At 36.2% G+C, this 72,089-nt stretch overlaps 3 protein-coding genes across 3 annotated transcripts; all 3 read right to left on the reverse strand.

Annotated features, from left to right (window-relative positions):
* Positions 1 to 20,790: 20,790 nt before the first annotated feature.
* On the reverse strand, positions 20,791 to 36,633 carry LOC135154361 (uncharacterized). Its single transcript, XM_064100501.1, has 11 exons — positions 36,629 to 36,633; positions 35,488 to 35,747; positions 32,878 to 33,018; positions 32,185 to 32,478; positions 31,725 to 31,973; positions 30,741 to 31,085; positions 30,345 to 30,562; positions 23,006 to 23,140; positions 22,553 to 22,697; positions 22,180 to 22,207; positions 20,791 to 21,153 (listed from the first exon to the last, which is right to left on the reverse strand). Exons 1-11 carry the CDS (start codon positions 36,631 to 36,633, stop codon positions 20,856 to 20,858), a joined length of 2,118 nt encoding a protein of 705 aa, XP_063956571.1. The 3' UTR covers positions 20,791 to 20,855.
* A 1-nt stretch (position 36,634) lies between these two features.
* On the reverse strand, positions 36,635 to 44,133 carry LOC135154362 (uncharacterized). Its single transcript, XM_064100502.1, has 6 exons — positions 43,889 to 44,133; positions 43,327 to 43,564; positions 42,855 to 42,983; positions 42,523 to 42,685; positions 42,107 to 42,152; positions 36,635 to 36,953 (listed from the first exon to the last, which is right to left on the reverse strand). The coding sequence occupies exons 1-6, from the start codon at positions 44,131 to 44,133 to the stop codon at positions 36,635 to 36,637; spliced, it is 1,140 nt and encodes a 379-aa protein (XP_063956572.1).
* A 7,494-nt stretch (positions 44,134 to 51,627) lies between these two features.
* Positions 51,628 to 58,224, reverse strand: LOC129263992 (serine/threonine-protein phosphatase 6 regulatory ankyrin repeat subunit B-like). Its single transcript, XM_064100503.1, has 3 exons — positions 55,730 to 58,224; positions 52,861 to 55,663; positions 51,628 to 51,789 (listed from the first exon to the last, which is right to left on the reverse strand). The coding sequence occupies exons 1-3, from the start codon at positions 58,222 to 58,224 to the stop codon at positions 51,628 to 51,630; spliced, it is 5,460 nt and encodes a 1,819-aa protein (XP_063956573.1).
* Between the last annotated feature and the right edge of the window lie 13,865 nt (positions 58,225 to 72,089).

Genomic DNA, 72,089 nt, shown 5'->3' on the forward strand with positions numbered 1-72,089 from the left:
TTGAAACACTTGGAGACCTACACAGTCAGATCAGCACATAGTCTCACACGTGCCCACGCTAGGCCATTGTGGTATTGAATAAACCAACGTCGAAAATATCTCAAGTCCCCGGAATCCCCATCAAAAATTTTAATCTAGCCCCACGCCTGTTTAAAGATTATATTGCTGCATGTTTTTAAGGTAGGCCTAGCTTTTGAATATTGTGTCTAATGATTCATTTTCTAGCAAAAAAATCAACTATGTTGTAAAGTGAGTGAAATTAATTCGTAAAATTGAGCACCTTGTTTTTGTTTTCTTATCTTTTTGGGGTGGGGTGGTCAATGACGCAGCTGCTATTGTGTCAAAGTGACATTGCCAGCCTTCATTTGGACTGATCAAGAGATATTCCATATCAGACTAGTTTTGATAGAATCGAAATTGTAGAGAATATACAGCTAAGAATCTCCCATTGAACTTTCGTCAATTGGTACTGAACTTCAAGCATTGTTTACTAACTTCAACGAATTAACCTTAAAAGTTAACAGACATGAATATAACCTTCATAGATGTCATTGTGATAATTACTTTTGTAGAATCAATCCCCACTCGTTTTATATATATATATATATATATATATATATATATATATATATATATATATATCACCCCTAAGAATAGCCAACCTTAAGCATAATAATAAAATGTATTAGTTTTGTAAATCTGTCGGGATCCTTATTAAATAAATTCCGTCAAACGTAGACAAATTAAACAAATCCATGAACGATTTTTTTTTTTAATTCTAAAAAAATTATTGATTTTTTGACATTCGTATTTGGATGTGTTTTATAAGAGTATAATAAGAATTCCAGGTGATATATAGTTTTTTATTGCATGGTGAGGCCATGAGATTTTAGACAGCATATTGTTTAAAGAAAAAAAAAGAGAAGTAAAGGCGATAAAAAAATTATCATCATCATTGAAAACTCGAAACATTGAGTTATTTGTTTGTTTTCAGTTGGAACTTGGCCGAGCACGATTGATGAATGATTGTCTTTTTTATCATTAACAAACACGGTTGATAGTGCATTATCTAATGGAGTTTTTTGTGTTGATAGTTCCTTCAAAATATTTATTTTAATATGTTAAAACGACGCAAGTATTAATTATTTTCGATAATGAATGGGTTCAAAGGACAGCATTGTCTTAAAGCTTTTGCTGCCCCCTGCACCTCTCAACTTGTATAATTGTTCCACATAAGAGATATCCAAGAAGGGGTTGAGCTTTTGAATCCCTATACGGGAAGCCATCAGGATGGTAAATTGTCAATTCGTCTATTACCAACTCGTCCACTCATCACATGGTCAATCTCCATTTAGTCTAATGCCTTTCATTCCATCGACATTTCGTCTAACAGCCATTTGATTAAAAAAAACCACTTCGTCTAATCACCATTCGCATTACCATTTCGTTGGTCTAATACTCACTTACTTTTCATTCATTTCGCCCAATTAGACCAAATAATCTATTATGGACTTAACTGGTTATGAATAGAAATGGTGAGTGGACGAGTTGGTGATACCATGTGGAAAGTGATGGTAGACCGAATTATAGTATACGAGTTGGTAATTGGACGAACTGGCATAAGACCAATAAACCATCACAATCCCCATCCTAGAACCTTATGATCACAGAGTCACAGACGCCAGCAAAAATATTTTCTTTTCATAGGCCTATTTGGAAGAAATATCTAAAAAAAAATTCACCTGAACTTCAAGGTTGTTCGGGAAAGATATTTTAATGGTAATTCAACTGCACGTTACTGAACCAACCACGATGACGGTTGTTTCCTTCCGCGGTTCCCAATTAGCACCTGAGGGTGAATAGCAATGGGGTAAGATTCTTGCCAAAATAAATTAGTCTCGAGACAAGAATCGAACCCATAACCCTGTGATTCACAGTCTGAGAACTTGACCACTAGACCACGACTCACTGTCAACCATATCATTATCATGAATTCAGACAAGAGTATTGTATCTAATCACTGATATTGAGGGTGCAAGATATAAAGTCACAGGCGAAAATTCTGAAAAGCAGGGAGAAAGTGATGAGAGCGAGCGAGGAAACGAAGCGAGCGAGCAACATTTTTACCTTTCTACCACAAAATCTTATAGATTTTGACATTACATTCAGAATATGATTTTCAATAATAATTTTCTTTCCCTGTTTTCTTGAAGATTTCGGGGTCCAAGGCCGCCAACTTGAGCCCCCCCCCCCCCCCCCATTAGTAGGCCCAACACAAAGCCAATTATATAATAGTAGTTTAATCATTGTAATTTTTTTAGTTTTTTTATAGTAAATCTTCGGTCCATTCTTCAATTCTAGTATCAGTAAACATTTATAAGTTTACTTTTTTTCTCATTTCTCCAAATCGAAATCTGATGCTTAATTTTTTCAGCCGTGTTATCACGCATTTATGCTTAATTCCGTCAAGCCAGAAACACTTTCCTTGTCTCCCTAAAGCAACGAATGTTGCTAATTACACTTATGTAGATGGAAGTTATCAATAATTTGTATTAATGTAAATCAGATAAAGGAAACTACAGAAGATGTTCAATTTCACTCTTGTCAAAGCAAATACGAATAAGAAATAAAGTGTTTCTTTTTCTTTTTTTGCCAAAAAAAACCCCAACAAGTTAGAGAAGTTTTTAAATTGTCTTTATGCACAGAAATAGAAAAGATATTTATGTCAGAAAACGGTATAGTGAAAAAAAATTGTTTTTTAAATAATGTTTGATTTTTTTAAGAGAGAAGAGCTATCTCAAGACTTACACTTTTATATAAATCTGTAAATAATATTGCTTCAATCAACGTAGGGGGTGATTATATACGTGTCGTACGGGTCATTTAGAGAACATTTGACAGTTTTTCGACAAGAAGAACGAACAATATTACAGTAACTAAAGATGATCATCAAGTACTACCAGAGTGTTAGGAAAACCAAGACTTAAACTGACTTGAATTCACATCCTGTATAATACAGATTTAAAATATTATAGTAATGTGTCGTACGTACGGCACATGTCCTGTATCACACACTCTGTCGTAAGGGACAACTTTTAATAGGACAATTAATGAAAAATGAAGGGCAGTAATTAAATCCTTATAGGATAAATTGATCACCCATGGGTCAAATACAGAGAAACTCATATTGTAAGATTGCATCATTAAAAATAAAAGTGGAGGAAAAACTTTTGCATTTTCATGTGTCGTACGGGACATTGCCTAAAATAGGTTCGGAATAATCAGGGCTGCCCCTATTATGGATCATGAAAATGTTGTAGATATTATTTGGAACCATCCATGATACATTACTCCATTGACTTGCAATATTTTCAATCTTCTTGTGCTTTGCCAATTATGGTTTCAGGCAGTGTTTGTACTTGACTATTTAATCAGCAAAATTATTGAAAATCGAAAATTCCATTGTTTCCCCCTAAAAAAACTATATCTGACTTCACTTTTTGTAAAAAATTATAATTTTCATAAAATCTAGGTATCATAGTAAAATATTACACTACTTATGACCTATTGAAAGCATTTTGAAATTTATGATTATCTTTGAAGTTCTAGTGTGGAATCGCCCTTGGTTGATATTTTACAACTCCCCCTCAAAATTCTGTCAGGACACGGAAATTATCTTTCTCCCGATCAACAACAACAAAAAAAGACTGCTTCAAGTACTCTTTCATTCCAAGAACAAAGGGCGGATCCAGGATTTTCAAAAAGGGGGAGCAAATTTTCTAGAGGAAATATTTGACAACCCCTCCCCCCCAAAAAAAAGGTTTTTTCTATTCCATTTCGTCCACGAAAAAGTTTGACAAGCAAAATAAAAAGCAAAAAAAAAGGTCTTCACTTCAAAGGGGGGGGCCACAAGTCTTGTGTTTTCACGGAATCCCCCCCCCCCTTCCCTGTTTCCGCCAATGCCAAGGACTATGGCAGAATTGAATATACAACCAGCAGACACACGTAAAGTTAAATCGATTGATGGTCTTAAGACAAGGCTAAACAAAATTCAAATGTTTACTTTCATCCAGGAGGGGGGGGGGCACATCATATTACAGACGCCTGCATCAATTATATCCCGATTGAGGAGTATGCATGCAGTAACAGGAAGAAGGAAGAAAAAGAAGTTTCAGTAGTCTCTTTTTTTCTTTGCTTTATTTCTTTGTTTCTTTCTTTCTTTTCGTTCTTTCTTTCTTTTTCTTTCTTCCCTCCTTTTATTTTCATCTTCTTTCTTAGTTTGTTCTGCTGGACAACTGATTATGCTGAAGCTTACAACTAGTTTGAATATGTTATGTCAGGTTTTTTATAATAAACATTTTCCCCTAAAAAGGCAAAACAGTAGGGTGAGAGGAACGTGGATGAGTGACATCATCTTTAGTTTAATTAAATACAAGAAATTTTTGCATAAACCAAGCAGTTCTAATGAATCTAAATATAAAAGAATTAGAAAATACTTTAAATACTACAATAACGAATGTAAAGAAACAATATTTTGACAAAAGAAATGCTGCATTTAAAAGTAACATTATAAAGCAACATGGAATCTTGTAGACTTAATAAAGGGGACACAGGTTTTTGTGATATTAAAATGAAGTGTAGCATTAATTCCTAAGGTTGAAAAAACAAAATTTATTGGTGTAAACATTGATTCAAAATGACTTAGAAATTTCTCATACAAAATATAGAGAAGAAAATATAAAAAATATATATCCAGATTAAGTTATTTTTACCAGCTTATATATCATGTATATTGCGAATGTTGTATTCCACACTTATATTGCCATATTTGTCTTATTGTAACTTAATTTGAGGTAGTACTTTTCAGTCTAACTTAAAGAAACTTGTTAAAACAAAATAATATAGTTAGAATTTATCCGGGGGGGGGGCACTCGACCAAAAAAGTGGTAGGGGTGTGCCGCGGGCGAGACAAAAAACGGGGGCCTTGGAGCGGGCTTCGGAACTACAAATGTTTGTAAAACGGGGGTCCTTGGAACGGGTCGCCTGCGTGCGAGTGCGTATGCATCCCTATTACCCCTTTTCCACTAGGGCCAGGACAGCGTCAGGACAAGGCGCGGAATGTAATAATTGCAATCCGCGACCCTTCCGCAACCTGTCAGGACATTCCTGGGAGTGTCCGCACGCTGTCCTAAACCCTTCCTGGGGTGGTATTCTGAGATCCATTTTATCTCATTTAAAATAAAATATTTTATCTCCGTTAAAATCAGTGAGATAAAATACCCTTAAAATCTCTCCGAATTGGTATTCTGAGAACAATTTTATCTTCATTTTATCTCTGTAAGACACACCTACTTTTTAATCAATATCCAATTAGAAACGCGCTTTTATAGCTCTCTCATATCACTCAACCAATGGAAATCCATTCCGCTAGGAGGTGTGGCAAAGGAGTGAGATTGCGTCAATTTATTGACTTCAATACGCTTGCACTATACGCTTGCGCGTCTTTACAGAGATTTCTTTTGAACAAAAATGGCAATACTCTCATCTTTTTTTCGAAGTCTATATCGCATCTTTTCAAGCATCATTTCAAAGACAATATTAGTCAAGAAAAGTCTTATGAAATGCTTCCTGATTGTACATGAATAACTTTAAGGTGTTGTTCTCAATGAATATATAATTTTTCTTAATTTTCATGCCAACATTTGGAGTTAATTCACTTAAAAATATTGACGAAATCAACGTCGCGGAGATAAAATAGCCCCTACCCTCTTTTAAGTTTATTTTATTTTTTCTTCAAAGTAACTTGGGCGCAAGCACATCACCCGCGTTGCAATGGCCAGATACGCGATGGGTATGTCTACGCAGCCACTGCTCTGTTGCGTATCATCATAGATACGCAAGATAAAATTTATACGCAAGATAAAATTGTAAATTTAATCTGAGAGATAAAATGTCATCTCAGAATACCAATTTCATTTTAAGAGATAAAATAAAATATTTTAAAGATAAAATGACCTCAGAATACCGCCCCAGGGCCGCCGACCGGGCAGCGAATCTATTAGACTAACCGGCAGGTTTAATAATACAACAATGTTCGATACAGTAATATACAAGAATAATAAACAAATATATCAGGCTTTGAGAAAGTATAGTGGAATTATTTATCCGAGGTTGGTCTGGCAGTTACTATTTTTCCCGAGAGTGGAATCGTGAATAAAATAGCGTATCTAACCATGGTAACAGGCGTCAATATGGCGCACTGTGACAAAAGCGCGCATCAGAATTGGACATTTTTTATACACGCCCCAGATACGCTCTAACTTAACGTAATTTATACAGGAAATCTGCATAAACCATGGACTCAACAGTGGGTTTTCAAAACCACCTTTGTGGATTCGGGCCATAAGGTCTTTTTTTGTTAATGTGATCCATATTCACCAAAAAATTTTCCTACAAAGTGCTTGAAATACAGAGCTTAAATTGACCCTTCTCAGATCGGAATATCAAATATTTTAAGCTTACGCTTCTCGCTCACTTTATTGATTTTCATAGTAAAAAAAAAGGCATTTAGAATGCCCACTTAGATTCTATGTCGAAATCTGAGACACACGCGCATGTTTATTCAGATATGCAGCTTGTTCCCTACTTAAATCATTATCCAGTTTCATATCACAATATTAAAAAAATTCTCCTCGTACTTCGCGCTCGCAATATTAATGTAGGAAGATTTCCAATTATTCATCCTTTTCACGATTTACAAATCATGAATAGAATCTCGAATTTTTCCGCTCGCGCTCGCATCAATATTGTTTAGTTACATACTTATCCTTTTCATGATTACAAAAAGTGCTTAGAATTTCCATTCTTCAGGTAGAAGTTACCAAATTTTCATTATTTATTTGATTGTTAATATATGTAACGTCTTCAGGGCTAACTGCAAGCAATCGTTAATAGATCCATTTTTGATCAGGTAAAAACGTGTATATAAAAATTCTGCTCGCGCTTTGCGATAGCTGTAATAGTTGGATACACATCTCGTTTAGGATCACAAACATTGCCCAGAATGTTTAAATTTTAGGACAAAATACAGGATATACCAAAAAATAATAATAGCTCGCGCTTCGCGCTCGCACTATTTAGATAAGGCTTATGATATTTTTATATATTTATGTTGAATCACAAGAACAAAGCTTAGAAGTGACCCTTTTAAAGCAATAAACAAAAATCAACTTCGAGCGACCAATTGGCGATAAATGTGGCTGAAAAAAAATCCGCCTCCCCCCCCCCCCTATTAACGAAGGCTGGATCCACCCCTGTGTCACTATATAAGATTTTTGCTCGCGCTTCGCACTCACACTGTTAGGAGATTTACATAACTTGTTCAATATGGAGCTTAAATATCAAGTTTGAAAGTCAATATATACAAAACATAATTAGTTCACCTCGGAAAATAAATTTTCATTATTTTGTGTGATTTACTAATTGATTTTAATAAAGTGCTCTGTAAAAATGTCAGTTTTATGGTCTGAATATTAAAGTTGTCTGTTCGCGCTGCGCGCTTGAAAATTTGATTTATCAGGTACTTATTATTTTTGTGTATTCCATAAAGTTTTCAAAATATCCCTTTTCAGGTCTGATTATCAAAACGTATCAGCTAGCTCTGCACGCTCGCATTTTGATTGGCGAGTTATGTATGTGTCAATATTGATTACACAACAAACTACTTAAAATCCTTTCTTCATGACAGTATATCAAAAATTTCGGCTCGCGATTTGCACTCGCATTTATTCCGCGCCCTCGATTATGCATTAACAAATAAGATATCAATTTAATAATTAGATTGTGCATGTTGTTTCATCTCGCGCTGAGCAAGAGGAAAAGGAAGATAGTAATCATTATCATATGATGGCATGTCCTAAGGATGTCCCGGTCCTATGTCAAAAATCAAAGTAATAATAATGAAAAATATCAGCTCATCATTAAGTGTGATCCAGATATCCACCTCACAATTTTTCTACAAATTGCTTGCAATATAGAGCTGAAATTGACTCTCAAGTTTGAGATCGGAATACCAAAAATTTTCAGCTTGCGCTTTGCGCTCGCATTACTTGATTATTGATATATTTAATGTCTTCCTGCCTAAGTGCAAGCAGTCCAGACATGTATGGCCTGCCTTTTCAAATAGTTCAAAACGTATATAATTTTTTCTGCTCGCGCTTTGTGAACTTTAATTTAAGGAATCTTCGCCGGTTCCATGACAATTGCTCCGCCGACAATTGCTACGCAAAATACGACAACTGCTCCGCCGACAATTGCTCCGGACAGTTGCTCCGCCGAAAGTTGCTCCGTCGACACTTGCTCCGCCGATATTTGCTCCGTCGACACTTGCTCCGCCGATATTTGCTCCGCCGATATTTGCTCCGCCGATATTTGCTCTGTCGATATCTGCTCCGATTATACGACAATTGCTCCGCCGATATTTGCTCCGCCGAAAATTGCTCCGATTTTACGACAATTGCTCCGCGACAATTGCTCCGCCGATATTTTCTCCGCCGAAAATTGCTCCGATTATACGACAATTGCATGAACATCTTATTTCTCCAATGATACAAATTGCTTGTTGTTGTTTTGTTCTTGTTATTCGTTAATGTTTTATTCATCTCATTCTCCCCCTATCATCACAGCTCCCTGCTGCTGCCACTTGACAAATTGTAACGGAGAAGGGGAATGACACACTCCTCATTGAAATTGTGAATCTGGATTTTTGTTCATATATCATTATCATTGGTTTCACTCCGGTCTTGAGCGGGGAGAGAATTTGGGGGGGGGGGGGTGCTGGACACAATATCTCTTCTATTTTCAAGCAACTTATACACCATACATTCGCGCGGGCTCTCTCTCTCTTTTTCTCGTTTTGTTCTTTCACGTTGTTTATTTTCATTGGTGACTGCTTGATTTATTGTATATTTATCACCATTATAATTATAAATATTTTTATCAATAATTTTTATTTACGTCTTGGGCCAATTACCCTTGCACCATTTTTCTTTCAATTTGTTTCAAACGAAAGTATGATCATCACTGGCGTACAGATGGGGGAGGGGCGTGCTAGGGGCCACGGATCCCCCCCCCCCCCCATTCTCCCTACCAATGAAAAAAAAGAATAAAGGAAAGGAAAATAAATGTCATCCTTGTCTGGCCCCCTCCATTTCTTTTTGTTGGCTCATTACGAAACTGGTGAGTTACTAGCGTTGTGGAGCGTTGTGGCCCAGTGGATTAGTCTTCTGACTTTGAAACAGAGGGTCGTGGGTTCGAATCCCAGCCGTGGCGTAATTTCCTTCAGCAAGAAATTCATCCACATTGTGCTGCACTCTACCCAGGTGAGGTGAATGGGTACCTGGCAGGAATTGATTCCTTGAAATGCGTGTGCGCTGTAATCTTAGTAATTACGGTTGCCAAGCTACAGCTGGGGTAATAATATCCAAGTCCTTTGGAAGCACATAGAGACATTATTCATAATGTGATATGCGCTATACAATAACTGTTTATTATCATTATTATTATTATTACTATAAAACTACACTTCGGTTGTATTTTTGTTCTATTCTGTGCAATAGCGACAATATAAATATATTTTAATAACTGAATATGTATCTCCCTCATTACGTCTAAACAAATATTGTTATTTCTAAAAGACAATAATATATATACCAGTAATAATACAGTTACAAATTCATGAAACCCAATACGCATCTAACTGAATTTATAATGCGAGCACGAAGCGCGAGCTGTTATTGACTTGGAAAGGGGACATTTATACGTTTTTTTTCAATTGTAAACATGAAGCATATATCTTGGGGGGGGGGATATCTCGTAAAAGAAATGAGAGCGCGATGCGCTAATTTAATATTTTTGAGTTTATTTACCAGAAAAGGGACATTTTGAGATCGTGAACTTGAGACATATTCAAGGAGTGGACCAAGCTTTCGCCACTAGGGTTGGGGGGGGGGGTGGAAAAAAATTTTCATCCTTATTTTCGCCGATCAGCCGCTAAAAGCGGAGTTTTATTATTTTGTTTAAGGGTTAGTCCTAACTAAAGACTAAAGTTTAAAGTGGAACCGTCGTGGTGTGGTGTAGCAGTTCTGACTCTTGGCTTGTACTTAAACGGTCGTGTTTTCGAATCCCACCTTAGTGTAGCATCCTTTGGCAAGTCGTTAATCAACACTTTGCCATTCTCAACCATATCAACCCTGGTGCTAAATTGTAAGATGTGAAAGTTACTGTAGCTTGTCCTGCATGTCCTGCATTGTGTGCGCCTCATCGCCGGTGACAGGCTGGGATACTCCCCACTTCCCCAGGGAGTGGAGGATGTGCATACGTTGTGTGCGGGAATAGCTGATTAAAATGATGACCGGGGTGATAAATATGTAAGCGCTTAGATACATACAATGTCTTATGCGCATTATAGATAACCAGATGATTGTTATTGTCATTATTATTTTTATTATTATTATTATTACTATTTTCATCAAAATTACTATTATCATTATTGTTATAAGTAGTAGTAGTATTATTTGTATTATATTTCATTCTCCTTCATTTCATCTTTTAAAATATTTCAAAATATTTTGATATCCGTTCCAGAAATTAATCAAAAGGACACGTATCTCGCCAATTAAATTATGGGGGAGCTAAGCTGAAACTTTTTTTCATTGGTTATGAAAACGGAATATTAAAAAAAAAACATGATGATGTTCCGTATGTTACTAAATAGCGCAATATGCGAGCTGGGATTATTTATAGGCCTACTGGTATGACGATCACAGTGGCATAATGCGCCAAAAATGGCTGATGGAACAACAGTTCTAAAAAGGATGCGAGCGAGCAAAGCAAGCGAGCAAAATTTTTGACATTTTTAATACAGAAATCTATTTTTTTTAAAGAAATTGACATACTATTCAGAAAATAATATACCATTTCTTCCTTTCCATTTCATTTTCTTTCTTGTTCTCTTTTTTTCTTGGTCGTGAAAAATTTGGGGGCACATGGCCCCCCAAGCCGCCCCCATCTCGCCAGTGGACGCCCATGATATTCCCTGGAACTTGGTGCGCCCCACTGCGATTTTTTATCTAGGAGCGTCGAGGAACGTAAGATGGGATGTAGGCATGCGTGTTAGACCGCGTTGCCGGGGAGGGGGGTCATTTTCATTACACAGCGTGTACGTCTTACGTGAAGACAAGGCGTTGGTACAGTGCATACACCATGGAAATAATCGAAAACATCGGGGGGGGGGTCGAACTCGGACATGAAGGGTTTCTTTATGTAAAAAAAAAAGAAGCCGACAAACAGGACAAATTCGCTAGCAGTGCGAATTTCAGCGGAGTTCCCATTGTAGTTGGGCAATAACAACAGATGGACCACCAGCTTATGGCAACCCTCAGGGGCGTGTTGTCCATAAAGGCAGGGGCTGAAAAGGGCGGCGCAAGATATAAACTCTGGCCCTACCACGCAGCTGATCGGAGACCATTTACTCGGTGCAACGGATGATGTAAGGGCAAACATTTGGTCCTTGGCAATGGCAACCCGAGATGTGCAACGGCAGAGGTAATGTATGATGTTTAAAGAAAACAACAAAACAACAACAACACTACAACACCCACAGTCATGAAGATGATAATGATGTTGATAATGATGACGATAATAATATCAGTGGCGTAACAGGCGGGGGGCAGGCTGCCCCCCTGGCGGATTTCACAGGGAAAATAGAAAAGGGAGGGAGAAAGAAAGGGAAAGGGAAATGAAAGGGGAAATTAGGGAGAGGAGGAAAAGGAAAGGGAAAGGGAACAGAAGACGAAGATTTTTTTTTTATGGAAAAGGAAGGAAAGCGGAAAAAGGAACAAAAGAAGAACATTTGAGAAAGATCAAATCATTCCGAAATAGGCCTAATAATGCAATAGCATGATGGGAAATAAATTAAAAGATGACAAAATGGCAAACAATAGCGAGAAATTAAGGTAAAATGGAATTAGTCAAAAGCTGAATTGGAAAACAAAGAAAAGGGACCAGAAAAAAACAACTTGACACGACCGGGCCGGCCGAGGATTGAAAATAAAGAGCGGGAAAAAAGATGGACTGCATACAACATTGTGCTATAGGGCCTAAACTTGCTAAATTTTATGCAAATAAGCTACCGGGGCTTTGCCCCAGACCCCACGCAGTAGGGGCTCTTCATCTATAACCTTCAAATGGTTCTATAACGCCCCCCTGTAGGGACCCTTCCTACATTAAGCTTTACGTTCAATCACTGGCGTACAGGCGCGCGGGGGGGTCTTGGTTCCACACCAAAGAGGAGATAAAATAAATTATAGGAGAAAACGTATAATGAACTAAATGGAAACAAATTATATGAAATGTGTTGTTTGTTGAATGTAATGTAAAAACCTATCACATAATTAGGATTTAATTTCAATACGCAATTTTTTTCCAGCTCGTTTGGCTCGCTGGCGACTTTTTACAAATTTTCCCACATTGCTATGTTTTGCCCCCTAAAATGTTTGGTTCATTACGCAAATGGGTTGAATAAATGTGTTGTGTAAAAGCTATATTCTGTTTATACCCGTGATTTGATTAAAAATAGCGGCAAAGTGCGAGGTTTAAATGGCTTGGTATCAAGTTCCGGGGGCTCCGCTCCGGACCCCAACGAAATAGCACTGCCGTATATGAGTATGGAAGGGATAGGCCATGGCCCCCAAAAGTTCTACAATCAAGACAAAAAAAATTGAGGAAAGAAAAGCAAAGAAAAAGTGTAGGATATGATTTTATTTACTGAATATAATGTCAAAAAATATCCCAAAGTTAGATTCTCATGAAAAGGTGATTTTTTTTTCTCGCTCGCTTCGCTCCCTCGGGACTTATATTAAGCAACTTTTTAGCACATGTGCCATACCATGCCCCTCGTTTTTTTTTTTTTTACTCTTCACGCTACTGCCGCAAAGAATCCTGTTCACAGTGGCGTACAGACCACAAAAAAAAGAATGGAAATAGAGAAGAGTGAAATATGATTCTCTGGTTATCATGTCAAAATCCATCAAAAAATTTGTTTTTTGTATTAAAAATATCAAAATATTTGCTCGCTCGCAACTTTTTTTTTAAAGATAAATTCTACTCGATACGCAATATCTGGTCCTCTCAAAATTGTCGCCTCATGACACCATTACGCCTGTTCATACCATGATATGACCGGGAAATTTTTGGCTCTTGCCCCCCCCCCCCCTGGCCACCGACCCCTTTTACGCCGCTGCCCCCCCCCCCCCCTCACCATGAATAAGAATTAAGAATATCTATCCCTCCTTTGTGCTTACCCCTTTTTTTCTATTTCTCTATATGTTATGCATGTATCACCTTTTTCCAAAACCGTGTACAAAAACGTAAAAAATGACCATATGATTGTGATTTTTAGCATGGTAATTTCCCCGCTTTGAAAACCGTTCCGCGGCCCCTGTGTATGTCATATAATATATCATGCAAGCATAGTTTAATTTTACTTTGCAATATATTATAATATACAAATTTGTAAATTGACGCCTTCAGCCTGTGCTACAATTGTTATGCGCATGAAAGTACAAAATAATTGTCGCATTATCGGAGCAATTTAGGGCGGAGCCATTTTCGGCGGAGCAGTTGTCGGCGGAGCAAATATTGACGGAGCAGATGTCGGCGGAGCAGATATCGGCGGAGCAATTTATGGCGGAGCAGATGTCGGCGGAGCAATTATCGGCGGAGCAATTGTCGTATAATCGGTGCAGATGTCGGTGGAGCAAATATCGGCGGAGCAATTGTCGCGGAGCAATTGTCGTATAATCGGAGCAGATGTCGGCGGAGCAATTATCGGCGGAGCAATTGTCGATGGAGCAATTTTCGGCGGAGCAAGTGTCGACGGAGCAAATATCGGCGGAGCAAATATCGGTGGAGCAAATATCGGCGGAGCAAGTGTCGACGGAGCAAATATCGGCGGAGCAAGTGTCGACGGAGCAACTGTCGGCGGAGCAACTGTCCGGAGCAATTGTCGGCGGAGCAGTTGTCGTATTTTGCGTAGCAATTGTCGGCGGAGCAGATGTCGGCGGAGCAATTGTCGGGTCACCATCTTCGCCAGCCAACTTAGATTTTACTTTAGATTATTATCACAATTTCAAGAGACGTAAGATTAATATTTATTTATGTTTTGTTTATGACTGTCATTTCCTGTAATAAAAAAGGAAATCAAGTTTAAATTAATTTTTTTTTTCATTGTTATTTGTTGCAGTATCATAACAATATTTATGTTGATTTACAAGAATAATGCTAAGAAGTAACCATTAGGACTACCCCTTCAGAGAAACAAAAAAAAAAAATGTTCGAGCGGCCGATCGGGGAAAATATGGCTGAAAACAAATCCGCCCCCCCCCCCCCTAATGGCGAAGGATGCGAAGGATGGATCCGCCCTTGATAAGGCGTACAATGTATGAATGATAATGTAACATTTGCATTAATAACCACTATCAGTCATTCGAGATCAAAAGGGAATTTAATTACCGAGGAAAAGGATATGTCTTAAGGGAAGATTTGAAGCCAAGAATACTGGAAGCATTTCTTATTGGAAGAGGGATTGCATTCCAAGTCTTGACAGCTGATACAGCAAAACGTTTTTTTGGCAGAATTGTAGCGATGATTTAGAATCCCTCCTGTAGACTATACTTCACACACTTCTGTTTTATTCGTCATGGATACGAGAGCCCACCAGCATAAGTCTGCATCCGATCAGTTTAGTAATGTTCAGACTTAGGGGGCGTTGGAAGAAAGTATTTGCGATCAATTGCCAATTTGTCTACTACCAACTCGTCCACCCACCACATGGTCTACTTTCATTTAGGCCAATGCCATTCCCTCCATCAACATTTCATCTAACAACCATTTGGTCCAAATTAACCATTTGGTCCAATCATCACTTCGTGTATGACCATTCGTCTCATAACCAGTTAGTCTAATATCCATTTCATTCTCTTTCATTCTGCAACATTTGATGTTTAGTCCAATTAGAACCAATGGTATATTGACTAAATGGCTATTGGACCAACTTGCTAATAGATGGAATGTCAGTAGACTAAATGAAAGTAGACCATGTAGTGAGTGGACGAACTGATGGTAGACCAAATGATAGTAGTCGAGTTGGCAATTGGACGAATAGGCATTAGACGAATTGGAAATAAACCGATTTAGGACCGAAATAGACATGCAAATGATAAAGTTTCTTGCAACGCCCTGTTAGACTAGGCCAACTATTGATTTATACGCAGAACAAATAGTTATTTTTCTGTTCATCATTTTCATTTATTATTCAATTCACTTCAATTCAATCTTTATATCACAAATAAGATTAAAACGTACAAGGGCTGGCTGCATTAAATAAATTTAAGTGTTTGGCTTTCTACCAGGTTATAAAAAAACATACTGAATTGTAACATTCATTTACTTAACTTTTCAATTAAACTGGATTCGTGTCAGTTACACGTAATATTCATTTCAGTTTTTAGTATACGGTATTAGAGGTTCTTTGCTCAGGATATACACAATCAATTGAACACAAATGTAATGTTGAATATAGCGCTGGAATAACATGGTAACATGCAATAGTCAATTTCAGTTTTGTATTAGAAGTTATACAAGATCAGCTGCATTAAGTGGGTTATTTTTTTTTAAACCCAACTATAGATCTCCGAACCTACTTTCCTTTAAACTTACAAGCGGAATTATATCCCCTATATAGTAAAAAATGAATAGGCATATGACATATACAAACTTTTATAGTTTTCTATAGCATCGTTATTAACACATACCTTTCTCCATTATGGAGTAACGAAGCAATGACGTCAGTTGCCATGGTGTCATGGCGGCAAGGCTCTAAACATAATTATGAACCCGACGACTGGAAGCGTGTGTTTCTCATAGCAGAAAATGGCTGCTATCGGAATTTGAACGCTTGCAGTCTATTTTTCAGACAAGCCAAAGTCATACAAATGTCATGAATGTGTACAGACGATCGTCAGCTGCGACTCTGTTTAGAACCAGCACTACATGACACCATGGAAATTGACGTTACACTTCGGTACTCTATAAACCAACTGGTTTTCTTTTTTTCATCGTGGCAGATTTTGTTAAAATATAGTGGAAACAACAAAAGTCTAGTACGCAAAGAAAAATTCACACGTTGGTCATGACTATTATCATAATAAATCTTGTAATTCATAATGATATCCCAGAAAACCAATACGATTTGATTATTAAGTCTATGATACATTACAACTTATGTGAAATATATCCACATCAAACATGCATGTCAAACATTGATGAAAGTCTCTTGACAGATAGAGCCTAAAGCTCTACCAATAACATGAATAAGGCTGTTGCCATTCATACCTAGTTGCATTTTACACCAAAACACCCCTACATACAGTAATATACTTACTGTACAAAATGTATCTTATAGTTTCAACATGTTAAAATAATGTGCTAGATCAATGTAGCTTTTATTTCACCTATTTTATTTCTCACAAGCCCCCCCCCAAAAAAAAAAAAAAAAAAAAATACAACATGTAAACAATCATCAAATACCGTGAGACCATGCATGGTGAGACTGTTGAAACCCTATGAAGGCCTACTCTTTTTTATTTATTTATTTACACATTTCCACGAGTTGAACATTTTTTTCATTGAAGTTTTAGTTTACAGTCAAATAGTAATAACAATGTTACAATCAATGTTAATGCAACATTTGAAATGCATGGAAGTGTGAAAACAAAATATACGTTTTCTCAAAACGTTAAACACTTTGTACAATAAAAAAGATGTAAATGATGACATTCGGAACGGTTTTACTCAAGTAGCATCACGTCTTGAAGCCTTGTCAATATTTGGTAACATTCAATTATAATAAAAAGAAGTATATGAAACAGATACTAAATGTACACAGGCCTAAGGTCTGTGTGGTAACAAACGGCTACGTTTAGAATATTACAAAATGGTTCCTCAACAGTTCATAGAACAACACCACTTCATCACTTCATTAGGCAAACCCAAAAGGTATACTAAATACGTTACAGTCAGTGTTCTTTCAGAGAAGATCAGCGGCCAACCGTATTCATCCAGCTACTACGGAAATATGTTTAAAGAAAAACAAAATATTATCTGAATTTCGATGAATACCATAACTGCTATTCACATTTATACTAATGATCTTGGGCACATAAGAAAAGGAATAAAAAGCAAAAAGGGAAAAGACAAAAAAATGCTGGAAAGGTTTATGTTATCATAACAATCATTGAAAACAAACTCTTTATACAATATTCTTTTGCATGCCGTGCAACTGTCATGGCTGAAATTTTTGTGATAAGCCACAACTGCATAGGACAATCGGCCTCGCTCCCGTTAATAAACCTCATTGTTATTTCGATTTTTTACACCTAAATACTGGAATTCTGTTTAATTTTTCAAGTAAATAAAATTTCCTTGAATAATAATTGCCATACATTATGTTATCGACAAACATGTAATTACAATGTATACCATGGTTGATAAAACGTCTTAAATTAATCATGAAAGATTAATTATTCATTATGACTCGCTTTCATTATGATTCTTATTTCTCTTTCTGTATCAAGCCTTTTTTAAATAAAAATGTTTCTCGATTTATACATGTACAAAACATTCATCTGTTATCGAGATACTTTCATACAACACACATGACATAGGAAACGAGAATGCCTAATATACAAAATATATAGAGAAAGTAAATCAAGATATTGATTAAATTAGTTTTGTTCGCTAAGATACTTAAGCATAAAAGTCTGCTTAAATTATGGATTCGAAATGCGGTACTTTCTAGCATCGAATTTACTGCACATATCTTATACATGTTAACAGGGCCATGCTAAAAACACGTATGAATATGCTTTTTATGAGAGGCCATGTATTCATAATGTGAAACATTTAGGCCAGTGTAATGATATCATACAAATAAAAGCACTGTTGGCCTATATATCAAATATTTACATTTTCACACATTAAAATGAATATGCATTTCAGGCTTATCAGCTTCATCACGTTCAACGTGGATATTTTTTTGTAAGTATTGCAAGTGACTTTTTTTCAAAATATTTAAACTTTGCGAGAATTGACAGACTTTGACTCCAAAGATATCCAGAGCCATTAACAACGGAAATTTAAACACAGTATAGTCATTATGAATATTGATTCAAGTATGGCCTTTTACTCAGTGGCCAAGTGAATTCATCCACCTCTACGAAAAATATGTGTAATGAGAAAACAAAACATTTAAATCTGAATAACTGCTGTACATATTAATGCTCTTAGGAGCTCAAAAGAAAAGGCATAAAAAGCAACAACAAAAAAAAGCTGGAAAGGTTTATGTCATCATAATATTGAAAACAAACGCTTTATACAATATTATTTTGCATTCCCTGCGACTCTCATGACTGAAAGTTTTGCGATAAGTCACAATTGCATATGGATATAGGCCTCCTTCCTGTTCACAAACATTATTGTTATCGTGGAGCGTTGTGGCCCAGTGGATTGGTCTCCGGACTTTGAAACAGAGGGTCATGGGTTTGAATCCCAACCATGGCGTAATTTCCTTCGGCAAGGAATTTATCCACATTGTGCTGCACTCGACCCAGGTGAGGTGAATTGGTACCCGGTAGGATTTATTCCTTGAACGCTTTATAGCGCATATTAATATGGCGGCTTAGCTACAGCCGGGGTAATAATATGATACCAAGTATCAAAGCGCAGTTGAGTATATACACATATTAAACTGCGCTATATAAATGGACATATTATTATTATAACTATTATTTCGATTTTTTACACCTAAATACTGGAATTCTGTTCATTTTTGAAGTAAATAAAATGTCTATGAATAATAATTGCCATACATTATGTTATCGACAAACATGTTATTGCAATGTATACCATGGTTGATGAAACGTCTTAAAATATAATCATGAAAGATTATATTATTCATTATGACTCGCTTTCATTATGATTCTTATTTCTCTTTCTGTATCAAGCCTTTTATCAATAAAAATGTTTCTAGATTTATACATGTACAAAACATTCATCTGTTACCGAGATACATTCATACGACATACATGACATAGGAAACATGAATACCTAATATACAAAATATATAGAGAAAGTAAATCAAGATATTGATTAAAGTAGTTTTGTTCGCTAAGATACTTAAGCCTATACATGTATTACTGTTTATAATGTTTTCTGTCTAAAGGATTGAAAATTATTTTATTTCATAGCATCTAAGTTACTGCATAATATATATAATGTCAACAGAACCATGTTGAAATCGTATCTAATCTGAATGTTATGACGCCTAAATGTATTCCTAATAAAAAGATAAATAGATAATGTTACATCCGGGTAGTATTCACAGCATTGTACACAAATCGGAGCTCATGGTCCATGACTTGTCAATCAAAATATGAGAAGGAAAATATAGCCTATATGTTGTTTTCTTTCCTTTCAACATTTTATTTACTCAACATTAAAAACAAAACCACAACCAAGAAATACATAAACATGTAGGTGACTTTGCTATCATGTATCATTCATATGGGAGCAAAATGATGGTATACCTTTTTTTGTAAAAATTAATATACATTTACATTAAAAGGAATATAGTACCGACATTTATACATGTACATGTGTTACATAAAAAAAGATAAAATGCAAACTTATATGAACCAGTGATGAATTGATATAATTTGCAGTATAAGAGCCTACACATAATTCATTCATCGGAAACAATGAGGAAAGTTAATTTAATAGGGTCTATAAATAATACATACATGGCAGTTCTAACATTGCAAACATATCTAAGTTCAAGGGTCCCGATTTTCAACACAACTCTCCGTCGGCCCTACTCGAATCACTTAATACTAACACACAAGTAAATGTTGTTCTTTTTCTATACAAGTGTATGCTATAAACACTTAGGCCTATCAAAACAGCTGGATTTTAATGGTTAAAATGATAGTCATAATAAATAAAGGTATTTATATGGCGATGTCTATACTATCTACAAACAATATTATTCAGAGGAACATTGCCATGACAATTATAACATAGTGCTCGTATACAGAACTAAACTTATGAAATTTTCAATATATGGATATAAGATTTAATAAATTGAATCTTATTTTGGTAATATTGATTGTCGAATCTCGATTATTTGTTTCCATAAAATAGATGATATAAATATGTTTTTAAAATCGAATATCATAGAACATAGTCTACATTTTGATTTTGTATGAGGTTAAACGTCCAAGCGACAACTATTAACCTTTGGAAAAGAAAATGAACTCTCTATAACTTTGCAAGGAGATCCAATAATAAATATATGAACAGATCGTGCCGATCGATACATGAATATATAACAAAACGCGAATGTAATACATTTGTCCAGTGAGCTGTTTTATCATAGATTTTCTTAAAATGAATAAGTGTACAGTGATTGTTTAATTTACGCTTAAGAAAAATATGGTGTTAAAATATAACAGCCAAAAATGTAGATATAAAATAGATAGACACGTCACACAACAAGGAGAGAATTTAAAATGTTTAATTCAAATCCAATTGTAATTCTTAACTTATATACAATAAATGCCTATATACTATAATCAAAGAGTCTATATTGATATAGAGCTAATGCGGTACATTTTGGTGATACAGACCTATTAAAAAAATGTTTCTTCGTCGACGACAAGATGTGAGAAAAGGGCCTGAGACTAACTTTTGACAAAGAGAATTTCAGCTTCATGTCTTAACCGTGCAGCCTCAAGTGCAAATTGGAGTTTCTCAACCTGCTCACTGGGTCGGACACGCCGTCTCCAGTCTTCAATCATCTCCCTAAGACCTGATCTTGAGACAGTCCTGGCCGAAGAGTCAGCTCTGACCAAGTATTTCTCCACCGTTGAATAGGAGAAACCGAGTTTGTAACCAAGCTTACTTGCTTCATTTATTCCACAAACTATATCAGTCAGTACCTGTATCATGCTGTTTGAAACGAACTTCATTCGGCCTCCACTGAAATAAGGAGTAATGAAAGTGAATTGAAGAAATTAATTAGAAAAAAAAATACAGTCTGAGTTGAGCCAAGCAAAAGTAGATGCATCAAAATACTGATTTCATTTGAAGAAAAAAAAATCCTTTACATTCAACGTAAATTTTCACCATTATCATCTGATATCCTGATCTAATAGGCCCCACGTTAAAAATATGTAAATATCATAACATCCAAATAAAAAAACGAATACTCTGAGAATTAGATAGATCGAAAGGAAAATGTGTCAAATTTGGGACCATGTTATATTGTTTTATTGTTCTAAATTTGTTAAACGGTGGGCAATTAAGCATTTTGTACCAGAATCCTTTTGCAGATAAAGTTTTTTTTTTATACCGGTGGTCTATTAATTGAATTTATTGAAACTCATTGTAGTCTTCACAACTGGAATTTATTTTTGAACCATGCGATCTGCTCCTCAGGTAAAATAAGCCCAACCACACAATTTTGAAGCAGCACAAAATTGAAATGCTGGGGATATTTACCATTCAGTTCTATAAATAAAAAAAGTAATCATAAAATCAATGAAATAAAATAACAATCGATCATTTTGTGTATATATTTTCACCTCAGGTTGTCATTTAATTGCATTAAAATGTCATATTTTAAAAACTGAATTTACGTTTTTTTTCATCACGATGCATTATTTAACATTTTTTTTTAAAGATAATTCATAAGTTTATGTCTGAATCGGGTTTTTAGATTTCCCTATATTTGTTTAAATGTTTGCATTTGTAACAATATTTAAAAAATGACTTGATAAAATCATAGGCGGCGGAAGCGGGGGGGGGGGGACAGGTCCCCCTAAAATTGAGGTGGGGGACGTTCCCCCCTAAATTTTTTGTTGATAACCTTTTTTTTTTTGTCAATTTTTTTTTTTACCTGTGTCCATCCAACAAAATTCAGGTGGACCCCTCTAAATTTTGTGGCTTCCGCCGCCAGTGGATAAAGTTATCTTTTGTTATGTTGAAATTTTTATATTCTCATACCTTTGAGCTTTGTCGTAGTCAGGTTCCACTGTTTAAAAAAAAAAAAAAAAAAAAAAAAACATATTATGTCATTTGAGTACTTTTGAACTTTTGAACGCACTGAAATATTTATTCTTTTATCAAAATATGTATTCCAAAGATGATTCGGGTTTTTTTCCGTTAAATCAAGAGCATGTCGTAAGATATATTATAAGCATCCTTTTTATACGTGATATCATGTATAATATAGAATGGAAATCAATGTGAATGTTTGGTTAATCTCATATTCAAACTATGATTGCAACTACTTCTTGCTTGTGAATTTATAAAATTGGTGTATTCGTTGGGGGTTTTTTATTCAAAGATATTCTGATCGTGTTTTTTTTCCACAAACCTTCTTTGGAGATTTCAATCTCTTGTTCTGCAAGTACGGATGGGCCTTGCTCAATGCAAACACGAACACGCTTATCATCGTTTGAGGGCGGCAGACTTATGTCTATAGTATTCCAACCTCCAGATAGTAGGCAATGCACATGAACCTTTATGAAGAAATAGGAGATAGACAATGGATTTGAGTAATTTTCATGAACTGCTTTCGATGCAACCTATTTGTAACATCTGTCATCTTCGTCGAACATATTTTGGTGCGTGATGATTTTTTTTTGTCAGCATCATTCTGAATAGATATTAAAACAAGCGATTCTAAGCTGGATGGTAAGGGCATTTTATTACCTTCTGAAAATGTATTTGGTAAATTTGGGTCACAATTATTTTCAATAAAGTATAGATATGCGACATGACATCAAAGAGCCTGGATGACATTAAGAAAAGTTCTTCAGATCCTTACAGTTTCTTGAGTCTTCTCCGAGCCAGTGAGACACGAAAGCTTGATGTTATCTTCAGCAGATTCCAGACAAAATTTGAATACAGTCGTGACTTCGTAGAATGGTTCCGACAAGCTGTAATTCTGTCCTTTCACACCCTGGAAAGAAACGTTGGTAAATATCGAGATGTCATGTGAATCACTATTTGGATAGAATGTCTGCATTTTCTTTCTAAAGTAAGACGCATTTATTGCATGAATCAATATGTAAACACACGCACAAACACACCCTTGAGAAGAAAATCTGATTTTGTAATAATATTTAAGAAGGAAAACTTCTCAAAGACGCTCTGAAGTACCTCAAAATTTGACTACGTAGCAGTAAATATATATATATATATATATATCTATACCAATATATATATATATATATATATATATCTATACCAATATATATATATATATATATATATATATATATTTATATATATATCTATACCAATATATATATATATCTATACCAATATATATATATATATATATATATATATATATATATATATATACTTCGGGAATACTATCCTTGTATAGAGTGCTCAATGTCCTTCACAGGAAGAGCTTTGAATAATAAACACAAGTTCACAAGGTTGACTGGAGGTTCATCAAATTTAATTGCAACTCTGAGTTTCACGCAACCTACGTGAGGTGCGATCGTCAGGCAAGTTGCCTGACGATCGCACCTCACGTAGGTTGCGTGAAACTCAGAGTTGCAATTAAATTTGATGAACCTCCAGTCAACCTTGTGAACTTGTGTTTATTATATATATATATATATATATACATCTTGGTTTTCCACGTATTGGCAATAATAATAATAAGACATCAGAAATGCGAAACAAATTCACGAGTAATGCAGTTTTTGCAGTGCCAACAATTAAGTTCTTTTATTCACTCTCCAAATTTTTGGTAGACATCTACCTTATTCAGGGAAGATTCGTGAATTGTGACAAGTTTGAATGACAGTTGTTTTTATTAAAGCGTGCGCGATCTCAGCGGGACAAGGGTAACCACTGCTAGGTGCGCAAAATGCTGTTATGAATGTATAGTGCGCGCTTTTGGGTAATAGACCATTAATGACGTAAGTTACGTAATAATAAAAGAGAAAGTCAAGAAGGGGCCTAAGCTTTCGATCCTAGCAGAATCTTCGTCGGAGGCAAAATGATAAAAGATAAAAATAATAAAAGAGTATGATTTAGGTTTCGTAACAATAAAAAGATTTCGTAATAAAAAGAGTGTCTAGCTGAGACCGCGCACGCTGCACATTGCACAGAGAGATAATAATAAACAAGATAGCAGAATTAAGGAAATTAAGGCAAAGAGGAGAAAGATATGATTATCTATAGAATGTGAATGCGTTGAGCCAAGACAGATCTTTGTTGAGGCCACTTTCAAACGTGCGGCTTTTGACGATATGTCTCAGCTCAGCCCATTTCCGTTCCTCTGCCGATCTGTATCCTCCGCCGAAGATGCAGACTTTGATATCTTTGACAGAGTGATTAGGGAGGTTGATGTGAGAAAGAACAAATCATTCCAAAATACTATGCTAGCGTGATTGGTAAGAAAGGGAAATAAACAACAAAGATGACAAAATAGCAAACAACAGCGGGAAATTAAGGTAGAATGGAATGAGTCAAAAGTTCTATTGGAAAATTAAGAAAACGGACAAGAAAAAAACAGAGAACTATAAACACAACCGGGCTTTTATTTCGTTTTATTTTTTTATTTTGAATTTATTATTATGTTTTTTTCTCTTTTTAGGGGGGTTCTCTCTCCTCCAAATTTAATCATTCAATCTTACAAAGACTTGTTGCACAAGGCATTTGCATGTTCTAATTCTTTATCTGTTACTGTGTTAGAATAAAATATTGCTGTGCTTGATATCGATCCGAATCAGCATTCATGTTGGAGGTGCCGTGACCGAGTGGTCTAAGGTGCCTGGCTATACATGGAGAGTCCGGGATCGATCCCCGCGGCTACGACACCTTTGCTCTTATATCCTTCATTCAGATAAATGGAAATGCTTTACGCATTATTTGTAAGTAGGTGTGCACTTGTTTGTTTAAAAAAATGAAAAGCGTATCTCCCCTAATCTATCCTCTGTTGGAAATAATTATAACGGGACTTTACTCAGGGTACCTCCTCGCTCTTTTTGTTGTAGAATTAAGACGTTTATGTCAAGGTTTTTTTTCTGCACCACTTTTAGAATCATTATAAACCTTTTTCTATTGCCTTTTTTCATTAATATACCTTTATGTATTTTGTACTAATTTCAAATCATTCCAATGCTGTAAATTATACCCCCCCCAATGATCGGTAATAGACGATATTGAACAAATTATTCGCGTTTTTGTTCTCACTGTCTCAATCTAACATAAGCATTAATAAAACATGAGCACACAAGCCATTAGTAAAGGTGAGGTACAAATTATTTTGAAGGCCCATCTTACCATTATTCTTACAAGGGATAGTTTTTTTTTTTTAACATGCGGTTAAAGTTCAGGTCATAATGACTCGCTTGATAGATTACATGTCAAGAGTCCGGGTGAGAGTAAACGCCATCGACATTCAAGCAAGCCGATGGCACAATTGGAATACTCCCTCCTCCGTGGTTTTAGGTCCAACCTTTTATATCATGACATTCTTTTTCTTTCACGAAGATTATTATAAAACCCCGGTTTAACCACTGATGTGTAGAAGATAATTGATTGACATGGAACGTTGTTTCGTCTTGCAGTCGCGCGTGACTTGCAAGTTGACTATTGTTCTCAAAGCAGCCTCCTCATTGGTTAATCATTTCGCCTTTTTTGGCAAGCGGTTACTAGGGCATTTCGGTTAGCTCGGCGGTGGCAAAATAGATTTTTTTCATGGAGCAGGGTCAAAACGGAAGTCAAACTTCGAAGGCGTTTTTCTCTTGATTTTTATTTTCAAGAGCCCAATTCTTCTTGCATTCTAAGGCTAATATCTCTACTAATATTTACTTTTAAGGGTCGAGTGATATATCAAATTAAAGGTAAAGAAACGGGGTATAATAATCACTAAAAAAATTGGATTTGGAACATTCCGACTTGTCTCTCATTTCGGTATGTCGAGTCACACATATATATATATATATATATTGTAACGAAATGAAAGGTTTATTTGATTATCAGTATTGTTTTGGAACGGCAAAGTCTGTAGAATAATTTTTAATCCATATGCATAGTTGTATAGCGAAATTCATTAATCGCTTGTAATCGATTATGTAGTGATTTCCTGTAAAAAATGTAATTATGCCTTTTTGCTGAGAAATATCGAAGTTTACAACTGTATAATTGTTTTAGCTAATTATCTTTAATAATTTTACACTGTTTGGATATACAAAAGAAGTGACAATCACCATTGTCTTAGCTGAAAAGATTTATTCTATGACTTTACCTATTTTCAAAAAGTGATAAAATTTTAGTGCCTGACAAGCTCCCTCTGGAATCGATTAGTTAGATCGATACAGGTCATAAAAATGTATACTAATGATACTAGAGGGCGTACTTCGTCAAATCTCTGTGATTACGCGGAGACCGGCCGCCATTACTCGATAGGTTTTCGCAGCCTGCCATGCGCGTACATTACCTATGGGGCATGTACAGTGATAGCACAGAAACGGAACAAAATGATGACATACGAGCTTGAAAGCAAATGGAAAAGCAAAATATTGTAAATCGCACTGGATTAAAGTTCAAATTAACAAAGAATCTATCAAAACTAACGACAAAACTGCCTATATAGACCTATCTATAGGGCATAATATATCCTACAAATAATACAGTCCTACGATAATATGATCCCCAATCGTTTTTGCTTTGGTCATAACATTTCGATGTATCATATATATGACTTCTTTTTTTTCTGATGATTTGGAAGGGATGAATATTAAAAATAACATCCAGCTCGGCCTAGGCATATCGTTCAAGGTCCTGCAAATTTAATATGATCTGGTGTTCAAGTTGACCTCAGAAATTTCATAGGCCCTTTCACAGTGTCTGATGCATCCGAGACACAAGCTATCGAAAATAACACGATTGCATTTTTTTTTCAAGCATAGTTTCCTAATTACTATGATGCTGATTGCTGATAATTTATTTCTTTACTTATGATAATTTTTACAATTCATTTTCCATATAGATCTACACATAGAAATCATATATAGAATATAGAAATTTCATAGGCCCTTTCACAGTGTCTGATGCATCCGAGACACAAGCTATCGAAAATAACACGATTGCATTTTTTTTTCAAGCATAGTTTCCTAATTACTATGATGCTGATTGCTGATAATTTATTTCTTTACTTATGATAATTTTTACAATTCATTTTCCATATAGATCTACACATAGAAATCATATATAGAATATAGAGCCTATAACTCCTTTCCCCATGGTTTTAAACGTCGATGTAACCAACATCACAATAACTCGTGAGTCATAAAATGACTTTTATTGATAATATTTGAAAATGATTTATGCATTGGTCCAGTTAATTGATAAGTTTATGATTTAAATTTCCAATGCTGTCAACCATCCGGTCATATTGATTACTTATATAATTACGCGCGAGCAATTAAGAAATGTTTGTTGACAGCAAAATTTGCATATCAAATGCACGCATGCAGTATAGTACAATTTTGCAATGTACAGGAGGCCATGGGGTAAAGTGTAGGATGTTTACCGTGTGTTATTGACTTGCAAACATTTCAATATTTCGGAGAGTAAACAAATTACAATGCGTGTTTAACGCAACATAGAACAATTTCACTTTGATTTTCTGGAAAGTCTTTGATTCACTCCGGCTGAAATGCTATGCAGATCGGCAAACCGGCTGAAATATTCTGTTGATATAATTATGGCCGGAGTTTGTGATCCTATAATGATTGGACCAATATTATGTGAACAAATCAAGGATAGAATAATAAGAAGGAGAGGAATAAGGAGGAGAAGAGAAGAAAAATGGCGGGAAGACTGAGGATATTTGTATTATACTACAAAGATTGTTATTACTAAAACTAAGTGTAAAAAACCAGTTGATAACAATATCATGAAAGAGATTCATAAATGCAAACTTAATAAACTTATATAAAAACGGTTGCAAAATTGTGAGTACTAAAACCAAACATAATATTATTTGAATATTGCAAAACTGAAAATACTTGGAATAAGATGTTATACAAACTGTCAGCTGTTGAGTGATCATCATAATTACCTGTCTTGAAATTGTGTTAATTAACTGTGTCTGTGTTAAATTTATGGCAAAGATTTCCAAACACTGGCACCGGCCTATGTCATAAACCGGTAGACATGCGTTTTGCATATTCAGTTTTGTTTGTCACTTTAAAAATATATCTAATTTGATCTTCTAATTTTATTCTTTTAATTTCATTGGCTAGCCTATGGACCTGAGTCTGATTATTCAGGTTTGTTTTATAATAAGGTTTTCACGGATGAACAAAATTATAATATCATTTACATACGGGGCCGCAGAATGATTTTGAAACAGGGGGTGCATAAAATCACAATCATTTATTATGTCATGTTCATTTTCACTTTAGGGAGGGATCCATGCAGTCGTGCCCCTATTTTATTTTTATCATAGTGTGTCAAAGTAATTTTGATTGGGTGCGTATGACACTTTAATTACACCCACCCCTTAAAAAGCGAATAAAAAATCGATTCTAGAATGTACACTGGTGTAACGCCAAGAAAAGTAATGAGATACCCTTTATACTACTTGCTATTATAATAGCGCATAATCAAAGATCAAAACACTAACTTATACAAATTATTGTTAATGATATATTTCTTACAAATTAAAGCAAGTTACATATAGTAGGCCTATATAGAAATTAAAATATTATATCCAACATGAACAAATTGGTCATGAGAACATCAAGTAACGTGAATTAAGGAAATGTGGATAAGGACGATGCAGTTAAAGGTAGGGATATCCAGCGGAGAAGATGGGCTAATTCACTGTCTTTTGAATTAATTGTCAATTTTTCCATTAATGTACGTTTATATTTTTATTTTTATCTGATATGATAAATATTATTATCTATTATCATCTAAAATAGGCCTTTAAACAGAGAGGTAAATGCAAAAATTATAAGAGAATTTCATCCCGAGAAGTCAGGTATAAATGCCAAATTCACAGCATAATCCCCATGTAATCACACTAATGATTAATTGAGATGCAATTTGTCATTAATATTTTCGATCGTAATGAGGTTGGATTCTTTTCTTCAAGAAAAAAGGCCGGAGACGGCATTCCTTTTTCACAGCGTTACAACGCACGAGCTATGTGTACATCCGGGTACTTCTGTAAATCAAGACCTATCGAGCAATGGCCGACCACGCTCCGCGCAATCACAGACGTTAAGTACGCGCGCCTATGGCGACTCCGCACTCTAGCGTAATTAGTATACATCTCTATGATACAGGTCTACTTTCTGCTCGATTACAAACCAGGCTACTATGCCGACAAGTAGTATTTCCTACCATAAACTCTGCTCAAGTTCTACTTAATCCTGCTGCGACAGGGTGAGCATGTACGTATTCTAGTAAAGTTTGAAGAAAGGAATTCTTAGTACTCATGCTTGTCGTTATGTTGAGTACAGAGCTACAGAATGCATGGTCTGAAAGCAGAAGCACGAAAGTGTTGGAAGTACTGACTGGAAAAAGTGAGAAGTACGGAAAATACTGACTTTACCGAAGTACGGAAAATACTGACTTTTCCGAAGTACGGAATATACTGACTTTACTGAAGTACGGAAAATACCGACTTTCCTGAGATACTGAAAATACTGACTCGAGAGAAGATACGGAAAGTACTGAGACGAGAGAAGAGACGGGAAATACTGACCTTACCGAGATTCCGAGATGAGTGAGGATGCTTGAAAGTTCTGATATTACCGAGATACTGAAATTACGGAAATACTGAATGCTGGGTATTCGGTCTTCAACATGGTTGTGCGGTTCCACGAGATATGATATAAGATATTGTGAAGGAGTAAAGAGTCAGAAGTGAAGAAAGACGGACTTTACATCAACTGGTAGTATATTGCAGCTGAAACGAACCAGCTCGTCAGGAAAGAAAGTCGATTCGGCTACAATATAAATATATATACTGCTACGTAATCAAATTTTGAGGTACTTCAGAGCGTCTTTGAGAAGTTTTCCTTCTTAAATATTATTACAAAATCAGATTTTCTTCTCATTTAACCCTTGCTCAGGCATGGAATGCGATTCTTGAAAATCAACATAGGGCCTAAACATACTGCATAGTCTTTGCTGTAAGGATGTGCAATGTAGATTCGTAGAGCGGGCTGTGTGGGGTTTCTCATGAACAGAGGCTGTGATACTTCACATATGAACTGAACTCCATGAATATCGCTTGAAGACAGAGCAAAGTACTGAAGATGACGCGTTGAGAAGGTAACCCTGCCTTCGGAGGTTTCGACAGATTTAGGAAGCAATGTCCTGTACCCGAATTCTCCTAGAATATGCAAAAGACAAGAAAATATTTAGTGTTAAAAATAAATTATCGTGTTGAGTCCAAATGTGACTGCATATCAATATGAAGAGTTTCATATTAACACCCCCAAAGCAGACAAAAAATCAAACAAGAGAATTAATTCTTATTAGAAACGTATACTAACTAAATTTGATATTACCTGGACCTATTTTGCTGTAAAGCTTTACACTCAAGTCTTTCTTCTTTTGCTTGTCTTGGTCTGGTGTGATGCAATGAGGAAGCACTGTAGTTGCCGATTTGAGAAGGTCATGGTTGAAGGAACACTGGATGATCGGTGTTATGAGAACCTCGCCAGCATCCAGGGGTAACTTGGATGAACTTCCTTTTAGGACAGTGAGAGTAACAAGTGATCTCATTCCTTTGGGAATCGCTCCTGAAGGAATGGACACTCTGATGCCAATGTCATCTAGCTTCAGCTCTCCACCATCGTGATCAATGATGCCATGTGTAAACGGAATAAAGAAACCCGGGTGATGTTGCATGGCTGTTATTGGGAAGTATAAAACATGGGGTCAGCAAATAGATATCATGGATATTGTGGCCTTTTCAAGAGAAGATCTTTCAATATCATACATGTACATTCAATGATTTAAACTTGAAATGGAGTGATTAAAATAAGATGAAACATCAATAAATATTCTATTGAAATACGATAGATGAAGAATAACCTGTAGCACATTTCCTAACACTGATACGTACATTCTAGAAATGAATGAACACACATTGAATTCGCCTCCAAGTTGTATTGATTGCACAATGATACGCTGAAGAATGAAGCAGAATCACTATTGATGGGTTAGAGCTACAAGGGTCGGCAAATAGCTATTGTTGGGTTCTTTAAGTGATGATCTTTCAGTGAATAAAACTAGAACTGGCATGATTATTATATGAGTAAGTATCAATCAACATGTCTCTTTCAATGAATTACAATAGTTGAAGATTAGCTATGGTAAATTTCCTAACCTCGAAACGGGCATTCAATAAATATCACGAATGAACACACATCCTGAATTCGGTTAAACTAACAAAAGCTTTATACGTCTTTCTTACAAGAATTTATAGATTATTTACTTTTAAAACAATTTTAACTTTGATATTTTCGTACATGGCTGGAAGTGCCTACCTGTAGCTATGTGTTCTGCAGCATCAGGAAAATTAAAAGCTTGAGCAATTTCAAGCAACCTCAGCCTTGTTCCTCCTTGTTTGACCCATCTCTGAAGCATTTGGAGAATCACCCGACGTATCAAGGCAGGTTCAAAGGCCAAATACGATGACATCACCTGAAGAATTTCAGAAGCTGGTAGAACCAGCCGTTGGGTGAGGTCGATGAAGTCTGGAGTTGTACGAATCTTGGCAGAGATGTCACCAATACCTTTTTCATAGGGGAACATAATCACATAATAACCTAACGTTGAATGAGGACTCATGTTTCCCATATGCCAAAATATATACTAAAACATTTTTTTTGGTAATTTTAAATCATTTTGACCAGTTTCCATTCCAACGACATTATCTACAAAAAGCGTGTTAAAATCAATACCAGTAAAGGAGAATTATTATTAAAATGTAATTCGTTATCCAACCTGTATAAGTATCTCCGATGTTGTATCCTTGAAGAAGCGCAGTCATCTTCTCTCCCTTTTCTTGTCTTCCTAAACGTTTACACCATTGATGAAGGAGTTTCCATGCTAGTCTCTCCATTAATGCAGGGTCGCGAGGAGCAATAAGACTTATGATGTCATTAACGTCCAAACGAAGAGCTTTAGCTACTTGTAAGGCCAACGTGACATTCGCTACTGGACGAACAACTGCACAAAGTTCTGAATTACCAGGTGAACCTCCATACTCGTCGAAGTCTCCAACAATTTCATCTTTGTCTACGATTTAATAATAAATGTTGGCTTAACGTTTTAATAAAGATAACCTGTTACACCCTGCGTACACATAATTGATAACAACTTCATCTGAATTTTGTCTTCAGCATAAATGTTGCCGATAATTCAGGGTTTTAAGCTTCAGATATGTGCATCTTTATTATTACTATGACTCTTTTATTTTCCTACTAAGCCCATCCCCCCCCCACCACACCCCCCCCCCTCCATCCCTCACACCTCGATCAGTTTATACACCCATAAGCGATCATTATTTTATCTATAACCCCCCCCCCCTGCGCTTTAGAAAAGTTCGCTAGGTAGATGGCGCATAATAAATACTGTATCTATAATTATTTATTAATCACACCCTCTCTCTCCATCCATACCCTGCTTCATTCGTACCTGACCCTAAGTATTCGATGATCTTCCAATCTTCATTGTCTTCCTTTTCATCTTGTGCTGGTTCTTGTTGTGGTGATGGGTCAGCATTCACTTCCGGGTCAAGAACAATCTCACCATCATCTTCATCTCTATTCTCATCATCTGCATAATATTGTATATATTGATAGGGTGTAATGCATTTGGGAATCTTACTTGATAATAACCTTTGAAACTCATCGTCTTGTGCCGTACAAATCAGTGGTTTGCTGTTTACACGCGACCCCCCCCCCCCCCCCCAAAGAAATAAATATAAATCACAGGAAAATATTGACCGTGTTTTGGAGTTAATGGCGTTTTTTTTTTTTATTATTTACTCGCCATATTTTGACGAGGCAAGTGCTATCCACTTCTATTTGTACGGTCGACCGTTTCTGTGAGAAAAAAAAATAAAATGTTTTGACAACTATAGTGAAGCCCGGCATAAAGGCAGTTTATAATCACTCGCGTCGCGTGCGGGTTCGTAATCACTCGCGTTTTGAATTTTTGGCGATTTTTTTATTTCGGTGCGATTTTTTTTTACGGTGTATTCAATGGGACAGACATGCAGAGAAATAAAATGAAATTGAAATTCGAGTTTCGTTTTAAGCCGGCAATTAAGTGCCTTAAAATAAAATGTACTCGACTACTGTTCTAAGTACCAAGAATAGATAACACGCTTGATCCGCCCCAGACAGCTGGCAGCAGTCTGTTTCGAGGAGTTTTCAAACATTTTTTTTTTAATTTCTCTGTATTTGGTGAGTGGAGCCAACGGAGTTCAGCGGAACAACCAACATGATTAATAAACACAGAGACCGAAGCTTTTGGTCAAGATCAGCCCCTGTGGCTGTGCGCGCTCTCACGCGCGACGATCAAAGCCAAGGTACCGTACCGTACCGGTGCCTTTCTGAAAACTGAAGTTGTGGGCTACATCATTCATCCAGGCCCCTGATCCAACTCCAAGCACGAGGTAACTCAGATTGAGCCAAAAATAATGGATTGGAAAACAGAAGACATGGCTTCAGGGAGTCACAGGTAATAAAAAATTCCTAATATTACCAGTATTTGTTATTTATGTTTTACATTCTCAGTCTTCCCCTTATTTTATCTTCTCTTTCTCTTCTTCTACATCCTCCCCTCAATTTTCTCTTCTTAGTTTCATTTTTACCCCCCTTATGTCCTCCATCTTCTTTTTTCTTCTACTTCTCCTCCTCCTTCCTTCTTGCTTTTCTTCTTCAGCACTATTTTCCTCCCTCATTTACGTTAGTGTAGAATAATTCACAAAGAAAGGGAGAAGCAAGATAAATAATGATATTATGAAATTGTAGCACCTCACTATGCTTTATAAATAATACCTCAGACTTCAGGAGAAATCCTCCAAAGCTAAATCGAGAGTAGCCTTTCCTCCTTTTTCTTTTATTCCTTTCTCCTTTCTTTCTCCCTTCCTTCCTTGCTTCTTTCTTCCTTTCTGTCTGTCTGTATTTTTTTTCTTTCTCTTTTTCTCCCTCTTTCCCTTCCTTTCTCCCCCCCCCCTCTCTCTCTCTTTTTTAGGGGGAGCATCCCCCCGCTTCCGCCGCCTATGGCTCTAAGATTTAATCTGGCGTGCAATGGCCTACCGTAATTTACGTGTAGGAATCATTTCACCTGATGAAATAGTGAATGCTTCCAGATCGTTTCGTGTTCCAGCAACAGTATTATCGTCTTCGGTCTCAATCATAAATATTAATATGTCATTGAAGCCCTCGCTGGCATGCTCATGCATTGGATGATTTTCACCGACCAAAAATAAACAACAACAAAGACATAAGAGATTCAGTGAAATTCAAGTTAGGTGTCAAGAGGCTAAGAGTGTCGAGAGAGCACGAAAAAGTAAAAACATGTACGACTTGCACAAGAATCTTTTTAAGGATACCGTAGACATTAGTTCGTGTGTTTGCGTGTGTTTGCGACCAATAACTTCAGTACAGTGCCGGTACCAAATTGATCAGTGTGCGGAGAAAGAAGTACATGTTGGGGTAAATGGGAGATAACGATGTGGGATGTACACAAAATCAACAGAAATCAGGTCAAATATGTGGAATGTGATTATGTTAAAACAGTAGTCAAAATTTGCTTGTTATCTTAAAACAGTGGTCGAGAACATTTTATTTAAGGCACTTGCCGGCTTAAAACGAAACTCGAATTTCATTTTCCCAGTACGTTTGTCCCATTGAAGACACCGTTAGAAAAAAAATCGCACCGAAATAAAAAAAAAAATCGCCAAAAATAAAAAACGCGAGTGATTACCAACGCGACGCGAGTGATTACGAACGCGAGTGAATATAATAAGCCGGCATAAATGCTTGTTCGCGCTTGCTGTTTCAATTATCATTTGTAAATTTGTACCTTTTTTCTTCAAAGAACCATACAAAATTGTAAGGTATAGGTGGATATATGATTTCTTTCATTATGCTGTGAAATAAAAAGGACCATTGCAATAAATTTTGACAAGTTATATAAATTACTAAAATCGAACACCACTATACTTAAACAACTTAATATCATTTTTTTTTCCATTAATTTTGCATGTTCTTTTCTTAACATGATGTCGATTACCATTCATGTCCGTAGCTTTTGAGGCCTCTTTCAACGATTTCCAGACGGTCCTAAGTTTCTCATCCGGTTTATCTGATGATATCTGAGATGCTTTCCACATCGAGAGCATTTGGATGTTAGCATCTTTCCTATTGTACAGGGATCGATGCTCGATGTGGTGCAATTCTATCTCGTCAAATCCAAGTTGAACCCCGATTTCATAGAACTTCTCTTTGCTGATATGACGGGCAACTTGTAACAGCGTTGTATCAGGAATCTCTCTGTATCATTGGATTGAAATCATGAATTCACTATTGGTAATTTAAGCCATTATTATACATATCAACTTGAAACAAGTCAAGTAACAACATTGATATTTTTTCATCATTACTGTAATTCAGAAGACATATTCAATATTCAAATGATTTACGTCCAATTTCCAATGTTTTGAATAGAGTAGAAAATATTTTCCCTTACACATTATTTTCATATATTGCTGGCTTTTTTTTTCATTTGTCTATGATAACACGTAAACTATACATACTAAAGAAACTTACTCGGTCGGGTCAATGTCTTGATGGGAGTAGACGATTCCGAGGTGAGAGCAATGTAAAGAAATGATTATGACAAAATAGATTTGTAGTAGAGAGAGAAAAAAAAAATCAATGATAAACTTAATGATCACTGAACGATTGCTCTACATAATAATGCATGTTGATCATCCTACAAACCTAAATGATCTTAAAATACAAACGAGAAAGTGGAGAATCATGCAAATCAATTTACATGCAATATACAAGAGTTATGTAGTGCCCTTTTTAGAAATTGCCAAATACCCAAACTGTCCATTTTTCTTTTAATTCACAAAACAAAGATGAAACCATTATTTATTTTCAATTAGTAACAAGATGAAAAACAAGACTAAAACCATTTTTAAATCCACAAACAAAAATTAAATTCACTACTCTTTTTTTTGTGATAAAGGACTACAGAGATCAATGCCCGAAGCTACAAACTGATAAGAAATTGTCATATATCCGTACTGTCCATTTTCAAGCAATATTTGTGATTTTACAAACGAAGATGCAATTAGGTCATGAATCTGGAAGAATTCATTCTGAAACTAGTAACAAAAATAATTCTTATCCATCTTTGAACATACAACATGTTACATATTTACAACAAACGCGAAACTCAAACCTGGAAAGGTTGTATCATTTGATGATGAGTTATATGATTCCATAAATGTGATGAGAGTATTCTTTGCTGCTGGGGTAGATGATTGTCTCCCCCTCCATACCACCAACATGTCATAGGCGGCTTGCTGCCTGTCTCTGAATCTCCTGTACTCTACCCGATCCAACTCAGCTATGGTGAAACCAAGAGCTATGCCCAAATCATAGAACTGATTTACGTCCATTGTCTGAGCTATTGTTAGGATGTCTATGTCCGATTGTAGGTCACTGTTCTTCACTTTTTCTATTGTCCTAGAAGATAGATTGAAATAATAAATGCGTAGTGTTAAAATATCACAAACTTAACAATTATAATTTATAATTGGTATAGTGTCGAAAATTTGTCTATCTGACGGTCAATCGGATCGGGGTCGCCCTAGCCACTAACCCGTCTCTGTGGTCTAGTGGTTAAGGCACCGGCGTTCAAAGCTGGGGGCCCGGGTTCGATTCCCGGCAGAGACATTTTTTCGGCATAACCAATTTTTCCAAAGGGTAGATAGCTCTGGGGAACCTTGATTTAAGCTACGCCTACCATTGTTCTCTTCATCCATTTCTTTACAATATTTAAATAAAAAGAGTTGCCAAAGCTGTTGTACATGTATAACTTTACACATTTATATATGTATATATATATATATATATATATCTATATCTTCATGGGGCGAGTCTACCACAATGGGCAACCTGAGCAACCAAGAGAGAATGCGACATGTTCCAGGTGTCTCCAGTGGGTCATCACTCGTCCAGGTGCATCGGAGAGCTGATATGCAGATACTGCAAGAAACCAGGGCACGTACAAAGTCAATGCCAGCAAAACGAGAAAGTGTCACGAAACGCCCGGGATACCGCAACAGTAATCCTTGATGTTGTCGATCAACCGAGATCAGTCTACATGGAGAAAGCAAAACATGTTGAAAAGAAACGCCAAGCAACACTCGCGGACTTCCTGCGTCAACAACCTTCGCTCCCCATGAATGATCATCGTGAGAAAGCGTCCGTCGATACCGTTGCTACGTATGCATCCGACTCCGCAATTCAATATGTTGGCTCGCAAGCGGCAAGAAAGATACCGAAGAATAAGAAAAGTGAAAACAATCAAAGGTGCAATGATGGAAATAGCGCTGATGATGAAAGTGAAAGTGATCAATCCATCGTATCACCTGAAAGCCCACCAGTAGGGTCAACTGGCAACAAATCCACAGTAAAGCCTGTAAAGCGGAAGCAAAAAGCAAAGAAACCAAAACACAAGTAAAGCTTGTTAATGATCAGATTGAAAATCAATGGAGTAACAAACTTGCACAGTGGATTCACCTATGCACTTTGTCTCGTTGAATGTTCGAGGAATAAGAAATAAACAAAAAAGAAATAAAATATGGTTATGGTTTAGACAACAAAAAGGTGATGTAATATTTCTTCAGGAAACTTTTTTGTCAAAGGATCTTGAAAAAACTATATATGCAGAATGGAATGGACCGTGTTATTTTAACCATGGCACCCATCATTCATGCGGAGTTGCTATACTTGTCCGAAAAAATGTAAACATAAATATTGTAAATGTTCACCACAAACACGATGGAAGAATTATTGCAGTACGTTTTATTATTGATGAAAATAAATACTTATGCCTCAATGTATATGCACCAACAAAAAAGAACGAAAAGAACAAATTTTATAAAATGCTTCATGTTTGGTTAAAAGATGTAAAAGATGAAGATGATATAATTATTGCAGGTGGTGACTGGAATATAGTTCAGAATAAAAAGGTAGATACCTGTGGAATGTCATATACGCATTCAAAAAATGAAGTCTTTAATTTATTTCAGCAAAACAATAATTTGAGTGATATTTGGAGACAATTTCATCCGTCAAAAAAACAGTTCACCTGGAGACAGATGTGTTTAGGTATCTTTTCACGTCTAGATTATTGGTTGATAGCAAAACATTTAACTTGTAAGGTACACTCCACAGATATCAGGCCAGCATTCAAATGCGATCATAACGCTATTTCTCTTAAACTGAAAATGTGTAAACAAAATAGGGGTAAAGGGTATTGGAAAATAAATAACTCTCTTCTAAATGATGAGAAGTACATAGCTGAGATAAAATGTGTTATACAGAAAGTAAAAGCAGAATATTCATATTTAAATGATCAACTGAGATGGGAAATGTGTAAGATGAAAATTAAAGAATTAAGTATTAAATATTCTAAAGATAAACAAATTAGAAATAAAATGTACTATTCCAAATTGGAAAAGGAATATACAGAAATTTGTGAGAAAATTGGTGTCAGTGCAAATGTACGAGATATTGAAGAGATGGAAAAAATAAAATATGAGTTAGATGCCTGGTATAAATATAAATGTAAAGGTGCGTTTGTGAGATCTAGGGATAAATGGCTAGAGCATGGTGAAACGTGCACGAAATATTTTTTACAGTTGGAAAAAAGAAGAAGTGTTAAAAAAGAAATAAATTGTGTAGAAATTAAAGGTAAAATAGTACATGACGGTAAAAAAGTTTTAGAACATATATTAGATTATTATGAAAATCTGTATAAAGGGGATTGCAATCAAGATCAAGAGTTCGATGAATATTTTACAGGATTAAAATTAAACACTTTATCAGAAGAGCAAGCAAATTTATGTGAAGGTTTATTAACGGAAAGGGAGTGTTTTTATATACTCATGTCAATGAACACGAACAAAGCCCCAGGTAGCGATGGCCTGAGTGCAGAGTTTTACAGGTGCTTTTGGAATGATTTAAAAGATATGTTAATTAGTAGTTTAAATACTGGTTATGAGGAGAAAAAAATGTCATCCTCCCAAAGTCAAGCTGTTCTCACATTGTTATATAAAAAGGGTAATAAAGCTTTATTAGAAAATTGGAGACCAATATCACTCCTTAACATTGATTATAAAATAGCTGCAGGTGCATTGGCAAAAAGAATGAAACAAATTATTCCGCATATTATTTCGGATGATCAATCGGGATTTAGGAAACATAGGTCGGCATTAGAGAATGTGCGACTTGTACAAGACGTTATTGACTATTTTAAAATGAATAATCAATCAGGTGTTATCATGTATATATATTTTCAAAAAGCGTTTGATAACGTTAGACACGATTTTCTGTTCACTACTTTACGTAAGATGCAATTTAAAGAGCCATTTATTCATTGGATACAAACGTTTTACACAAATGCAAATGGTAATGTCTTGAACAATGGTTGGTTGTCACAAAAAAATTATTTTAATCGAGGTGTAAGGCAGGGATGCCCGTTGTCGGCTCTATTGTTCTTGGTAATTTCTGAAATATTAGCTCAAAAAATCAAACAAAATCCATTGATTAGAGGTATAGCTGTACCAACTAAAGAAATATCTCTAGCCCAGTACGCCGATGATACTATAGTATTCGCCAATGGAACAAATTCTGTACAAAATATAATGACTGAGATTAATAGATTTGGAAATATAGCAGGGCCGAAAGTCAATTGGTCTAAATATAAAATAATGAAGTTAGATGAAAATATAGAGTTAAATGACCTAGAATGCACGGTCGATCCAGTAAAATGTCTTGGAATATATGTTGGTAAAAACCATGTTGATGTAGAAAAAAGAAATTGGGAAGGGAGACTTGGAAAAGTCGAAAATATACTTAATTTATGGAAAATGAGAAATCTGACTTACTTTGGAAAAATATCTGTCATTAAGATTTTAATAGCATCACAATTTGTTCATGTTGCTTCGGCAGTTCCTGTGCCCGATTATATTTCAAAGGCATTGAATAAAAAATTATATACATTTTTGTGGAATTCCAAAAAAAATAAAGTTAAGAGAAATGTATGTTTAAACAAAGAAATTGATGGTGGGTTAAACATGGTTGATATGAAAGCCAAATTTTCATCACTTCGATTAGCATGGATTTATAAATATATGGATGAAATAAAGGGAGCATGGAAAACTCTTTTTACCTATTGGACAAATAAGATTGGTGGTTTTCCATTATGTTTACATTATAATTGTAATAGTGTAGACATTGTTAATTTAGGGAAAAGGTATAATCTACCCTCCTTTTATATCGATTTTCTATATGTTTGGGCAAATTTGAGATACCAAATTTTTTTTAAAATTACTGATATTCCAAAACAAGTTTTTATGGAATAACAGTAATATAAAAATACAAAATGAAACACTAAATTTTAATAAATGGAGGAAATCTGGTGTATTGATGGTAAATCATGTTATAAAAGAAGGTAAATGGAAAAACCTCAATACGGTATTTGATGATTTTGAAAACAGAAAATGATTATACAATTTTGAACTATATACAAAAGTTGAAGAAAGCATTTCCCAACACCTGGCTGGAAAATAGATCAAATGCACAACAAAAGGAAATAACGATTATATTTAATCTTATTGAAATATCAAATGGTGATTTAATTGATGTAAATATCTTGAAAGCTAGGCATTATTATCATTATTATTTAGAACATAACAAAACAGAAGCATCTTTCTTTATGTTTTGGCAAAATTATTTGGGACTTCAGATAGAAATTAATTGAGACAAAGTCCTGTATTTTAAACTTAGACAAATAAAAGATAACAAGGTTAGAGAATTTAATTTTAAGCTCCTGCATAAAATACTTCCGTCCCAATCAAATTAATTTAAATGGGGTTTAAAAAATGATGATAAATGTAATCTTTGTTTACTTAAGGGAACAATTATGCATATGTTGATAAAATGTGAGAATATAAAACCTCTATGGAAAATGGCAGAAGACACAATTCTTTCTGTTTCTAAAGTACAGGTCTGTGTTAATGAAAATATAGTAATTTTAGGTTGGAATATACAAGAACCGAAATACTGGTTAATTAATATCATTTTGAATTTTACTCAATACACCATTTACAGAAATTATATTGAAACGAGTATGAAAAAAGGTTATTACTTTGTTAATGTAAATAGATTATGGATGAATTTGAAAATGAAACTGAGATGGTATTTAAGTTCAAAATATGTTACCAAAAATAAGAATACAAAAGAAATTGACAAATTGCTGGAACTCATTTATTGATTGATTAATTTGATTACTGTATATACTTTGTGATTTGTAAACTGTATTATAGAGATGTAAATAAAGTCCCTCGAAAGAGGTTTAAAGAGAGAAAAAAAAATATATATATATATGTTGCAGTGCTCTATTATGCATGACGTAGCAACATAATTTTCAAAGTCTTTGCGGAATTGCGGCCGTTGTGAGGAGTTAATTGAAAATGATGTCGTCACACGTCCAACCGAGTCAAAAAGGATATTAAATGAAATAAATTCAATATCTATTTTTAAGGAACACATTGAGCCCCCTTGAACGGAAAAAAAGAATCTAACCGTTTTAACCGATAGAAACTTACCTAATGAAGTTTGCCTGTTCAGAGGGAGTTTGGCTCTCCGGTCCATCTAAAACCAAAAGAAAATGAAGAGAGAATTTGACGTAAAACCAACATTTTTCTGTTTACAATGAGAATACACTTTTATTTTATCATTTGAAAATAATCATCGGCATTAACATATCATGAAGTGTATATCTAATGCCAACGATAGTGTCAAAGAATGTGTAATGTACATGATGTGCACTATGTTATAATGGTATATCATATTTGAATACCGTTCATCTTAGTGCATGGAAATAAATGACATCTCAAAGTAAAACGGTGGTTTCTGGTAGGTAATTATTAAATCCAACGGCAATACGTTTATTCATGTCCTTAGTGATTGAAATAGGAAACATAACATTTTATCATTTGAAATATAAAACCTGAAATTCTACCTGTATATTTAATGACAAAGGCAATAGATCGTGATATCCCAAGCTTTCCAGCCTGTGTTATCGTTATGGTTATCACTGCAAAATTTACATCGTCTTCAATGTGCGGTACGTACAGCGATATACATTGGCTCATCTTTGCTTGAAGATCCCTAAGAGAAACAATCTGTTTGGGGAAAAAAGAACGGCACAAGAATAGTGAAATACATAAACTGCCAAGATCCCCCCCCCCCCTCAAAAAAGGTATTCTTTAACTTGCTTCGGAATTAGTTGTATGCTAACAAAGAGCCGGATTGCAAAGAGAACCCATGAAAGAGGTTATAAAGCTCGATTACCTGGCTTTCAACTTCTACACCCTCACGATGGCATGTGATCGTGACGTCACCAGACCTTGTTTCAAAGCTGAATGGAACCGAGGGATGGCATCTACGGCACGACTGTTGCCTCGAATCCTCTTGTATAACCTACAAGGATTGATATATTCTATTTTTATTTATATTATTTTGTCCGCCAATATACAGTTACATATTTTTTTTAATGTCTTTATTTCATGCAATCTTTTGACAAATTTATATAAGTATTTCAATGATGCATTTTTTCTAACCAAAATAATCAATTAAAGTCCAAGAAATACTGTTCTACCTGCAAATATTCATCTTATGCGGGTGGAGATTGACAAATTTAAATAATTTCCTACCAAATGTGAAATTTAACCGAAGATTGACAAAAGAATCATAACGTTTTCAAAGCAGTTGTGAAATGGTAAATGACCGAGAAGTATTCTGTAGCAATGTTGTTTATACGTACCACTTCGTTTCCAGGAAGGTCATTATACAACTGAAGATTAACTGCAAACTCTTGTCCTCTTTCGATCCTGTCTGGGATGTATGGAGTACACATAACTTGCTGTCGGATCACATGTTGTTCAAGAGGAATCAGAACCCACCACTCAGCACAGTGGTTGATGTACAGCTCAAGATGTCTCTTGTACAGTCTGCAGTATGGTGGTTTGTCTGTTGAGCTAGATGATTGCTTTCTTGAAGTTCTTGGTAGATCTTATTTACCAATCCCAAAAATATAAAAGATCGATTAAAATGGAATAAATCATGTCAGGACTTTCAAAGTTACATTAGAAAAAAAGTATTAGTAGACGCTGTAGAAGCTGCCGCCGGTGTTGGGGGTGTGCACGATTGCGATGCTAATGATGCACGATAATGCTACTGTTGGTAATGATGATTGTAGAATGGGAAATGAGATATTTTTTTATAGATATAGGTTAGTACCAAAGTCATTTCAAGAAGGAAAAATCACAGTCATGAGTAAAGGTGTATTTTGTTTGACTCCCATCTCATTCTTTATGGACTTACACTTGATTGAGTCCCACACTCGGCAAACGATGTCTGGTTTCACCTGCTCTGGATTGACGACCAAGGAAGAGTGCGGGATAGTGATCTTAACGGGTTGGTTGAAGGACAAGGGTTGAGGGTCGCATTTGATTCCATAGCAAGCCATTGATTCATTTTTTGAGCTACCAACACCCGGATTGTCTCTTATGATGGTTAGGGTGATCTGACAAGAGTCGTCATGTGAAATGGCTCCTGTGGGAATGTACATCGATACCCCATGGTCTTCTAACTTGATTTCTTGACTGGTATTACTTTTGACTTCTGCAGAAACCTCGACAGACTTGGATGGCCTATTAATGATTTCTGAAGGGACATAAGGTGAATATTTCCATAATACATAGGACAATGCATTGAATGAAACATGAATCACGCAATTTCATACATGTATCACAAGTTGGTTTAGACTTACGTTTTCTGATAATGTTTCTCTGAAGGGTAGTGAGTGGGTACGCGACCTCGGTGTGATGATCGACAATAAGCTTACTCTTCAACATCATATCAAGTATATTTGCAGGTCTGCGTCATATGGTATTTTCAAAATTGGGAAGATTAGGAAACTACTTGACCGACCCACGTCTGCCAAACTAACACATGCATTTGTTTCCTGTCACCTAGATTATTGTAACGCAATATTTTCTAACCTCCCTCGTACATACCTACTTCCACTTCAACGGGTTCTAGCACCTCCTCAAGACCCCTCTGTTCATCATTTACATTGCAGTTAACTCCTGGACCGCGAACTTCTACAAAATATGGTGACCGTGCTTTTTCTTCTATTGCCCCTTCTCTTTGGAACAAGTTACCCTCTTACATGCATAGTGCCAAGTCCGTCAGTCAGTTTAAGGCCCTGCTCAAAATATACCTTTTTAATCAATGAATCCCAGTTGTGGGTCGGTTATTGGAGGTGCACACCAGTTTTAATCTGTTAGTATTTTTTTTCTCTCTTAATGATTTTTGTCACACCTTGTGTTATTATGCCAACTGATTTTTTTTCCCAGTAGACCGGCCAAACATAAAAAAGTGCTCTAGATAAGGATTCGACGGCAAAATTTGTTAATGCTTGGCATCCCAGCTAAAAGTCTTGCAAAAATATCCAGGAATAGCGTACGGCCGGATGCCAAGCGCAATTTTGCGTAAAAGTGTCATTTTTAGCGTAAAATCTGAAAGAATGTCGAAAATCACGCATTTTGGTATTTTGACGGTTTATCATCATATTTTTGATTATCTTTGATATAAAATTATTTTTATTTAGAGTTTCAAATTATAAGTCTCATAAACATGCATTTCAAATTTGAATATTACACACACATATATAGCACAGTGAAACATAAAACCGCGATTTCCTCAAAATAAAAGTTTGTGAAAACTATCAATAGTTTGAAGTTTTTTACGCAACTTAAATTCCTCGATTTAAATGCGTTTATCCATCGAATGTATAGTAAATATCCTAATGCCACAAGAATGCCACAAGAATTTTCAAGTAAGATGGAAGATATCTCATTTTATGTTATCCGAAAGGAGACAATGTGCATTTTACTAGGTGCGCATTTTGAAAGAAAAATTGAAAATACCGTACATTATGTACATAATTACATGTATAAGTACATACTAAAGCGAGTATTTATTACATGTATAAGTACATACTAAAGCGAGTTTTTAATTGGATAGCACAATTTGTCAATTTTTTGCATCCCAGCTAAAAGTCTTGCGGAAATACTGAGGAATAACGTACGGACGGATGCCAAGTGCACTTTTGCGTGAAAGTATCATTTTAGCGTAAAATCTGAAAGACTGTCGAAAATCACGCATTTTGACCTTTTGAAGGAATTTGTAAGAAATTTTGATTCCCTTTGATATGCGATCATTTATATTTGGAGTTTCAAATTATAAGTCAACTAAATATGCATTTCAATTTGGAATATTACACAGACATATATGGCACTATGAAATATAAAATCGTGATTTTGTGAAAACTATCAATGGTATATTTGTGTTCCGCATCTCAATTTCGTCTATTTTAGCGCTAACCAAATAAATACATAATAATTGTTGTCATGTCACATATAGTGAAAAAAATTGAAATAAGATGCAAGATATATAATTTTATGTTATATATGCGAAAGATAACAATGTAGATTTATCGGATGCGCATTTCTGAAGAAAAAAAAACAGCGCACAATATTACATCTATATATTGCACATCAGGGGAGCGTTTCATGAAAGTACTTGTCGGACGTTTTATCCGACAAGTCCCATTTTATCCGACAGTTACCATAGTAACAGTACCTCTCAGCCAATCAACATCAGAGAAAGGTGTCAGATCTGACAACTTGTCGGATGAAAATGTTGATGAAACACTCCCCAGGGGCCGCAGAACGGTTTTCAAAGTGGGGGGGGGGGGGGGCTGAGCCAAAAGTAGGGGCTGACCATTCAAAAAATCACAATCATATGGTCATTTTTACGTTTTTGTACACGATTTTTGAAAAAATCCCCCCAGCGACCCCCCCCCCCCCGCTTCCGCGGCCCCTGCACATAAATTATATAGACCTACTAATATCAATCAGTGCGATACTCGTCATGATATTATAAAGGATTATGTTTACTTTTGTAGAGTTCGATCTTCTTGCTATTTCCGCGAATGAATTGGTGCTGAACGTAAATCTACCTGTGGCGATATTCATAAATAGGTCTGATATTTAATTTGCTGTTACCATGGTAACATTAATTTTATAGGAATATCTATATCCCAAAACATAGAAAATATACATGTATGAATAAAACGTTTGAATTAGCATTTTTTAAACTACTCTTTCAATCTACATTTTACTTCAGTTATTGGATTATCAAAGTCTAAAAAAAAATGGTCGCGGCCACGGCAATACCTTATTTTTGTCTCGCCTGCATAGCAGAGCAGGACTTAAGGGGCCACTTTTCCGGCGGAGGCGACGGCAATTTCAATTAACAGCGTCATATCAACCTTGGAATCTTAACCAAGGTTACGTTTTTTGAAATTTCATTATAAGTTTGAACGTATAGAAAAAAATTAATGACACTTATAAGAGTATTCAGGTATTACTGATCGTCTTGCAAAAGATTTAGATCACATGATTAAGGTCAAAGGTCATTTAGAGTAACTGAACTTTGGCCATAATTATGTGGGTATCTTTTTGAAATGTCATAACTTTTAAATTTTATTGATCCAGTTCATGATTGAACTTGAACATAAGGGTATTAAAGTATCATCGATCATTTTGCACAAATTTCAGGTCACATGATCAAGTTCATACGTCATTTAGGGTCGATGAGCTTATTATTTTATTATCACATAAATGGCGCTTTTGTGAATAATGATTACTTTCAGTTGTTTCCAATGTTCTGCTGCTATAATTGTTGTGTGAAAATACACTGTATGAATAATAAATGTTATTTGGTCTGTTGCATTGCAAGTTATAATTTTCATTCAGTTCATTTTACTTCATGACAATTTTCGCGTTTGCTATTATCATAGGTCCATGTTGTTATATATCGTAGTCTAAGACGGGGGCCGGACAGCCCGACCCTGAGCAGCCCTGGACATACATGTATGTATTGCCAATGCCATTTTGGGAAATGCAGTTGTACGACCATCTATACAATATCTGCGCTGGACGCTGGTCATTAGCCTTAAGATTTATTTGTCATAATGGTCGTGCGATTGCATTTCCCAACATGGCAATACATGTGATGAAATGAGCTTTAAGAATTAAAATGTGAACTTTAAGAACCTACTCTTTTGGTATTTCAAACATCATTCTCCACAGATGAAAACTCTTAGCTCATGCAAATGGCTGTTGACCGATCTATTTAAATTTCTGGTCTAATGAACTGTTCAATTAACTGATTAAAGAGACCGTAGTTGCATGAAACAGTGCCTTCTACATTCTAGAATTGGGAAAATGAGCTACGGACACTGACGTAAGCCTTTAGATGGAAGATGCATTGAAGTGAGGGGGAGGGGGAAACTTGCCCCCAAATAAATTCAAGAAAAAGCACAAAACAACATAAGCAAAATAATGGAAAGCTTGTTGGGGAGGGGGTCATTTATTTATTTATTCATTCTTTAATTTAATGATATATCTATATATATATATTTATTTATTTATTTATAATGACCTAAATTGAATGTAAATATTGTAATTTAAAATATTTTTTCTTAATAAACACAAATTCTTCCCTAAATTAAGGCTTTTGTTTAAAAGACTTGGTCAGTCAGCTCGCTCACCAGCAGCGTAGCTAGGATTTTGTCAGCAGAGGAGCAGGGGGAGGGGCTTTGTATTTTGCAGGGGGTACCAAAATAGATTCATTTATCAAGTATTTATTATTAAGTACATATTAGCTTTATTCTCACAATGTACGATTAAGTATCTGACAAGGCCTATTTGAATAATGCGAGCGCGAAGCGCAACCAGTTTTTGTAAATGCCATGAAAATTAGAGCTGAAAGTTAGAAAGTTACACGATTCGAAAGTGTAATCATGAACATGATTCGTATCTAATTGTAATGTTACAAATTTCAGAAATGTTTAATATTCTGACATGAAAACGGAGCATTTAATACATATTCTTTAAATAATATATAGGCTATTGATGCGAGCGCGAAACGCAATCTGATTTTTATATTCCAATCCGTAAACTGAACATTTTGATGACGTTTTGAAATAAAAAAATAAAAAAATTTATGAAATATTCAAAGGCACGATAGCTCAATCGGTAGTGAGGGGGTTTCGGATTCCGGTGGCTTCGGTCCGATTCCCACTTGGTGCGCTAGTGCCAAGTAAGGCATTTAAATGCCTTACTAGTAATGGTAGTAAGGCATTTTAATCCTCATTATAGGTCCCTCGGAGAGTACCTTAAGCCATCGGTCCTCTGGTTGCTTGTTTAGAAGCATTCATGCTTTCTTAGCAAATGAGGTAAAATGAAAATCGTCAAATCATAAACAATAATCAGTATTAAATTATAGGATATGATGCCAGCGCGAAGCGTGAGCTGGAAATTTCGAATTAAACGAATGATTTTAAACATGTTTTTAATGTAGAAAAAGATGAATATCTTACTAAACAAAAACGTTAGCGCAAAAGCGCGAGCTAAAATTGGGAGAGACTATATAAGAGCTAAAAATTGGACATACAGTATGCACATATTTGATAATGGACTGGATGCGTATTTAACTAAACAATGTGAGCGCGAACGGCGAGCTATTTTCTTCTAATTTTCTAAGAAGTTGACACTTCAAGCATGTTTTTTTTTAAACATGCAGATAGCAAGTTGTTTATCTCATTTATTAATGCAAGTGCGAAGATCGAGTCGAAAATTTATTTGGCATCTTTTTGTAATCCCGTGTAGGGTGCCTATCTCGCTAAACCAAAATAAAATATACACTCGAATCGCGAGCAGAATACTTTGGGTATATTATCTTGAAAACGGGATACTTTCAGCTCCGTGTAAACATTCCGGACACTACACATGACCTCAGGCAGCGGGGAGAGGGGGGGGGGGGGGGGCAGAGGCAGTTGCGGCCAGAAATTTTCACCCCCCCCCCCTCCCCGATAAATTGTGCATGTCCCCTTTCGGATAATAGATCTTCCATCTTATTTGAAAATTCTTTTAATATTTGTGACATTAGAAACGATCGATATTCAATAGATGAACCAATTTAAATCGAAGAATTTAAGTTGTAAAAAACTTTTATTTTGGGTAAATCACGATTTTTTTTAACGTCATATTGCCATATACATGTATGTGTGTGTACTATTCCAAATTAAAATGCATATTTAGTAGACTTATAATTTGAAACTCCAAATATAAATGATCGCATATCAAAGGGAGTTAAAATTTCTTACAAATCCCTTCAAAAGGTCAAAATGCGTGACTTTCGACAGTCTTTCAGATTTTACGCTAAAAAAGATACTTTCACGCAAAAGGGCACTTGGCATTCGCCCGTACGTTATTCCTCAGTATTTCCGCAAGACTTTTAGCTGGGATGCAAAAAATTGACAAATTGTGCTATCCAATCAAAAACTCGCTTTATTATGTACTTATACTTTGTTATTAAATACTCGCTTAAGTATCTACTTACATGTAATTATGTACATAATGTACGGTATTTTCAATTTTTCTTTCAAAATGCGCACCTGGTAAAATGCACATTGTCTCCTTTCGGATAACATAAAATGAGATATCTTCCATCTTACTTGAAAATTCTTTTAATATTTGTGGCATTAGGATATTTACTATACATTCGATGGATAAACGAATTGAAATCGAAGAGTTTAAGTTGCGTAAAAAACTTCAAACTATTGATAGTTTTCACAAACTTTTATTTTGAGGAAATCGCGGTTTTATGTTTCACTGTGCTATATATGTGTGTGCAATATTCAAATTTGAAATGCATGTTTATGAGACTTATAATTTGAAACTCCAAATAAAAATAATTTCATATCAAAGATAATCTAAAATATGATGATAATCCGTCAAAATATCAAAATGCGTGATTTTCGACATTCTTTCAGATTTTACGCTAAAAATGACACTTTCACGCAAAATTGCGCTTGGCATCTGGCCGTACGCTATTTCTGGGTATTTTTGCAAAACTATTAGCTGGGATGCCAAGCATTAGCAAGCATTAACAAATTTTGCCGTCCAAAGTATAAAAAAATAGTTTTGGCCGGTCTACCGCCCTATAAATGTTTTGTATTATTATTATTGTATTGTGTCTACGTGTGAGTAGGAACAGTGGTCATTGGTGGCAACTACCAAACCATTGTTGGAAGGATATTTTTTTCTTAATTACCCTGATTGTAAGTTACGTTCCAATTAACACGATTAAAAGTTAAGAATTCTAAATAAATGATAATTTGTATTCAGAAGTGACAATAAGGTGAACGATTCATGTTATGTTTCTTACCTCTATTAGACTGTACATCATCCGATGAAGGTGATCTGAAAGTAATCACAAACCAAATTAACTATATTTGAAGTCCTTTTTTTTGTGTAATATACAGTATATGCCATCTTTTCTCTACCAGGTATGAAATGAAAACATTGGTACATCTACTGTGTCTCGGAGGTGAAGTAGAAATGACTGTTCTTGTTTGCACACTGAACTGCTCATTTGCACTCTAATAATAATGATAATAATAATAATATACAGTTCTTGTATAGCGCATATCACATTATGAATAATGTCTCTATGACAGCGCTTCCAAAGGACTTGGATATTATTACCACAGCTGTAGCTTGGCGGCCGTAAGTACTCAGATTACAGCGCACACGCATTTCAAGGAATAAATTCCTGCCAGGTAACCATTCACCTCACCTGGGTCGAGTGCAGCACAATGTGGATGAATTACTTGCTGAAGGAAACTACAACATGGCTGGGATTTCAACCCACGACCCTCTGTTTCAAAGTCCGGAGACCAATCCACTGGGCCACAACGCTCCACTAACCACCCTAAATGATGCAAGGTGCACTTCCCCAAAAGAATGTAATTCTTCTCCCACTAATTTTACCATTGATAGTGCATAAATTAGCAGCAACCTCGAGAGTTGGAAACTTTACCCCTTGTCTGTTTCTTAGTTAGTGCACAGCATGGTGAATATTTTGTTTAGTACTGTCCATCAAGCTTATTCCCAACTTTTTCATTTACCAACAGTAGTTGAAATAATCACCGTGACAATATCATCTGCCTAACTCGCTCATCTTTGGCATAGTGGATCGGTAGGTTGCCTGTCTCGTCCTGTACGTTTAGCTTGGCGCCATTCTCAATGAGATAAAACACCAACGACTCATTTGGAGATAACCTGCCATTGTAGTACTCGTCGGATATCTGAAAAAGAGAACAGCTTTCATTATTTACTTGAAAAGTACAACCTGCTTTTACATGGGAATATTTTGTTTTAAGAAATGATTACGCTAGCCAATACGAATACATTTGCAGTGTCCCCTACAATCACTCAATTGGTTAGCTATATATATATATTATAATAATGTTAATATTCTGGGTCGTAAGTCTATAGACGCCCGTCGCTGTAATGAAATGATAAAATGTTTCAAAGCAATTAGTTTGTTCCATGGAAATGCATTATATTAACGTTAATGAAGGGATACTTTTCAGCAGAATGATCTTCTATCATTAAGCGAATTTAATTCAAAGCTACATGGTGAGTTGTAACCTTTGATATCTGGATTAAGACAAGTTTAAGCCAGTTTTACAACCTATATTTTGATCATTTATGATGTCTTCTAGAACACTTGTATAAGTCCTATCAATATTGCAAACAATGTTATGGAGCCCCGTTCCTTTGAATAAATCACCTCTCTGAGTGTATCAGTGTTTTGAACTATCACGTTGTTCTTGTAGCATAATCTGATAGCTTTATGAAGACAGGTCTGGCCGTCAGAAGACTGCAAATTGAGATCACATCCATTGGATATTAACTTTTCGATGATAGCTGTATGGCCATGTATTATAGCAAGATGGATGGGTGCTGTATCGTACTGGATGGAAAGACAGATAATCTCCGTATAACTAAAGCAAAAACATTTTTGCGGGCTAATTTTCCATTGTCACTGACCTGCCTACAGCTTTAACATTAATAAGCGTTAACATAGTGATGAATGGGCATTTCCAGTGTTCCATTTTTAGTTTCCATGGCATTTCTGATCATTTTGAAGGCTAAATACTAAGATAATCGTGTCTAGCCCATGTGTAATTTGTCCCGGCTCCTTTTGAAACTTAGCATCTTTGTCTTAAATGATGGTGGGTAAGTTATAATCTACAAAATAAAAAACACAATCCTTTATCGAATGTACATTACAGAAATAGTCCGAATATAAATATAGAAATAGAACAATAAAGGAAAATTAAAGTACAGTTCCTTCCAAGAAAATTAAGTACCTTGGTATTCAACTTGTTTCGTGTTGCCTTATTCACCTCAGCTCCATCGCTGAGCAGATAGTCGGTGATATCAAGATGACCATGCATAACCGCAATGTGTAATGCAGTTGAACCAGTACCATCTCCTTTATTCACCTCAGCTCCTTTGCTAATCAGGTATTTAGTGATGTCAAGATGACTATTCTGTACAGCATTGTGTAATAGAGTCAGACCATCTTCTCTCGCTGCGTTCACTTCAGTGCCTTGACTAATGAAGTATGAAATGATATCAAGATGACCCTTCTCTGCAGCGCTGTGACATACAATATTAACGTCAGCTCCTTTGCTGATCAGATACTCCGTAACATCATAATGATGATGTTTAACTGCACAGTGCAAGGCGGTTAGTCCATCTATCCCAAACTTGTTCACCTCAGCGCCTTTACTTATAAGATGTTTAGTAACATCAAGATGGCCACCCTCAGCAGCGATGTGTAAAGCTGTCCATCCACCATCATTTCCCTTATTGACCTGAGCTCCTTCATTTAGTAGATATTTGGTGATATCGAGATGGCAATCCTTAGAAGCAAGGTGTAGTGCAGTTGAGCCATTATTAGTGTTATTATTCACCTCAGCTCCTTGACTAATCAAATATTTAGTGATGCCGAGATGACCATTCTGTACAGCACTGTGTAATAGAGTCCGACCATCTTCTCTTGCTGTGTTCACTTCAGCTCCTTGACTAATGAAGTAAGTAATGACATCAAGATGTCCCTTCTCAGCAGCAGTGTGACATACAATATTAATGTCAGCTCCTTGACTCATCAGATACTTGAGTACATCAACGTGACGATTGTTAGCAGCAATGTGTAATGCAATCAAACCATCATTATCTCTTTTATTTACCTCAGCCCCTTGACTGATCAGATACTTGATGACGTCGACGTGACCATTTCTAGCAGCACTGTGTAATGCAATCAAACCATCATTATCTCTTTTATTTACCTCAGCCCCTTGACTGATCAGATACTCGCTGACGTCGACGTGACCATTTTTAGCAGCACTGTGTAATGCAGTCCGACCATCTTCTCTTGCTGAATTTACTTCAGCTCCTTGACTTATGAAGTAAGTAATGACATCAAGATGGCCCTTCTCTGCAGCAGTATGACAAACAGAATTAACGTCAGCTCCTTTGCTGATCAGATACCCCGCGGTATCTTGATGATGATATTTAGCTGCACAGTGTAAGGCGGTGAGCCCGTCTATTCCGAACCTGTTCACCTCTGCTCCTTTGCTGATCAGGTATTTAGTAATATCAAGATGACCATTCTGTACAGCAGTGTGTAATACAGTCCGACCATCATTATCACCTTTATTAACCTCAGCTCCATGACTGATCAGATATTTGATAACGTCAATAAGACCTTTGTCAACAGCTCTGTGTAATGCTGTAATTCCCTCATTATCCTCCTTATTTACCTCAGCCCCTTCACTGATCAGATACTTGGCGACGTCAACATGACTTTTGTAAGCAGCACTGTGTAATGCAGTCTGACCATTATTATCTCCCTTATTAACCTCAGCTCCATGACTGATCAGATATTTGATGACGTTAATAAGACCTTTGTCAACAGCTCTGTGTAATGCTGTAATTCCCTCATTATCCTCCTTATTTACCTCAGCCCCTTCACTGATCAGATACTTGGCGACGTCAACATGACCTTTGTAAGCAGCACTGTGTAATGCAGTCCAACCATCATCTCTTCCCTTATTAACCTCAGCCCCTTGACTGATCAGATACTTGATGACGTCAACATGACCATTGTAAGCAGCACTGTGTAATGCAGTCAAACCATCATTATCTCCCTTATTAACCTCAGCTCCTTGACTGATCAGATACTTGATGACGTCAACATGACCATTGCAAGCAGCACTGTGTAATGCAGTCCTACCATCATCTCTTCCCTTATTAACCTCAGCCCCTTGACTGATCAGATACTTGATGACGTCAACATGACCATTGTAAGCAGCACTGTGTAATGCAGTCAAACCATCATTATCTCCCTTATTAACCTCAGCTCCTTGACTGATCAGATACTTGATGACGTCAACATGACCATTGTAAGCAGCACTGTGTAATGCAGTCCTACCATCATCTCTTCCCGTATTAACCTCAGCTCCTTGACTGATCAGATACTTGATGACGTCAACATGACCATTGTAAGCAGCACTGTATAATGCAGTCCAACCATTATTATCTCCCTTATTAACCTCAGCACCATGACTGATCAGATACTTGATGACGTCAACATGACCATTGTAAGCAGCAATGTGTAATGCAGTCCAACCATTATTATCTCCCTTATTAACCTCAGCTCCTTGACTGATCAGATACTTGATGACGTCAACATGACCATTGCCAGCAGCACAGTATAATGCAGTCCAACCATTATTATCTCCCTTATTAACCTCAGCTCCTTGACTGATCAGATACTTGATGACGTCAACATGACCATTGTCAACAGCACTGTATAATGCAGTCCAACCATTATTATCCTCCTTATTAACCTCAGCTCCTTGACTGATCAGATACTTGATGATGTCAACATGACCATTGTAAGCAGCACTGTGTAATGCAGTCCAACCATCATTATCTCTCTTATTAACCTCAGCTCCTTGACTGATCAGATACTTGATGACGTCAACATGACCATTGTCAGCAGCACTGTATAGTGCAGTCCAACCATTATTATCTCCCTTATTAACCTCAGCACCATGACTGATCAGATACTTGATGACGTCAACATGACCATTGTCAACAGCACTGTATAATGCAGTCCAACCATTATTATCTCCCTTATTAACCTCAGCTCATTGACTGATCAGATACTTGATGACGTCGACGTGACCATTTCTAGCAGCACTGTGTAATGCAATCAAACCATCATTATCTCTTTTATTTACCTCAGCCCCTTGACTGATCAGATACTCGCTGACGTCGACGTGACCATTTTTAGCAGCACTGTGTAATGCAGTCCGACCATCTTCTCTTGCTGAATTTACTTCAGCTCCTTGACTTATGAAGTAAGTAATGACATCAAGATGGCCCTTCTCTGCAGCAGTATGACAAACAGAATTAACGTCAGCTCCTTTGCTGATCAGATACCCCGCGGTATCTTGATGATGATATTTAGCTGCACAGTGTAAGGCGGTGAGCCCGTCTATTCCGAACCTGTTCACCTCTGCTCCTTTGCTGATCAGGTATTTAGTAATATCAAGATGACCATTCTGTACAGCGGTGTGTAATACAGTCCGACCATCATTATCACCTTTATTAACCTCAGCTCCATGACTGATTAGATATTTGATGACGTCAATAAGACCTTTGTCAACAGCTCTGTGTAATGCTGTAATTCCCTCATTATCCTCCTTATTTACCTCAGCCCCTTCACTGATCAGATACTTGGCGACGTCAACATGACCTTTGTAAGCAGCACTGTGTAATGCAGTCCAACCATCATCTCTTCCCTTATTAACCTCAGCCCCTTGACTGATCAGATACTTGATGACGTCAACATGACCATTGTAAGCAGCACTGTGTAATGCAGTCAAACCATCATTATCTCCCTTATTAACCTCAGCTCCTTGACTGATCAGATACTTGATGACGTCAATATGACCATTGTTAGCAGCACTGTGTAATGCAGTCTGACCATCATTACCTCCCTCATTAACCTCAGCTCCTTGACTGATCAGATACTTGGTGACGTCAACATGACCATTGTTAGCAGCACTGTGTAATGCAGTCCAACCATTATTATCTCCCTTATTAACCTCAGCTCCTTGACTGATAAGATACTTGATGACGTCAACATGACCATTGTAAGCAGCACTGTGTAATGCAGTCCAACCATCATATCTACCCTTATTAACCTCAGCTCCTTGACTGATCAGATACTTGATGACGTCAACATGACCATTCTTAGCAGCACTGTGTAATGCAGTCCGACCATCATTATCTTCCTTATTAACCTCAGCTCCTTGACTGATCAGATACTTGATGACGTCAACATGACCATTGTCAGCAGCACTGTGTAATGCAGTCCAACCATCATCTCTACCCTTATTAACCTCAGCTCCTTGACTGATCAGATACTTGGTGACGTCAACATGACCATTGTAAGCAGCACTATGTAATGCAGTCCAACCATCATCTCTACCCTTATTAACCTCAGCTCCTTGACTGATCAGATACTTGATGACGTCAACATGACCATTGTCAGCAGCACTGTGTAATGCAGTCCAACCATCATCCCTACCCTTATTAACCTCAGCTCCTTGACTGATCAGATATTTGGTGACGTCAACATGACCATTGTCAGCAGCACTGTGTAATGCAGTCCAACCATCATATCTACCCTTATTAACCTCAGCTCCTTGACTGATCAGATACTTAACGACGTCAACATGACCTTTGTAAGCAGCACTATGTAATGCAGTCCAACCATTATTAGCTCCCTTATTAACCTCAGCTCCTTGACTGATCAGATACTTGATGACGTCAACATGACCTTTGTAAGCAGCACTGTGTAATGCAGTCCAACCATTATTATCTCCCTTATTAACCTCAGCTCCTTGACTGATCAGATACTTGATGATGTCAACATGACCATTCTTAGCAGCACTGTGTAATGTAGTCCAACCATCATTATCTCCCTTATTAACCTCAGCTCCTTGACTGATCAGATACTTGATGACGTCAACATGACCATTGTAAGCAGCACTGCGTAATGCAGTCCAACCATCATCTCTACCCTTATTAACCTCAGCACCTTGACTGATCAGATACTTGGTGACGTCAATATGACCATTGTTAGCAGCACTGTGTAATGCAGTCCAACCATTATTATCTCCCTTATTAACATCAGCTCCTTGACTGATCAGATACTTGGTGACGTCAACATGACCTTTGTAAGCAGCACTGTGTAATGCAGTCCAACCATTATTATCTCCCTTATTAACCTCAGCTCCTTGACTGATCAGATACTTAACGACGTCAACATGACTATTCTCAGCAGCACTGTGCAATGCAGTCCAACCATCATTTCTCCCCTTATTAACCTCAGCTCCTTGACTGATCAGATACTTGATGACGTCAACATGACCATTCTTAGCAGCAATGTGTAATGCAGTCCAACCATAATCTCTCCCCTTATTAACCTCAGCTCCTTGACTGATCAGATACGTGATGACGTCAACACGACCATTCTTAGCAGCATTTAACAACACATTACTCTCCTCAATATCTGTTCTAGCACTGCTGACATTTCCTGATATATTTTCCTGAGTGTTTCCCAATACATTTTGTGCAGATGTGTTTTCCATTCTGATTTCTGACTTTCGATACTGCTTCAGCAACATACTAATCCCTCACCACACCTCTAACTCTCGTCTGGATCCATTTTCCAAATATAATTCACAATTTCTAAAATTACCATTACTTTATAAAAATACCAGAAAAACCCTATCACCATGCAGCAACACAGAGATGCCTATATTCCTCCTTTCTGCTTAACTGTTTGAAAATTTGCAGGCCAACTTGCTCGTTTAGAGCGCGATGTTGTAATTTATTCTCAATTGAGCTTTAGAATCATAAAATAAATTTACATTGCAGATATCACAAATCTCATCTATAGTGAGATCTTTATGTAAACAAGGTTTTAATCGCTGTCATAGACAGGGGACTAGGGGTTGAACCCCAGAGAAACCCCTTGTTTTGATTTGAACAGATAAAGAAAAATCAGACAAACAAAACACTGAACATTTGATTAAAATCGGACAAGGAATAACCACCAAGTTATGACATTTCAAAACAGTTCTAGGTATATCTTCATGAATATTCAATGGGCAAATTGATGATGCTTAACCCCACTTGTTCTTTTGTATTTTATTATACGAAATTAGCTTAATTCAATTTTTTTCCTCTGAGAACTTAAAATTTGGATTGTAAACTGATTTAGTGCATTAGATATTCATTGCTGCAACTTATTTCATGATAAGGGACATATATTATTCACACATGTATGAAACAATGAAAAAAAATTAATTTCATGTAATAACATGCAGCCTGCTATGTAAGGCAAGCTTACATGATATCTTGTTTTGAAATTGGCCTATCATATTGAAATATATGATAGGTAATTTTGACCAAAATTTTCCATGAGGTAACTACAAAATGGTCTATAATATACACCCCTCCTTCACGAACTTGTCATTTTTCTACTACGCCTCTGTAGTATTTATCGGTCCATATTGTAGTTTAATGTATTCTTATTCCATTCTTCATACCTGCTTCAAACCCCCGGGGGGTGGGGCACTCAGTATAGAATGCATAGTGGGTATGTGCCGCGGAGGGGACACCCATTTTCACACTCAAATTTCCGTTCCAAAGCGTAGCATTTTTGTCTTATTGAGAAAAAGAACAAAGAAAGCCGCTCCAAAGCATAGCATTTTCTTCTTATCGAGACAAGAGAAAAAAGAAATCCGCTCCAAAGCTTCGCATATTTTCCGTTACGCCGTTCCGTCCGCGTTGATCTGCTACAATAAGCCGCATTATTGGTGAAAAGCGGCCGCAGAGCGCTGTCCGACCATCGCCTCTGCGCTAGCGCACCCGGCGCCCGTGCCGCTTGGCTAACTGCATGCACGTTCCACAGGAATGCATACGCACTCAAACGCAGGCGACCCGTTCCAAGGACCCCCGTTTTCACAAACATTTGTAGTTCCGAAGCCTGTTCCGAGGACCCTCCGTTTTACAATAGGCCCGCTCCAAGGCCCCCGTTTTTTGTCTCGCCCGCGGCACGTACCTACTACTTTTTTGGTCGAGTACCCCCCCCCCCCCCGGGGTTCAAACCCAAGCACAAGCCTCTCTCATATTCAGAGGAAGGGAGTTCCAAAGTTTGGGAGCAGTGAATATAAAAGCGTTCTCCGTAAGTGCCGTTTAAGTCATTTACAGGTGATACAAAATTTTGTCCCCACCCCAAAAAACATATATTGAGGGCAAAACGGGTCCCTATTTGTTTGTTTTGGTTGAAATTTTAGCAAAATCCACCAATGTCCCCCCTAAAATAAAGAAAATAATCAAATTATTTCAAGACAAAATTCCTTGTCTAATATTGTCCATTGCTTAAATGAAAAGTGACAAATTTTCGCCACTGGGCCCCGTTGCATAAAAGTTACCAATATGGTAACTTTGCCATTTAATGGTAACTTGCCTGGAATCCTTGATTTTGATTGGTTGGTGAACAGCGTGACCATGGTCGTTACCATTGGATGGCAAAGTTTGTTTGTTTGTCTGTTTGCTTGCATTTATTTCTGCGTTCAAAAACACAATACAAAAATATTTACAATTACAATATACAAAATAATTCACAATATAAACAATGTAGTCATATTACATGATAAATACAAATAAGAGTGTGAGTATAAATTAATCTTTTATAAATGTAAACATATATATATAATGTAATAAATGAACGCAGGAGACCACCATCGTGAGCGGTTAGGCTTGAATTGATGGCGGCCTCATAAGTTACCATAATAGAAAGTTTTATGCAACGGGAGGGGGCAAGTTACAATGATATATATTACAATAATATCTACTGTATAGACATGATAGATTGTAGACTTGCGTCCGTCAACGATCTTCATTCTCATTTCCCTTGAATTTGAATTAAAAACATTTTTTCATTGCTAACAAAAGTGAAATGTCTTAGTGTAAGTGAAATGAATTCGTAAAACTGAGCACATTGGGGGATTTTGCCCTCAATCAAGCTGTTATTATGTGCCATTGATCTTTCTAACAAACATTAAAATGACTTTGACAGCCCATTGTCGGATCAAGAGATATTCAATTACCTATTAGTCAATTTTATCAGCTAGTATTAATATCATAGATATAACCGAGAATATACAACTAAGAATCTCTCATTGAACTTTCGCCATTGGTACTCAACATCAAATTGACAGCATGAATGTAACCTTCATAAAAATATTTAATTGTGATATTTACTTTTATATTGTTAATCCGAAGGCTTTACGATTCAGTTTTTTTTCTGACTCATTCCAAATCACCAAAGCAAAGACATTTATGTGATACACATCGGATTTTGGTTAGCAGGTTTATAGAAGTCAGAAAAGAAAGTCACTTCTAAAAATAGCCAACCTTAAGTGTAATAATAAAATGTATTAATTTCGTAAATCTGCCGAGATTCTTGTCAAATAAATACAGTCACACTTGAAATAAGATAAATCCTAGGCTTGAACAAAATTCTTTAAAATGCTCTAAAATTATTGAATTCTTAAAATTCGTGTTTGGATGTGTTATATGAGTATAATAAGAATTCTAGAGGACAATTTTTTAACTGCATGATGAAGCCATTTGATTTTAGGCAGCATTTTATTATTTATCTTAAGAGTATCGTCATCAATGAAAACTCGAAACATTTAGTCATTTGTTTGTTTTCAGTTGGAACTTGGCCGAGCACGATTGATGAATAATTGTCTTTTTTATCATTTAATAAACACGGTTGATACTGCATTTTATCGCCACATTGATAAAATACGGTTAAATATCTAATTGAGTTGTTATATCATGTATATGTTGATAGTTCCATCAAAATATTTATTTTAATAAGTTAAAACGACGCAAGTACTGATTATTTTCGATAATAAATGGGTTCAAATGACAGCATCATCAGTTCGTCTATAACCATTTCGTTAGTCTAATAACCACTCCTTATCATTCATTTTGCCCAATTGACCAAATAGTGGACTTAACTGTTTAAGTTTCTACTTTCATCCAGGAGGGGGGGGGGGGGGCACATCATATTACAGACGCCTGCAGCAATTATATCCCGATTGAGGAGTATGCCTGCAGTAACAGGAAGAAGGAAGAGAAAGAAGTTTAAGTAGTTGTTCGAAAAAAAAATATTGGAATTTTACTTACAACCGAGTGCACTCTTTTAGTATCAGGCCTATTTCTCTTTTTTTTTTTTTTCTTTCTTTCTTTCTTTCTTTCTTTCCTCACTCCCTCCCTCCCTCCTTCCTTCTCTCCCTCTCTCTCTCTCTTTCTTTCTTCCTTCCTTCCTTCCTCCCTTCCCCCTCTCGATCCCTCTCTTTCTTTCTGTCTTCTTTCTTTCTTTCTTTTCGTTCTTTCTTTGTTTTTTCTTTCTTCCCTCCTTTTATTTTCATCTTCTTTCTTATTTTGTTCTGCTGGGAAACTGATTATGCTGAAGCTAACAACTAGTTTGAATATGTTATGTCAGGTTTTTATAATAAACATTTCCCCCTAAAATGGAAAACAGTAAGGTGAGAGGAACTTGGATGAGTGACAGCATCTTTAGTTCAAATTAATACAAGAAATTTTGCATAAACCAAGCAGTTCTAATGAATCTAAATATAAAAGAATCAGAAATGCTTTAAATACTACAATAAGGAATGTAAGGAAACAATATTTTGGGAAGAAATTTGCTGCATTTAAAAGCAACATTAAAGCAACATGGAATCTTGTAAACTTAAACTAAATAAAGGGGACAAAGGTTTTTGTGACATTAAAATGAAGTGTATTGGCGAATTAACTACTGACTTGATTTTAATTTCCAATGCATAAACCAAGCAGTTCTAATGAATCTAAATATAAAAGAATTAGAAAATGCTTTAAATACTACAATAACGAATGTAAAGAAACAATATTTTGACAAAAGAAATGCTGCATTTAAAAGTAACATTATAAAGCAACATGGAATCTTGTAGACTTAATAAAGGGGACAAAGGTTTTTGTGATATTAAAATGAAGTGTATTGGCGAATTATAACTACTGACTTGATTTTAATTTCCAATGCATAAACCTAGCAGTTCTAATGAATCTAAATATAAAAGAATTAGAAAATGCTTTAAATACTACAATAACGAATGTAAAGAAACAATATTTTGACAAAAGAAATGCTGCATTTAAAAGTAACATTATAAAGCAACATGGAATCTTGTAGACTTAATAAAGGGGACACAGGTTTTTGTGATATTAAAATGAAGTGTAGCATTAATTCCTAAGGTTGAAAAAACAAAATTTATTGGTGTAAACATTGATTCAAAATGACTTAGAAAATTTTCATACAAAATATAGAGATGAAAATATAAAAGAATATATATCCAGATTGTTACTTTTTACCAGCTAATATTGCGTATGTTGTATTCCACACTTATATTGCCATTTTGTCTTAATTGTAACTTAATTAATTTGGAGTATAGTACTTTTCAATCTAACCTAAAGAAATTTGTTGCAAAACAAAATGAAATATTTAGAATCATAGCTGGAGCAAGCCCAATATCTAAAGTTAGCACATTATACTCAGAGTTTAAACTGCTTACTTTAGAAGATATTACAACCTACCAGCAATTTATTCTTATTTATCAGTGTATCAATCGGCTTATGCTTGTTAATTTTTCTCATTTGTTTGATACAAATCTAAATTTATATACACGCTCCTCTTCATTAATTCATTTGCCAAGACATATGACCTGTTCTTATTAACATAATATTCGTGGAACAATTTACCTACAGACATGAGAAATGCACCAACTTTGAATACTTAAAAATAAAAAAAAACTTACGCCTGTTCCCTAAATTTTGTAATTTGCTTTGCAGTTTTAGTTGTGGGATGATTGGGTTGACGATTTATTAAAATGATATACCAATATTTGCCTCCCCCATTTGTTTACCCCTTGTTTTGTATTGTATTCTGTTTAGATAGGTTTTTTTCATGTATTGTTTATGTCACGGTGCACTCATCACAAGCGAGTCTTTCTAAGTTGCTACCTCCATTTTTTTGTTCAAGTTCTTAAAATGTATTGATGCTTCAATCGTTGGAAATAAATGTACTTTCATTCATTCACTCAAGTTTTATTTCTTGATTTCATGCTTTCCTCCTAATTGGTCTGGCGCCATCTGCGACAAATTATGCAGTCTGCTTTCCAGATTCGTACCGCAAAAAAATGTGAGCATCTCTTGTATTTTCTACTTTAAATTTTGACGAAAACTGGTAAGTGTGACTGTGAAACTATGTTGCATGTATACTAGTATATATTTTAAGAGCGATGTCATGGTATGATTTATTATTAGAGGGATAAGTGCAGGTACGTCAGAGATATGATAAACGAAGTGTGACCCTTTTGAGTAGGGACCCCAATGAAGACAAACAAACAAAAATCTCCTTCGTTTTATAATATTAAAATCACTTACTTGATTAAAATAAGTGGTACTAAACCATTCAGACAAGTCTTGTTATTCCAACATGTAAATGAAATTAGAAAAAAAGGGTTCAAACTTGGCCCAAAACGTTCAATTTCCCCATTGACTCCGTCCGCGCGCGCGCTGCTTTGTGTCAATAAAGCTTTGCGGCCAGTTTTAGACAGTTTGGGACGGAGACAGCTGCGCGAAAATATCAGGTGATCGCTGGCGCATCGCGTAAGTCCGATGACCCCAAAATATAGTCTTGTAAAAGACGTCGCTGTCCCGCGCCGTTATTCAATAAATGATCTCGGTCCCGAAATATTTCCACCCAGTTAAAGTCACTTTTAATGTACGTCCATCGAACATTGATAGAACAGAAAGGAAGCGTGAGTGAGTCAAGGAAATGAGAGAAAACAGAGAGGGAAAAGTAGTATTTAAATTGTTTTCAGATATTGCTTGTGTGCCATTTATTTGTGAAGTCATCAAGCTCGAAGAAGAGCAGAATGCAGATATTTTTATTGTTAGATTATTGTTGCATTGTTATGATTTGATTCCTTACTAAGTTACTTTAAATTTGCTCTAGAGTATGGTGATATTTGACATCTAATTCATCGAACTGATAATCATGTCATGAGCTCTGTCTCTTAATCTTGGCAACCTACTACCTCGGAACATTTGCTCATGCAAAGGCCGTCCGACGAGTAAAAAAAAAACGCCCGTCTTAACATTTTAAATAGCTCCGTGGTTTGAATAAAAATGAATAAAACGGCCGTCGTATAAACAAATGTGACCGAGGTAGAGGCCTGTTGCAGGCTCCAGTGGCGTACGCGGGGGAGGGGGGGGGGGTAACAGGGGCTCAACTCAACCCCCTTAAATTTTTTATACTTTTGGGGGGGGGGTGAAGACCAAGTCAAAATAGTGATGATTATTTATTTTTCATTTTTCGATCTTATTACCGCCCCCCAGAAAAAAACCACACCTAGCTGTCCTTACCAGATCATTCTCCCACGAGAATATGTTCACCTTTATTGTTCCCACTGAATGTCGACCTTACTCGATCATGTTCTCATATTTCTTTTTCTCTCCCCCCCCCCCCTCTTCGTACGTAACAAAGAAATACGCTATGGGAGAATGCTCTGGTAGGGACAGGGAGCTCTGTCTTGGGAGTGGGGGCGTTGAGGGACATTATGGAGGAAAAGAGTCAGTTGTTTGGATTTATATAGGTTATTTTTGTTCCTCTTCCTTTTCTGTTATTTTCTGTAAATGTTTCCTTAGTTATATCAGATACACTACAGTCACATTTGCTCTATGGTGGCAGAACGGTGAATAAAAAAAAACAGCCGTTTTAAAGATTTTAAAAAATAGCTATATCATACTAGGTGGGTTGGTTACTAATAGTTTGAATAGAAATGAATAAAACGGCTGTGTTCGACCACCGTACGGCCGCCGTAAATCAGATCAAAATGTGACTGAGGTGTTACATGCACGCTCGTAAAAATAAGGAAAGAGGGGGGGGGGTAGAGACAGTTATGATATTTTTATCGATCTGATTACGGTCGCCTTACCTCCCCCCCCCCAAGAAAAATAAAACTACCTCCCAGTCTCTACCATTAGCATTCTCCCGTGAAATTGTTCCCACTTACGAAGAGGACGGGATGTCGACCTTGCTCATGAATGTTTTTTTCCTCGGTAACTGCTATCTTTTTTTTTTGGGGGGGGGGGGGGGAGTGGGGAGGGGGTGTTGAGTGACATCATGCAGGGTTGAAGGAAAAGTTTAAGTTAATTGTTGGGATTTTGGGTTCGGCGCCCCCCTATATATTCTTTTTTATTTTATATACGTACATGATTTAAAAAAAATCTCAGATAACGGTAAAAGCCATTGATCTTATCTCTGTATGCCTATATATAACGACGTAAACCGGGACGTATCTTCCCTTTTTTTTTTTTTAGAAAGAGTGGGTCAGTGTATGAAAAAAAAATGTTTTCATGGAAAAGAATCAAGTTATTAAGAACATTTAAAATTAATATTTGTATATACTGCAATTTAAAATAATTTAAGTGAGGTTTAGGGATGTTTATTTCGATTTCTCTCTCTATAACATAAAAATACATTAATAAGGTTTGAACATTTCCGCAGTGGAAAATAAAATTTGAATTACATATTAATAATTATGAATTGTAATGGATGATTCTTACCTGATGTGGTAAATGCCCTCGTCCATCTGGAGTATTCCCTGGAACGGAAAGGCAGGGGTACAACCAGCTCGGGGATCCCTGGGGGTATTCTCGTGTTATATAATTCAGGCTAGAACACACTAACCCATCATGGGATCATTCAAAAGATCAATGGAAAGGGGTGCTTTTCACTGGTCAGCACATGAATGCTTTGACCCAATCAGAAGTGAAAACGCAAAAAAAAAACATGACTCATTTTATCTCATGAAATGTTCCTACCGAAGACGACGGAATGTCTGGCTTCCAAGACCTTATCGGACAGGCTGTTTCATGTCTGTCAACACCGCGGCAACTTCACAGAAACAAATTCTTTCACACCCTCCTTATTCCGAAAAATCCATGTAAATTACTTTCTTTTTGTTGTCAACACCCTTCTGCATTGATCTTTTGAAGTATACACCGCGGCAACTTCACAGAAACAACTTATTTTTTCACACCCTCCTTATTCCGAAAAAGTCCATGTAAATTACTTTCTTTACAGTTGTGATATTTTTGGCATTTCTTTACGTAATCAAATTATCATTTTTATTGTGCTGTCCTGCATGAAGAGTTCATATTTTTTGGGATCCTGCAGACTGAAGAAATAAAACGTTGCTTTTTAATGCAGGTTCCCTCATGTTTCTATTCGCCGTATTATTCAATTTAAATAAATGATGCCATGTCTGATTTGTACGTCATGTTAATTCTTCTGATGTAATATTTGTTTGTATTATGTTCATGATTATGACTTGTGAAATAAGTGAAATAATGTCATATCTCAAAATTGACGAAGAGTTCCCCATAGCAAACTTCAGAATATTTTTCTTTTGGAAAACTCACCGGCACCGACCAGGGACACCGAAGGAGGGGGCAACTCTTTTCATATAATAATTAACAAGTGAGTATTCTCGTCTGATCGTTGTTACATGATGATACCCTTACCCCCACCCTAATTCAGAATCCAACCCCTGACCTCTACTGGGATAGCTATATAAAAGGGGTAATTAAGGGCCACCCCATCGATCCTCCATAATATCCCATGTAGGAAGTTGAGACTCATGGCGGAAAAAGGAGTCAAATCGAGAAATGTAAACGAGCTATGTAGGCCCCCTCCCCGTGTAAAAAAAATCAATATAGGCCTATGGCACATCGATCCCTTGAAATCAGATGTAAATTCAATTTGACAGTCGCATTGGATACCTAATTTATTTACATGTATATCGGGTTACATTGGTATAAAAGCCCCATAATAGCGTGACTTTTTTGTCACTTTTTGTCAACGCTTTAAAAGGTCCATATGTTTGAACCAGGGATATTGCATATCCCTGTTTGAACTATATTTTCACTCATGACAGGGCATGATAGACGAAGTGTTAGAAAAATGTTCCCATAAAAAAAGCAGATTACGGATGTAAAAGTCAGCTAGCGGGGGGGGGGGGGGGGTCTCTCACCGAAAACATTTTTTTTCCAACTCTCCGCTCAATCATATAAATGGCCTCCAATTTTCAGGGTTTTTTTTTTTTGGGGGGGGGGGGGGTGTAAACGGATTCTTTGCAGGTATTGGCAGAAATTATTATTGTAATTCAGGAGATAGGAGATACGTACGTTTTGGGGAAAATTTTCTCCAATTAGGATTTTTTTTTTTTAATATCCATTTATTTATTTTTGCTAAGAGCAAGGGCGCGCAGGACCGAGGGAACCCACCCGCCCCCCTCCGCCTATACATTAGAAAATAAAAAAATAACTGACATCTCGTAGAGTAATTTTTGTATCCTAATTTTACAACAATCAGTATGTTACTGTTAAAAATAAAATCTTAAATGTGTGTGATTGTGAGAGGGCATATATACATATATTGTGCGTAAACATTGCAAATTAAAACATTGATTTCTTAGATTTTTTAATAAACAAAATATACTTTAGTAGGCCTTAACAATTGATTACTAATCAAGCTATACACACCGGGGATTCCCCTATTTTAATTTAGCCCCGGGATTTAGCCCCCAGAGCGAATGTACAGTTGCAACGTACAGGTCCATGCTTTACACACGTAGTTTTTTAATCCACTCTAACTCCATTATTCCCATGCCACCATCTCGGTCACAGACCTTCTCACACACAAGTGTAAACATCCTTGTACAGAATTCCCTGTATCACACGTATATGCCGCCATTATGCCATGTGCAATATCTCACACACACATGACCTTCCAAAACATCTCTCCTTGTATCACGGCGATTACACGTGATTAACATTTGTAACTGAGGAGGGGGGGGGGGCTGAATGTTCCTAAGAGAAAGATTGTGCTAGCCTTCATCCTTTCACATTTTAAAATTATTTTCATTTATTTTATTTGGATGATATCCGTTCACAACGTTACAGAGTTTCAACGAACTTTACAAATCATAAAAATTGCCTGAATCAAGACTAATACATGGTCTACGTTCGCGATAGGCCCCTCCCACCACTTCGCGCGATCTTCAACTTCATGACGATAATTACGTCACGTACACGTCATATGGAGGTTTTTGCTTTGCATTTTAAAATTTAACAATAAATTCACTAATTTTTTTTTCTTAAATTAATCTAGATATAAGACTTCGTCTCAAAACCATCTTTTTTAAGAATGAAAAGTCCCAAAACGGGCCCCAAGATGTTTTAATTGAATATCTTTAAGTAGAATAGGGTGGGTCCTTCAAAAAGATTATACAGCTCAGCACGCACTTCCAAGACGGTCCCTGAGACATGAATCTAGGGAAAATCCCAAAAGATGCAGCAAATGCAGAATTTTTATTGGTTAAATCAGGGGGGTGAAACTCCGCTTCTGCATCCGGTTAGACATGGGGAAATTTTGGAAGGTCAAAAGTGCACACTGCTCCCATTATTCCAGAAGCGGATCTAGAGGGGGGGTTGGGGGGGTTGCAACCCCCCCCAAAAAAAAAAAAAATCCGGGGACCATTTTTTAAAATCTTATCTTTTTTTTTAAACTTGTAATTTTATTTTATTCTATTTCTATGTATTTATTTCATTTTTTATTATTATTATTATTATTATTATTATTATTTCTTTTTGGGGGAGGGGGGGGGGGGGTTGGGCGAACAAATGTCACAGAGTCCCTTGCCCCCCCATCAGCTTTTTTTAGGACACGGGCCACCGCCGAAGTTAACTGGCCTTACATTGCAGGAAAATGCAACTTAATTTTACAAATTTTCATGGGGGTTAATTTGGCAACGACCTCTATACCAAAAAGAGTGGTGTTTTAGATGCAAGAAAACGCCATTTTCACACACAGATTTTCAAAAATTTCCCCTACTGAGGGAGGGGGGACACCCCCCTCCCACACCCTCCCCCCTCGCTCGCTCTGCTCGCTTGGACTCGGTCGCTACGCTCCCTCGCATACCACCCCAACCCCCCCCTTTATAAAAAGCTGGATCCGCCCCTGTATTCGCGTACAAGCCTATGGACACCACAACTTCATGGCACACCAGCGAAACGGAGGCGTGGTCATAATTGGCCTGCGCGCACAGCGTAAAGATATGCAAATAAGTATATTGTTACTAATTAGCATAATGCGCGACGTGATTGATTTTGAAATGAATTCGAGTTGCGTCTTTGGTAAATAATATTGATAAGGTAGATTATGTCATTCATTCCCCCGTTCACCCCCCCGGTATTCAGTTGTTAATTCATCTTTCCTTGTTTACATTTTCCTGTCGCGATTATTACTACATCAATTAATAAAATTATTTATTTGCTACAGCTATTTCCCTTGAAGAAATGTGGAAGCTTACAAGGAATTCATTAATAGGATTGAACTTAGGGATCTGCTTGCTCGATCTATTCATGCAGCCATCACTGCATATTATTTTCATTACATATCATTAATAGCCATAATTATTTATATGTTTGGGGTTTTTTTTAGGGGGGGGGGTAAATACTTAAAATGATCAGAGAAATCTGAGCAAGAGAGCAAAGCAATTTAGAAGGCCATTTTGTCTTTATTTTGAAATTGAAATGAACTATCTGGTGCAAATCTTATAAAGATTAAAAAAATATATATTTTCTGAGTTTGGGATGGGAGCAAAATTAAGACAGCCCAGTACCTCCCCCCTTCCCCCCGCATGAATTCACTCTCATCAAGGCTATCTTAAAAAGGTCACTTCCAAACAAGATGAAATTTTATTTGTACCTGCCTGCCCCAAAATCTATCCATCGATCCCACCCTTCCCCCCTCTCTCTTCCACACACACACATGCATGTACCACATAATCATGCGAGCAAACAATTATTCTCATATCCTTTTTATCCCACTCTTAAATCAAAGTATCAAACTCATTTATCTCTTTAGGAAGAATATCTAATTTGGCTGCACCTGATCTTAAAATGTCACAGTATGCCATACTTTTATGGGCTATCTTGCCATGCATGCATGGTATTTTGATACTTTATGTTATACTCTTACCTGTTGTCCTAGTATTATACCCATTGATACCTGACAAACAAAATCAATCAATCAGTAGCACCATCATATTCCAGTCATATAGAAGTATTCTTCATTATCATCATTACCTACATCACAACACAGTTTGGTAGCAATAACATCATTATCACATATCTTTCACGCAATGTGAATAAATGAATCTTATCACGAATATCAAGATTAGAAAGTATATTTCAAATTAAAATATTTATTAAGGAATCAATTTCTGAATATGTGATCAAAATATTTCTATCCTCTTTGTCTTGCCAAAGCATCACATTACATCAGCAAAATGCATATAATGAATGCAACAGAAATTGCAAGGCTGTTACAAGGGAGGGGATATAATTTTTTGGGTAAAATCTAGAGAAAAAAAATTAAAAAAAATCACTGTCATAGGTATTGATAAGCCTAATATAGTCAATATAAGGGGACATCAAGGATGTCATTAAAAAAATTAACGATATACCTCTCTCTCAAAGTCGGTTACTCAAATATCAAGTATTTTTTTTCAGCATTTGCTGACAAGAAATAGCATGCTAATCTAACCGAGGGCACTTCACAAAAAAGGGAGCGCATTGCCACATTTCCTTCCCAAATCTGCACATTAGTAAATTAGTAACAAAATTGCTTATTGTCTATTGTTGTGAAGTGCTGCTAGAGCTGTGTTCTATTTCCAACCATTTTTTTTTTCATTTGAAGAGCTAATTTAGTTCATAATACGGGACATGAACAATACAGTGCTACAAGAACAAAAAGAGATTAAAAACGAACAAAACAGTGCAACTTTTCACTTCCCCCAAAAAATAAATTCAACAGCTTAATGTCCAGCACTACAGATCCTTGTTTCATAAAGACGTCAATTATGGTAAATTTGCCCCAATTGTAACTAGCAACTAGCATGGGAACCTCAATGTTGATCTGTTACTTTAATGTTTCCATGGTAATTACCAGAATGGCAAAGAGTTAGAGTAGTGGTTAGACTTAATGAAATGGGGTCCAGGAGTGAGAGTAATTTCTTAATCCTTTGTTCTGTCACCTTGTTTTTTTTTAGTATGCACATTTTCAATGAATATCCATTATTTCTTATTGTCTTATGTATGTCTGTAGGCATGTACATAGCACAGAACTTAGTAAAGACCCATTCTGAATTGATTATATTACCAGAATACAACTTATCCCTTTCAAACTACTTATATCATTAACAGTTCTTTCACTACTACTACATGTAGATGATTAGAACATTAATAAAGGGTGGGTAGGTGTGCC

The sequence above is a fragment of the Lytechinus pictus genome, chromosome 6 (genome assembly GCF_037042905.1).
Source record: "Lytechinus pictus isolate F3 Inbred chromosome 6, Lp3.0, whole genome shotgun sequence".
NCBI lineage: Eukaryota > Metazoa > Echinodermata > Echinoidea > Temnopleuroida > Toxopneustidae > Lytechinus > Lytechinus pictus.

Excerpts from the sequence above, each read along its gene's own strand:
- LOC135154361 (XM_064100501.1), bottom strand. Across the intron at positions 32,479-32,877 it reads CATCGAATACTTAGGGTCAG|ACAAAGATGAAATTGTTGGA; the intron begins GTACGAATGAAG and ends ATTAAATCGTAG. Across the intron at positions 21,154-22,179 it reads GACTACGACAAAGCTCAAAG|TGGAGGCCGAATGAAGTTCG; the intron begins GTATGAGAATAT and ends TCCTTATTTCAG.
- LOC135154362 (XM_064100502.1), bottom strand. The coding sequence starts at position 44,133 with ATGTACATTCCCACAGGAGCCATTTCACATGACGACTCTTGTCAGATC. Across the intron at positions 43,565-43,888 it reads CGAGTGTGGGACTCAATCAA|AACTTCAAGAAAGCAATCAT; the intron begins GTGTAAGTCCAT and ends AGATCTACCAAG. Across the intron at positions 42,984-43,326 it reads ACCTTCCTGGAAACGAAGTG|GTTATACAAGAGGATTCGAG; the intron begins GTACGTATAAAC and ends CAATCCTTGTAG.
- LOC129263992 (XM_064100503.1), bottom strand. The coding sequence starts at position 58,224 with ATGGAAAACACATCTGCACAAAATGTATTGGGAAACACTCAGGAAAAT. Across the intron at positions 55,664-55,729 it reads GGTCACGTCGACGTCATCAA|TGCTGTTGACAATGGTCATG; the intron begins GTATCTGATCAG and ends TGCATTATACAG. Across the intron at positions 51,790-52,860 it reads GAAACAAGTTGAATACCAAG|ATATCCGACGAGTACTACAA; the intron begins GTACTTAATTTT and ends TCTCTTTTTCAG.